The sequence below is a fragment of the Chiloscyllium punctatum genome, chromosome 51 (genome assembly GCF_047496795.1).
Source record: "Chiloscyllium punctatum isolate Juve2018m chromosome 51, sChiPun1.3, whole genome shotgun sequence".
In the NCBI taxonomy this organism is placed as follows: Eukaryota; Metazoa; Chordata; class Chondrichthyes; order Orectolobiformes; family Hemiscylliidae; genus Chiloscyllium; species Chiloscyllium punctatum.
This window is the reverse complement of record NC_092789.1, coordinates 46652520-46724608: the sequence shown is the minus strand read 5'-3', so window position 1 is coordinate 46724608 and position 72089 is coordinate 46652520.

Genomic DNA, 72089 nt, shown 5'->3' with positions numbered 1-72089 from the left:
TCCCACTCCAAACCACTGCCAACAAAAATTGGAAAAAATGGAATGCGGCAGTCTATTGCTGTCGATGAAGTGCAGATGCCACAGCTTAACTGATTCGAATGCTGAGCAATACGAAAAGACGGTTTATTTCCCCTAAAACCTGCAGGGAGTCCATTAAAATTTAACATGATGATTAAAAATGATTCAGTGCATTCGAGGCAAATTCTCGCTTCACCAAATGTTCACTGCGAAGCTTTCTGCTTCTGCTGACCTAAAACTGTCAATGTAGTGCTGTGAAATGTGAATGGCCATGTACATGAAATTACTGGATTAGTTTAAAAATGCATATTTTTACTGCTTTTGTTTGTTATGTCAAATTGTAAGGCGTAACGAATTTAAGGTGTTACGGTGGAATAATACTTATTCAGGACAAAAGCAGTAAAATACCTCAAAAGCTGGAAACGTCTTTTTGTTGCTTTCTTTCCCGGATTGGAGTATGTACGAACGAATGTTGCATCATCCGACACGTAATGTCGACCACAACACACAATGCTTGACGGATGCATATGAAATGAAATCTGGATCTGTTCTACCAACGATATGAAAATACCAGAAAGTTAAAACAGAATGTTAAGTGGAACTATGTTCTTTTCATCTTACATCTTTTGCATAAGCAGCAAACTTGATGTGCACGTGTTCATTTTTACGAATTTAAAAACCTAATTATCTCAATGACGATGCCGTCATTTACAAAAAAAAGTGATTTTGTCATTTTCATTTCAAGAGACGTCGTAAAAGCAGAGGTGCCGAAATGTCTACTTTCCCAATGGCAGGGGAGTGCCCAATTCTCGCAGTTCAGGTTTTTTGCTTTGCTACGCTGGTTTCGTTGTGACACTGAGAAGCTGTGGCTTCAGCTGTATCCGAAGCTGTTGCAGTCGAAAAGATTCCAGGATTCACCAGATATATCCTGGCTGACGTTTCTCTGTGAAATGTCTCCTACCTGTAAGAATCTGCGATTGAATTTTCACATTGAGAAGGAATGGGTTCATGGAATGTTATCGGAACTGGAATTGCTGTGTTGGCTCAGTGACGTTTCCAATAGTTACGTTATTTTAAATTTCACTTTCAGTTGCTTGAGCTTCGACTGCAATGTTTAAATAAATTCAGTTTTGCTTATAGCCGGTTTGTTTGACCAGCTGCACGTCACCTGGGATATCTAGTGCATTTCTGCCTTTAAAATTATAAGAAGTTAGGATATCTGTTTTCTTTTTAAAATATTTTCATGTGGTATCACCTGATCCACCTGGTCCCTGGTCGCGATAAATTCGATAATTCCAGTTTCGGATTTGTGTTCTTGGACAGAAAGACGGCAAGTGGAATGTTTTAATGCTTTTAATTCCGGGTGTTGAATTCAGTTGATTTAAACAGCACTTGGTGCACTCATAGGTTATTGATTCACTTAGACTTTTCTGGGTTACAAGAAGTGACTTTGGGGCTTTACAAAAGATGATCAAGGCAAACCTGTCGGAAATTGCAGAATGGTATTAGCGGTAGGCTGACAAGAGAGAGGGAGGTATGAGTCTAGGTGTTGCATACCGCTGGAGGTCGTGGAAATTGTGGCTTTTAATACTGAAAAAAATAAATCGGTCAGTATTGTTCCAGAGATGGCCAGATGCAGTTCTTCGTTGATCAGTGACTGGATGAGAGTTTTCCCAATTAGTTCTATTCAAGAAAATACGTGAGTTCTCTCTAATAAATGAGCACTGGATTCATTTATTAACTCAAACGATCATTCAGAGTACAGAGTGAAAGCATGAGATAAAATTGGAGATGGAGGCGAAGGAAGGAGGAGACAAAACTGGAGAAATCAAGGTAGACAGTGAATACAGAAGGAGAGATATTATATATTTGGTGAGAGGAGAGGATAGAGGGCATTGAGAAACGTAATGGAGAACGGGAACGATCGGAAATAGAGAGGAACACTATCGAGAGTGAGAAGGTGAGAAAAATTAAGAGAACGTGAATATGAAAGACAGAGAGACAGCCGTGCAAAGGGAAGGAGAACAGAAGGTTGAGTTTGATCTGTTATCTAAAACAGGCCAAGAACATCCCAAAATTCTGTGAAACAGAACTATTTACAAAGCACTTTCACTGGTCATGGCAAACATTTTGTACGTGGAAAGCTCACTCAAACATCTGAACTGTAATAAGTGGAAGAGCTGTGCTCATTTTACGACTGACAGGGTAACTACTGGTTCCAAGGTAACAGTGAGAGATCTGTGACTGCATCACGAGGCATGGGCCATCCGTAAGAAAAAGGAAATTGTGTGGGTATCTAAAATTTTCTCACATGGTGAGCTGATACTTTCGCAGCAATGCAGAAATATTCTGATTTTGGTCGGTGAAATAAACAAATTGGACTGTTTCATTCATATGATCACCGTTGGAGCCCAATCCGCAGAGGCCCTGTGGGACAATACATTAAAGAATCATCAATAATGGGCTCGCCCGTGGAGGACAGTGTAAGCTGGGGTAAACAATGCTTTTCAATCTTGCAACCTTGATGCAGCTGGAGACGTTTGTTTCCAACAAAAGATATCATATTTTTATTTTACCGGGTACATCTCTGAGTGAAGAGTCTGCTAAAATAATGATTGGTCCGGGGATGTTCTTTCAGCTTATCTAACCTGTACTGACATGTAAGTCGGACATGATTGAACTGTGTCGTCGTACCATCAGCAAATCGTAGTTGCACGATTTGTAAAAATAAATCCTTTTCAGACGGAAAACTATCAATCAGAGTCTCAAGTGTTTTGAAAACATAATTTACACCATCATTGTCAATAGAGTAGCGAAAACGACTGCTACCACTGATATATGCCTAGACATCTTGTATCTCCCTCGAACATGTAGAATTTGGGGAATGATCTCCATCAATTCTACAACACAGTTACAAAAGTATGGGTGTGTGTAGTTGTGGTGTGTGTATGAGAGAATAGCTGTGGGCGTGTATGGCTGTGTGTGGATGGATGTGTGTCAGTTTGTGTGGGTGTGTGAGTGCGTTTGTGGGTTTGAATGCGTGAGTGTGGGTGGGTGTGGGTTTAGTAGGTTTTTGAGAATGGATGTGTGTTGTATGTGTGGAGTGTGTGTGGAGGCTGTGAGTGTAGGTGTATGGGTGGATGCATGTCAGTTTGAGTGGGTGTGTGTGGGTGTGCACATGGGTGTTTTATGTTGTATGGGTCTTTTGTGTTCTAAGTGTGTTTGGAGTCTATGGGTGTGTATTACGTGTGTGTGTGCGTGAATGGCTGTGGATGAGTGGATATGGATGCGTGTGGTTGTGTGGGTGAGTGGGTTTGTGTTTTTGAGTGTAGAGGATGTGTGCATGTGAGTGTGCAGTTGTGTATCTGTGGGTGGCTGTTTGTGAATGTGTGCATGCGCTTGTGGGTGTTTGCGTGTGTGGGTGGGTTTGCATGCACTTGTCGGTGTGAGTGCATCTGGGTGGGTGGGTGTGTCTGTGTTCTGGGTGGGTGGGTGCGTCTGTGTATACGTTGGAGTCCGAGTGTGTGTGTGGGTGTGGGCGTGTGTGTAACTGTCGGTGAGACCCTTTGGGGTGTGTTTGTCTGTGCATGTGCATGTGGATGGGTGTGTGCATTGTGGCTGTTTGCATGTGGGCGTGTTTGGAAGTGTGTGAGAGTGTGTGTGGGTGTGTGTGTGGCTATGTGAGAGTGTGGATGTGTGATTATGTGTCTGTGGGTGCGTGAGTGTGTTTTTCTGAGTGTGTGTTTGTGAGTGTTAGTGTGTGGGTGTGTGTGTAGGTGTGTATAAGCGTGTGTGAGTGAATATGCGTGTGTATGTGGGTATGGGTGCATGCTTGTGGGAGTTGTGTGTTGACGCATGAGTATGTGTTTGTATGTGTGGGTGGGTGTGGATGTGAGTGTCTGTGTGGTTGTGTGTGGATTTGTGTCTGCGTATATCTGTGTATGTGTATGTGTGTGTGTGTGTGTGTGTGTGTGTGTGTGTGTGGTGTTTGTGGGTGTGAACCTATGCGTGTGGGTGTGTGTGCGTGTCTGTTTATCTGTGTGTGTCTGCCTGTGTGCTCATATCCAATCCTTCCCCACGTCTGAGCATTCACACACGCACTTACGCACACTGTTACTCTCCCTCTCTCACACACACGTACACACAACTACAAAGACCCCCATCCCACACACTCTCACAATCGCATTTTTCACACACACACTTGTACCCACACTCACACTTGCACATGCCCTCCACGCACACTCGCATACACATTTACATGCTGTCTCCCACATTCACACTCACGCAAACTTAGACAGCCTCTCTTCACTCATTTGAACATACACTGACACACTCACGAAAACTTACAAAGACCCTCCTCCTATTCAGTCACTCACTCTTACTCACATACTCATGCACAGTAACCCCTGCCCACACACACACTTGCACATATTCTTCACACACCCTGACATACACAACGTCACACGTCTGTTCATGCTCTCTCTTACACACACACTCACACACACTTACACAGATGTGTCCTCCCACACACACTCATACAGACTCTTTACCTACAGACTGACACTCGCACACAGTCACATAATCTTGCACAAGGTCTCTTGCCACACATACTCTCATACACTCAGGTATACACAAACACACAATCCCATACACTCACTCTTACACAGACTCTCCAAACACAGACATACACTCACTCTGACACACCTCTACAGGCCCTCTCCACACACTCACAGAGATTCCCACACACTGAGAGTTTCCTCCTCCACTCACGCGCACACATTTACACAAAAGTTGTCCATCATACAATCTCGCACTCACTCACACGCTCTGAGAGAGACTCCCTTCCCACGAATTCACATGGACTTACAGAGACCATTCTTCCACATACTCATACTCACACACAAACACGCAGAACCTATACCACACATTGATACTCACAAGCACACATACACACGCTCATGTACGCACACAGACATTCACAACCCCTCGTCCCACACGCTCACTAACACTCACATACACTTGAACAGACCTCCAACTCATACACACACACTTACATTGTCCTTCCTCCCACACACACTCAAACACCTACACACACTCCACTCCCCTGTACACATATTCACATGTTTGCAGACACACTTATGCATACCTTCTAAGCAATACACGCACACAAATACACTCACATAGACCAAACATTCACTTACATCAATCTTTAACTCACGCGCTTACCCACAGCCACACATACTAGCACACACTTACACACACTCAGGCATAATCACACAGTGACACACATTCACGGATCCTCTATCTCACTCATACACACACACTTAAAGACACTCTCGCACGCATTGACACATATACTCACTCTCGCACTATTACTCAGACATTCTGCATGCACGCATTCATTAACCCATACATTGCAAACAACGCCTCCCATATTCACAGTCTCTCTCACACGCACAGACTCATGCACATTCTTTCACAGAACCTACACACACCTTCACACACGTGTACATGTCCTCTTCCGAACACAGTGACATAATATTAGACAGACCTGCCTTCCTCACTTGCACCCACTCTCACGACCACTTACACATACCCTCTCTCTGTCACACACACATAACCACACACATAAACTCACACACACTTTCACAGACCCTCTGCCATGCAGACACACACTTTTACAGCCTCATCACCACATTCACACACACTTAAACTGTCAGACACTCGCTCGCACATACATAGGCCCTCCTGCCACACTCTAACACACATTTCCGGTCCCTCTCCAACACACAGTTACACACACTAACGCAGTCCCTCCCGCACACACAACACACACCCTCTCATACACACAGACGCACACACACCCCCACTAATATCAGCACACACACTTACACAGACACTGGTAACACCCAATCACACTCACACACACACTCACATACGCTTGCACAGTGCCACCCACACACACTGACATATTCACACTTGCACATTCCCTCCACCCACACTCACACACATACACTCACGCACCTGTACATGGTCTGTCCTACACATGCACACGCACACAGTTAGACAGACCCTCTTCTCTCACTCGCATCCCCTCACACACACATACGCAGATCCTCCTCCCACACACACTCACACACAAACGTACGCAGTCTCCCACACAAACACTCACACCCGAACGCATATTTGCACAAACCATCCACCTCTTCACTGGCATTCAGACACAGTCTTACACTTGAACAGAATTACTTCCTACACACGCACTCTCACACACTCATGCATACAAACACACACTGCCACACACTCAGTCTTACACAGACTCTCCAACCATACTCTGGCTCTCGCACTCACACATCTATACATGCTCGCTCCCATACACACACTCACAGAGATTCACACACACTTAGGCAGACTCTCGTCATCAACTCACACATGCGCACACTCACATAAACTTACGTAGATCCTCCCCACACAAATTCACACACACTTACGCAGATGGTCTTCCATACACACACGCACCCACTCAACACACACGTGGACAGACCTTCCTCCAACACACGCAGTCACACACACTCTCAGTCAGATACTCCTATGATGCACTCAGATGTACTTACGTAGACCTTTCTCCAAAATACTCACACTCACGCACACTGACAAGGAACCTTTCCCACACACTGGCACAAACGCACACTCACACACTCACGTAGATTACACAGACCCTCATCCACACACTCACACACACGAGGCAAACCTGTTTTCATCCCTTGAATATGCACCCACACCCACTTACACAGAACCTCTCTCTCACTCTCACACACACAGAAATCCTTGACATAAATGGAATAACCATTGCTGATCCCTGCACTAGCAAACACCTGGGGGTTACCGTTAACCAGAAAGGAACTGGACCAGTTACACCAATCCAGTGGCTACAAGAGCAGATCAGAGGTAACTCCTGCCTATTGAATTCTCGACATTATAACACTTTGAGTGTTACAATGTCGCACAATTACTCAGACATTCCGCATGCACGCACTCACTAACCCACACATTGCACACAACGCCTCCCACATTCACACACTCTCTCACACACGCACAGACTCATTCACATTCTTACACAGAACCTACACGTCGACACGTCGACATTATAACACCGATCGGAGTGGAGTTGGAGAATTCTCCTTGGCAAAAGGAAATCTAGATTTCTTCAGGATTTGCAGTATTTACAACTTTCAATTGTCTGAACAAATCTCTGGGCCATCCTGGGGTTGTGACCGACGCAAAGAAAATTTCACATCCGTATTAGGCCCGTCATCTTGTCTGCACGTAAACATCAGCATTTCTTCTTTTGCCCCTCTTTTCTTCTCTCTTTCTCTTTCTCTGTCCCTCTTGCCCTTTTCCAAGTGTCTCTGTCACTTGCATTCCTTTAGCCTCTCCCACCCTTCCTTGCAGTTTGTCCTTCCAATCTCTTAAGAGCAATGGTGAAACGTGTTAGAACATAGAACAGAGAACATTACAGCGCAGTACAGGCCCTTAGGCCCTCGATGTTAGTGGACCTATGTACCTAGTCTGAAGCCCAGCTAACCTTCACTATTACATTCTCGTTCATATGTCTATCCAAAGTACATGTAAATGCCCTTAAAGTTAGCGAGACTACTACTGGCTGAACACCGGACGTTTCACGCCCCTACGACTCTCTGAGTAAATTTTGGATTATATTCCATGGAATTCAGTCAACTGAGAGGGGATTTCAATGAAACACAAGGGATTCCTAATGGGCTCGATGGGGTAAAAGTTTTGAAAGTGTCTTCCTATGTGGGTGAGTGCTGGAACGGGGGCATTGTGTCCGGGAAGAAAAATACAAATTTCTGACTAAAGTAAAGAGGAATGGCTTTTCTCAGAGGATTGTCATCATTTTGAACACCACACAGCGCTGTTGTGGGATGCAGTGCAGAGTCCTTATGTGGAAAACTGAGATGTTTCGTTCTTGAGCAGTGGGGGGAAGAGAATGATAGGTCGATGGAAGGAAAGTGGATGCGCAGAATTATTGGACCAGCGATATTCCTACTGCACGGAGGAACAGGGTGGAGGGGGCTGCAAGGTCTAATGCTGTGGCTATTTATTATAGACTTTAGGTCTCCTAATCCTCTCCACTGTTTCTATGCCCCACTCACTCCTTTTCTTCCTTCCTCTGTCTCCTTGCCTTAATCAGCTGCCTGGATGGTTAAACTTTTCTATTTTCAAGTCGAGGTTGAGTTGTTAAACATTCCCTTCTGATGCCCAACTGCCTTATCCTCCGACTCCAGCCAGTCTGAACCACATCAGCGCGGTTGTCAGTAACGCGACGTTGCTGGATATAACCCAGCAGCTCACTGTCTTTCTGTGCAGCCGCCCAAATACATCATGAGCTGTTACCATCCAGGTTTCAATCATTAATCGCCTCAAGTGAAATGTGGAGTCTGCTTCCGGTGATTGATTGTGTTTCATCAGCACAAAGCAGTAACACATTTTTTGACAGGAGATATTCATCATCTGGCATTTGCGTGAGACAGATGTTAGTTGGCTTTTCCTCCCACCATCCCCTCCCAGCAACTCACTGAAGGATAGTGATTCCTTCTGCTGCAATGCACTCTCCTGGCCGGATCAGGATACAGCTCAGTTGTTACAAGTGCCGAGACAGCAATGCACAAAACAGGAATCCTGCTGCTGTAAATATGGAAATTACTGTCGCAGTTTTGTAGTTGACTTGGTGTTGTAATACGGCATCATATTGCACAGTTCCATAACAGATAATGGTAGTGTGCTGTCATAGGTTAACTGTAATGCCGGGAACCAATGTGGCAGAAGATATCTAGCTTTGAAAGGCAAAACAAGCAATCCTGGTTGGTTGTGCTAATTTTATCCAATAAGCGCAGTAACAAATGTTTAAACTGCTGAGGAACAAAGAGCTAGTGAGTCATGAGGGAAGACTTTTGTTCTGGCTGCCACAGCTTTGATTCTTCACGATTAAAGTTTAATTTCGTGAAAGATATTCTTGCTTTTTTAAAAAATACGACATTGACTAATTCTTCCACAAGAAATGTGGCACCCCAGATGGGACAGGGAAGAGACCCTTTCCGCTGAGAAGAGGTTTCAGTTCCAGGACATTTCCTAGTTAAACCGAGCTCTCCTGAGACAGACAGAATAAACGTTTTGGCCAACCACAAAATGCATTTACTGCAATTTGGTCTATATCAGTCAAGTAAGGGAGATTTTCGGAAAAGCAGATATCCAAAGTTAGCTGCTGATGGGTCACTCTGATGCAAAGAACCATAAGGTGGATGGTTAATTCAAGCTTTGGAGACACAGAGGTTGTTCAGCAAAACTGTGCAGGGGGGCAAGCAAGTATAGAATAAAGAGATTGAGTCAAAATTCCAGGTGGCGTTTTTAAGTTTCTGTGGAAACCGCCTTACCTTTGAGAAAATAAAACACAGCAAAACAAAAAAGGTACCGAAATATAGGGGAGTGCACGGACGGGAACTGGTAAGGACATTTTATTGTTAGTATTAGTGATTGTGGAAGAAATTGAAAGCCAGCAGATTGGTAGTCGATGGTTAAATGTAAAATAGTAGAGAATTGTCATCGTGTTGAACTGTTACTAGTCTGTTGAATATTTACGACAAGGCCTATAGTGTACTTTTAGAAATGAAAAAAGTGTCTGTTTCGGCAAGGCTGTGTGTGTGTGTGTGTGTGTGTGTGTGTGTGTGTGTGTGTGAGTGAGAGAGAGAGAGAGAGAGAGACAGAGAGACAGAGAGAGAGAGAGAGCTGTAGCTTACAGAAATGCCTTATGTATGTCCACTTGCGTGAGGGAACGAGAGAGAGAATTACTAGCTTGCAGAAATTCTTTGTCTGTCTGTGAGAGAGAGAGTTTAAGTATTGTCACCTGGTTTGTATGCACAATTGCTTTTTGGTTGTCAACTGTTTGTGTCTTTTCCCGAAGCTAGAAATCCGGGAGTGTTTTGATTTAATTTTGCTCTGCAGCGATTTAGGAGTGTCTTATTCGAGAAAGACTTTCAAGAAAGCGTGAGTGATTTAATGCCTTTTGCTGATGCAGTCCTAGAATAGTTGATGCAGCAAGAACGAGGATTTTGAAAAAAAAATTAGTTAGTAGAAACTAAGGAAGTTTAGGGACTGATAGATTGGTAAGTGATGATTGCAAGTTGTAGAGTTAGGGAATACGTATAATAAATGATGAGGCGCTATCCGACTCCTGAGGCATAAGGGAGTGCATTGTGAAACAGAGATAATTGGTACTCTGGACTGGTAGATGTATCAGGACGGATAAACGGACTGCAATTGAAACACTGAGTCAGATATTTCCAGGAGCAAGAAACGATAGCGTTAATTTTGTTTTTAAAAAAAGGGAAAGTAGAACTCTGGATTCATTAAGTAAATGGCCGAAAGATGGTATCTTTGACATAAATATGTGCGATGAAATGGCAGGGCTAATGAAGACTTACAGACAGAAGGGTAAATCAAACAACAGAATATTGAAGTGGAAATAAGAGGTGCACCTTTTCAAGCTGTTTAGATTTGAAGGAGGGGAAGTTTGTTAGACACTAGTTACAATTGATGGGGGTGTCAGAGAGCAGAATAAGCAGTTTCTGTGAACAAAAGGTGGGGATCAGGACATCTCCACGTTCTCATATCAGAATAGGGGTCGACATTTCTATATATCAAGTTGGAACACTTGGAAACCAACCGCACCACACACACCCCCCGCCTTTAGTTGGAGAGAATGTAACACACTGTCTTGTAATGAGGGGGACAGTAGAGATGGAGGGGAATTGAATTGGCAAGAGGTTGACTCAAAACTGAATGTGTTAAGAATAAAACGAGAACAGAACAGACGAGGAGGCAAGTCGAATCAAACGCTAATAACCTGTAAAAAGAAAGTTTCCAGGTGAAATTTGGAACCGTTGCAGGTTAAGAGAAGGAAGGGATTCGAAGCATTCTTAAATCATTGCAGGGATATTAGGCAGAAACAGCCGGAGAGTGATACAGGACGTAAAGCGGAAGAGACAGCAATGTAGTCAGGAAAATGGGCCCGAACAGAACAAGCGGAAAAAGAATGACAAGAGATAGGAGTATGGTCTGAAGTGGAATCTGATGAGGAAATACCATGTAGCAGCTTTTATAAGGGAAAGAAGCCTCCACCGTAAAAGTTATTGCCATTCCTTGTGAAAAAGATGGAGACAGCTGCAATACATTCCTTGGGGAACCCAGGATCTGGAAGGGCTGGTAAATGTGTTGCCCAGTTTACATGATGGAGTAAGAAAATTGATTAGATCTTTGAAGATGAAACATCAGAACTGTTATTAGCTATGGGTGATTTGAGGGCACTGCTAATAAAGGTGGTGGGACTCTCGCAAGTAAGAGAGATAATGGATCGACCTCACTTTAAAAATGTGGTGGACAATCCGTTGTTTGATTGTGCTGGATTTGAGCGATTCAGACAGAATATATGGCGGGCCATGTGAGATTGTCAACAGCAGAAGATTTATCCCAAAGGTTTGACAGGGGATCGACTCGGAGACACTGAATATGCGGCAGCCTCTTTGTAAAACCGGTTGAAAAAGTGGAGGTTTGAAACAGAACAAAATGTTGAATTTAGTCAACTTTTAACTACAATGTTCTGGACTGCTATTGTTGAGGCAATGCCCCGTCAAGTGAAGCTAATTTAGTGGAAATAGTTTGTCTAACGTACATAGCCCAGCAGGAATTCAGAGATAATGCAGACCATGCGGTTGAAAGATACCGGAAAGAGAAAAAGGAGCTCGCTGATCAGCAGGAGGAGATGCAAATAAAGTTGACACTACTGCAGCTCGAGGGACTTAAAAAGAATGAAAGTCAGAAAAAGCAAGACGATGTGGCCAGTGACAACTGGGTTTATCGGCTCTAATGTGATGAGTAATAGGCTCGTAATGGGATAACTCTCTAATGGCAGCTGGCAAGAGCTATAAAGCCCCATGACGATAACAAACGTTTTTGGAGGGATCTTTTTCCTATGTATCATACCGACAATAAAATAAACTTAACCACAGGCTCGATGGGACAGGGGTCTACGAGGAGAGGGACTAAGAGGTGGTGGGGGAGGCTGCACAAAGGGTCTGGTGAGAAGTCAGATTCAGAAAGGATCAGGAATAGTTTGTTGGTGATCTTATCAACCAGGCCATTTATGGAGAGATTGCGCCTATTGAACTTGGCCATCCCAACCCCAGAGTGGACCTTGGAGTCAGGAAATTCCGGCCTGTCCTGCCTACAGACCCGATGGGAACTGAAAATCCGTAGAGAATGTGTTAGGCTTGCACAAAGAAGCAAGTGGGGAAGGGAAATATCCCATAATTACGCGGCAATCTGAAAAGGAGTCTTTTGTCCAAGTTAGTGCCGAAGGATCGTTGACACCTATGATGATAAGCACTGGAGCTACGCACATTTCTGTCCAACCACAGTATTCCGCCCACCTTCCCACGTCAAGTAAATTTACTGTGACTGTAGGATTCTCGGGTATACTACAGTTGACCAGGTTTAAAGCTCCAGTAAGTTTACAAATAGGTAGTAAAAGTGTCGTCTTGCCTTTATTAGTCTCTAAGGGGGCACCAATTACTTTGCTGGATAGGAATGCTTTATTGAGGTTAAAATTAAAATTGGAATGTACTCAAAATGAATTTAGTAACAACAGAGTGAATTTTCCGTTTACGTTGCAGGAAGTCAGGAATGGCCATACATGTTGGAAAGGTGACGTCAATGGTTATGTTTGGGCAACTTTGGAAAAATAGAGGAAAGATGTTTTCGTTTCAGTGATTTTGGCTGAGCCACCCAAGTCGGAGCTGCATTGCACAGTGATATTTGACGGGATTCAGAGTAAAATAGTAAAGAAGCAGCGGAAACGTGAGGTGGGTCACCCCGCAGCACTTACAGAGTGAAGCTATAGTGATAGGAGAGTATGGATCAGCTTTGCAGATAAGACAAAATGTTCTTCTGAAGAAGTGGCACAGTTTCTGTCACTTTTCTCTGTGTAAAACTGTTAATAAAAGAGGGACATCAGTACAAGGATTTGGGACTCATAATGAAGCAGGTCGAAATGATTCGTGATTGGCAGATGATGACATCAGGAATTTAGATGTCTGGTGATAGTAGCTATGTTCGAGTTGCGGTTTGTATTGTCTTTCTGGAACCGCGAGAGTTTGTGATGGTTTCCCAATCGAGTACGCCAATAATAGCTGGAGGAAGTCGCAATCAATTTGCATATTCGTTGGATGCATACCAGTTAGATTATTGTCAAAACATGGTCGGGTTGTGGGGAGAGTGAAATAACCGAAACCAGTGGAAATAAAATTAATACTGGGGCCACATTTACCGAGAAAATTGCAGTCTCTTTTGAAAATAAAGGCAGAGGAGGGAATAGCAGCAACAATATTGTGACTGCTGGAAGCAGGAGTACTTAGGGAAACATGCCGCCCCTGTAATACTCTATTGCTGCCTGTTTCAAAAACGGATACATCCAAATGGACACTGGTCCATGATTTGAGACCGGTTAATGCAATGGTGTAAGATTGGCCAGCAGTGGTTGCAAACCCACATATTTCCTAGTCTTATACACCACCGGAAGCAGATTGGTTTTCAGTTACTGACTTGTGCTCAGCCGTCTTTAGATTTCTACAGGCAGAGAACTGTCAACATTTGTTCGCTTTTAAGTATGGGGGAAGGCAGAATACTTATAAACTAATGCAACATGGATTTAAGCATTCACAGAATATATTTATTCAGGTGTTGAAGATGGCTGTGGAGGGTGTGCCATTGGAGAGTGCACTTATCCAGTATGTTGATGATTTGTTAGTTTGCTCTGAGAGCCAAGGCCAATGTGAGCGTGACACCATATCTCTTCTGGAAAGCTTGACAAGTGGTGGTCATACGCAGCCCAGGCAGAAGCTGCATTTCTGTAACCAGCAGTTTGACCAATTGGGTAGGCTGATATCGAAGGCTCTTGCCCGAAACGTCGATTTCGCTGCACGTTGGATGCTGCCTGAACTGCTGTGCTCATCCAGCACCACTAATCCTGATATCGAAGGGAAGGAACTGGATAGCAACTGATCAGATTGTGGCTACAACTCGAGCTGTGAAGTGATATCCGTTGGTGGTGATTGACAGGTTTAGTGAATGGGTAGAAGCGACCCGTTGAAGGATTCAGGGGCATGCACTGTGGTAAAGATTTTAACAACTGTAGTTATTGCGAGATTTGGCATACCATCTGAGATGCGTTCCAATAATAGGTCTGATTGAACAAGCAGGTGGCTAAGTTGGTGCTGCAGACTTTGCAGTCTAAGCAGAGGTTTGGCAGTGTTTATCATCCCCACTCGCAGGTTATGATGAAACGGATTAACGGTACTTCGAAGGGTAAGTTGAACCAAATTTATGTGGGCACTAATCTTAACTGGGTCGATTCACTGCTGCTGGCTGAATTGAGCGACCAATACAGACTAATTGTTTGACACCGCATTAAATGCTTCCCGTTAGATCCATACCAGTTCCCAAGTGGAGAGGTACGCATGACGGCCCTAGATTAAAGCAATAAGAACTTTTACTTAAGCAGTACATGTAACAGTTAAGTGTGATTCGTGAATCTACCCAAACACCGGAAAAACTGAGAGACCTTGTGTCTGGTGACTATGAGGTGACCATTAAACCTGGAGTTCGGCTGTATGTGCGGGTTTTCCGGAGAGATTGCAATGAGCCATGAACACAGGGTCCCTTAACAATAACCAGGGCGTCGCCTCCTGCCGTTGAAGTGGAGGGTTCGGTCCATGTGTTATCATCTTAATCACAGTACCCAAGTATTTGCAGAGGCACAGGTGGACTCTGTGGTTGAGGTACATCAGGGAGGAGAAGGGATTTTGATGATTGGACGGGGACGGCTGGGACCCGTTATTCCTTTGCGTGACCTGGGACAGTCGGAGAGTGAGGTTTGTGCCTCTGAAGCCGTCGTTGATGCGGTTGGGAAAGGAAAATTTTATTCCTGTTTTGTGTGGCTGTGGTCGGATCGGGGGTGGTTGTTGGTATCTCTCTCCCCATACCAGAACCTTTCTCTTCCTGTGCTGACCTGGGGACCATTAATTGCGCGGATAGGGCGGATCTCGCTTGGTAGTGCCAATCCTTTGCACGGAGTGCCCAATAGGCACAGGGGTTGAAGCCCGTATCCGCCGTGTTTGTCTCCTGTAATAATCATCGGTATCAGTGGGAAAATGTTATGGTGGCCATGCTGGCTGGGCAGGACTGTTTCTTGTGGACTAAGTCGAAGCCATTGTACTTTGTCGTTCCTGAATCCTATAATTCTTCCACTTGTTCTCCATGGAGCCGCTAGCGTCAGTTTTAGCAGGTGTTTAACCTGAATCACTCGCCACTGTATGTGCGGCCCTATTTTGTTTTCTGGTGTTTCCACATCCAGGCGTCCATGATGTATCGTTACGCTGAGTCTGCGTGGCAGCATCTTTGAGAGTGTTGTGGTTATTTTACTCCTTGGACTACCAGTAAGAAAAACCTGTCGCTTTGCGTGGCTGAGTTTGAGTTGCAGGACAGTTTGAGCTTTGAGTGTTTTCGACGTGCAATGCCCCCTGTCATGCTCTTCCACGAGGTTGTTGTCTCGCCACCGGCTCAGTTTGATGCTTTGTCTGTGCCGAATTTGGTGTTGGAGTATGACTGTTTAAGTGTAATAAAGGAAATCAGTGTGGTAACGATGATAAGTTTGGAAAGGCAAAGCAAGCATGATTGGTTATGCTAATGTTATCCAATACATACGGAAACAAGAACTGTAAAAATCACAGACGACAAAAAAGCTTGTGGGCAGTCAGGGAAGAGATTTTGCTGATTGCCACAACTTTAATTTTGCAAGACTGAAGTTTAATTTCAGTGAAGGATTTAGAGGATTTGTAGCTCGAGTTGCGGATGAAGTCGTGTATTCTTTCGCCAAGTGGATGTTTTCCTCTAAGTGTTTCATCACCTCGCTCGGTGACACCATCAGTACGTCTTGTGTAAACTGTCAGATGTCTGTTTTACCTGATATTTATGTGTGTTAGTACTTCCGGTCCGGGAACCGGGTGGTCTCAATGCAGGGTCCAGCTTAATCTGTCTATTGAATGAGTTCAGCTTGGAATGCGAGTTTTCAAGGAATTTTCTGACATGTCTCCATCTTGCCTGAGCTCGGATGGTTACACCACCCGCACCTGAACTCGAGTCATTCATTGTCTCTGTGTTTGAAAATGAGGAAGTGTTGTTTGTATCTGGCATTCGTGAACTGATATTCTTCCACTCGTATGATGAGTTTTATTCCTGTTTATACAATGTAGTGTTTAACATAGTATTTGCAGGGCATCCTGCAGATAACGTTCATCAAGTTGGATGTGAGTGTCAGTTCTTTAACTTTTGTCATGAGCTTGTTGAAAATATTCACTCAGGCCACTCAGGTTCCCAAGTGTGTCCAATATCGGATAGTTATCTCTGATATGCGTTTGAAGTGCTGTAAGGTCGCGATGCTATCTGGTCGCAGATTGATTTCTGCTTTGGGCTTGTCCTTTTAATGCCAAGGCTCGTGCTTTGAGGGTCCCCGTTTCGATTAAATTCATTGAACAGGTGTTCTTGCTCTGCCTTCTGGAATTGTGCATTGCTGAAGTCTGTCCTTGCCATTTAAATAATGCCCCCATGCAAGTCCGGCTGTGGGTACTTGGGTAGGAAATGTTACAGTTAATTATCTGAACAGTATGAGTGTTCTGCCTGTTCTCACTGATCTGGAGTTCTTGGGTAAGTGTGAATTCCTCTTCTACATCCAGGAAGGGAAGTCTGCTGTGGTTATCCTCTTCTTTAATGAACGTTGTTCTGGTCAGGATCTTATGTTATTCATGTGGTGGCAGGTTTCTTCCAGATTTGTATGTAAAATGACAACCATGATATCAGCTACATAGTGGTTCCAGAATTTCGGTTGTATGATGGGGAAGGCCGTCCATTAAGAAAATGGTTAGAAGGATATTAAGGATATTGCCAGCGTTGGTGTATTGGAGCTTTTGGCAGAATATGAATCGGCTGATATAATTTTCCCTGTAATGTCGGAGGAAGAGTGGTGATCTTATACAGGTTTTTTAAATTATGAGGGGCGCGGTTAGAGTGAATGGCAATTGCCTGTACAGGGTAGTCCAAAACTAGCAGACATAGGTTTAAAAGGATTTTTTAGAGGGATCTCTGGGCAACAGAGGTTGATGTGCCGATGGAATGAGCTGACAGAGGAGGTGATGGTGGCTGCTTCATTAATAACTTTCAAGAGGCATCCAGATCGATGTATGTATACAAATGTTTTGAAGTGAATTGGAAAAATGTTTGCAAATGGGACTGGTTTAATTTAGGATATATACCTGGCGTGAATGGGTTGGTCAAAGAGTCGGTTTCCATGCTGTTCACCCCTATAACTGCAAAGTACAGAATCAATATTGCTGACTCTGAGTAATGGAAGAAATGAATAACATCTTCAATAAGTCTATGTTGAGAATTTTACCAAGGTCTCCAGCAAAAAAAAAAGATTCTCCAGCTCACCTTGTTCAATACACGGCATTTTCTGAGCCCCTTGACGTCAGAATTATCGATTTTGGGTTAACTTTTATTATCAAGCTTTATTCAGTCTCCACGTCCAGAACCGCACTCGACTCATCAGGAAATACACGAGTAAAACAGAAAGACAGGTATCTGACATGTTTTGAAACACACAGATTGTTGTCTCTCTTTGTCTCTCTCTCTCTCACTCTCTGTCTCTATCTATCAATCTATCTATATATCTATCTTTTGCAGACATACCTTCACTTTCTGCCTTATAACATGAGTCGAGAGGAGGCGGACGAGCAGATGAATCTGAAAGTAGGTACATGCGAGGTGTCATGGTTTGGTAAGGTAAATCACACCACGGCGTACACACTTACTGTAAGACTGATCGCTCATTCTTACTTCAAGTCAATGTGTACAAACTTCCACAAACATCGAGAGAGATTCACAACCAGAATCAGGAAGTCTCAAATATCATCTGTAAAACAGTGTAATCACCTTCAAATCATTACTGTGAAAGTAAGCGCATTTTGGATTTGGAAAGATGGGGAGAAGCACTTAGCACAGCCAGTGATGCTGATTATCTGAGAACGTGAGATCATGATGTTTCAATATCGTAAAATTTCATTCGAAAACCAGAAAGTGAATCTACGCATAAAACAAGGAACGGGAATGACTGGGAGTGGAATAAAGGTGAACTTAATAGCATTATGATTTGCTGGATGACACTGCAGACGTCTGGTCTCGTGAGACTATTACAGCTGAGAGGCACTAATTTAAAATGATACAGTGCTGGCCTCGCCAATTTCCTGCACTTACACCAGAGTTATGTTTTGTTTGCTTTTCAGTTGCCATCAATTACTCTGAATTTCTCATGTTCCTCACGTCGATCGGCCAGTACTGCATACGGTTGTACTCCATTCAGAACGATTATGCAGTCTTTCAGAGGGACAGGTCGATTTCCAATCAATCGTTGAGTAGTTTGTAAACTTGATAAAAGTCGATGATGGAAAGAATGGGATGAAATTATTCATTTTACTTTTCTTGGTGCAGTTGTGAAGCGGTCGTAAATTCTGGTGTGGCTTTGTTATTTCTGCAGAATTGTTCCACAATCCAGTGGCATGTTCTGAGTCTAGGTCAGATATCAAGACTTCAATGTTCAATAATGTTTCAGAGGCGAGTTATAGACAGAACGCAGAAGGGAAATTTCTATGTATTTATTCCCTAATCGGCAGTGGACGGATTGAAAAAAGCTAGGACAATAAAAGCAGGAATTCATAAGCAGCAGATTCTGAATATTAGATTTTTTTAAAAGTTTAATTCAATTTCTACCATCTGGTCGCTGACATTTTGCTTATTTTTTTTGAATAATTAAGAATCTATAGGTACTATGAATAATTCAAGATTAAGAATGAATAATCTTGTATTATACCAAGAGATCAAAACCCTCCTCTTCCCTATCACCGACCTGTTAATTCTTGCTTTTAAAATTTCACCCGTGGGATGTGGATATCAGTCATTTATCAGAGATCATAAAGATGGAGAGAGAGAGAGAGGGGGGGCAAGAGAGAGAGCGAGAGAAAATGAAAAAATGCTTAGAGGAACAGAACATTATAGTACGTGAAGAGAACTGCAGAGAGACGTAGTGTGTTCTGTTTGGTTGGTGGTATCTTCGGACGTGGTTCATATTAACATTAGCTTGCAGATTGTTCTGTCCTGTTCCATTGTAAGTATCCTTGATACTCTCAGTTGTGTCCAAAAGATGATAGTAACTGAATAGTAGCTCAGTTGGTTTTCGAGAGTGGCCCAGAGAAGAGGGACGGAATGCTTTACAGTGGAAGTTTCAAGACGTCGGAATGGGATCAGAGCGTGTGATATGGCAGAAGGACATCCAGCAAATTAGTTCAGACTGAAACCTCAGAACTACTGCCTTCATTACATTTTTAGATCCGTCCATTCAAAGGTCATGGGAGGCGATGACCAGTCCGGAATTTATCTCCCATTGTCCCCTTTGAGAAGGTGGAAGCTGGGAATTCCTTCCTGAACCGCTGCAGCCCGTCTTCTGCAAACCGACCCAAAGTAAACCGTCAGGGAGGGAATTCGATTTTGACTGAATGACTCTGACGGAAAGAACAATGTACTTCAAAATCAGGAGTGAGTCGCTTCGACCGGAATTTTCGGTGAAGTAGAGTTTCCATTGATCTGTCACAGTTCTCCTTCCAGGTTTAAGTGAACTTAGGTTTGAATATGTTATCTATCATTCCTCTGGTCACGCTTCAGAGACGTATGAGATGTGATTTAGTATTGACACGAAACTCTGATTCTGTGAAGCTATCTAATTTGAAGCTGAAAGGTGCAACGGTTTTCCTGCCATTTCTGATCATTAACATCCACTCAAATCCCGCCTCACCCCCAACCACCGTAAGAATACGATGCATACAAGTCAACTTTAAAATCCGGAACATGACACAGGTTTTGAATACTGGAGTTCAAAGCTTCATTCACGATTGGAAAGCTGTGAGTTAGGGCTCAAATGGATGTGCATAAACAAGAACAGCTCAAATTACAGCGACTGCAGTTAGTTTTAGACGCAGCCTAAGCTGAAAGTTTCCATATCCCATCTTTGCTTTTCTGTGATTCTCTGAATGTCATGGCAGTATCAATAGAGAAACAGTAGGCATCTACTGAGCAACACAGTTTCTTCATTTTTATAATCTCCATTTCTGCAAACCCTCCAGTTCAATTTCAACTTATGGTAACACTTGCAAAACACCGATGAGACGGGTCTGAACATGAACTAAACCTCTTGAGATTGAGTCATGATCAGTGTTGCGAAGTTATTGTGCGTACAATTGGAAAATTGTGAAATGCTGAAATGCTTGATCCCTTTGAAAGATAATGTTTTTGTGTTGTAGTGCTTAGAGTTAAAATGGACGTTTACATACTGATTTAAAATTTGCAGGAACACAGAGAGATGCAATTGAAATATTCTGTATCAAAAATCCAAGCAGCAGCATCTATCAAGACCAATAGCTTCCTTTTGATAAAAAAGCCAATAAATTTAAAACAGGCTCTTATGTTACAAAAAAGTATTAAATTTAAATCTGATGGACTGACAATCTTCGACAAATCCGAATGTGATATTATCCATAGGTCATCAAGGTTATAAAAGATGAGCATATTTGAAAAATCGAGCGAGAGGGAAAAGGCATACGGCAAACGATAACAGTTCATTCAGAAAGCATCACTGTTTTATCATGGTAACAGGCCACCATGACAATAGAATCTACAGGGAAAACAATCCTGACAAAACCGTGAGTGAAAAGACACAGGAAGCTCCAGATTGCACGTAACACAGCTGAAGTTTAGTGAAACTACATTCTGTTGTTTTCATATATTACTGGATTTTGCATAAACGGGAACAGAGTACCATTTGAGTTTTGCGTTATTCGGCAGTAGCTGAGTAGTTAGAGGACAACTGTTTGGTCTGTCAATAATTCAGTTAAGTTGTAATTGTCAGAGTTATATAAAAAATTTGTCACTTTCCGACTTTGAAGTAAGGGTCAGGGATGTGTGCCACTTAAACAGCAGAAGTTGCTGCAGTTATATCACTCCTTACTCTTGTTTATAACGGATTATCGGACGAGGTGCTTCGCTTTTGATGATTGGTTTGTAGTTCACAGAGAGTTCAAACTCCACGATATGGAAACTCTAAAGGCAGTGTTGCCCCTTTCTTCAATGAGTAAATATTAAATAATTCAACTGCACCACATCAGTGATGGAGTCGGGGTGTGGGGGTGGGGGTGGGGAATTTGGAGGAGGTGGGAGGACAGGGGCAAAGTGACGGGAGCCAATCTGTCACTTACAATTATCATGTTATTAAGAGTATTTCAATGGTGGACATGGATTGTCACGGAAGGGTTTTGAAAGAGGCAATTGGCTGTTTTATTCTCCAGTGCAAAGGAAACCAACGTAAAACATTTCAGAAGTTTAGTGGATTGCTCATTCGTGGGAATTGACTGCAATATATAATCATATGAACAGTGACTGAATGCTCGACTCGTGGAATACTCATAAGATTCGCAATCCAAGACCACCACGTTCATGCTGTGTAGACTCGCATTTAAATCTTATCCCAAAAGTCTGATATCAAATATTTAAATATTGTTAAATGTCAGCGCACTTTGAAATGTGAAAGGAGGAAATATTGATGTGTTCCTCTCGAATATTATTCCTCTCAAATATTTATCTCGATCACAAACAACTTTGTTCCCAGCACAGATACCGGTCGAATATCACTTCTTACACTTCTCCATTTTGAGAAACTCCCTTCCATTTCACGTCTCTGTCTCCTGTTGTCAAATGTTGTAGGCGTGTACTGTACCTTCAAGAGAGAGTGAATAATGTGTTGCACTGACAGACAATAAACGGCGATCATATGTCGAGTTAGAGAGAGAGAACTGGAAAACATGTATCACGTAATGTCCCAAAGAGCGAGGAATCAAACCAAGACTTTGTGGATTTCGATGTGCCTCAAAATACGCTGAACAACAAATATTTCCTTGAAGAGTGGGATAGGTTAGTGAATTACCTGTTCCAGGAGCAAAGACCATAGTTGAAATGTATGTTGCAGGGTGATGAGGACATGTGCAGGATTAAGATGCGGTGAACCAGTGGTATTGTGCATGAGTAAGAACGAGGGAATGTTGTGCTGTTAAAACAAACCATCTACAAGATTAATACTTTCAAAGCTACACCGTTCCAGAAGGAACGGGATGCGATGCTCAATGAGATAACAATGAACAAAGAACAAAGGATCTTACACGACAGGAGCAGGCCCATTGGCCCTCCATGCCTGTGTCGATCCAGAACGTCTCATCGAAACCTGCCGCCTATTTACTAGGGATTTTTATCTCTTTGCTCCCTGCCCATTCATGTATTTGTCGATCTCTCTCAAACGTCTCACCTTGAACATGTGACCCCGAGGGAAAAAGTATTTTGCTATCCAACCTGCCACTATCTCTCATGAGATTGTAAAAGTTAATCAGGTGGGCACTAAAAAGCAGTCATTCCAATGAAAATAATGTTAATCTACTCAAACTCTCTTTATTGCTAGCACTATGAATACCTGGCATCATTCTGGAAAACCTCCTCATATCCACCCCAAATTATGCACATCCATCTGGTAATGTGGCGACCGGAACGATATACCTTCTTCCACATGTGCCGGAATAACTATATCAACCCGTGCCAACTGTTGTACCCTACACCTGACTGATGAATGAAAGCATGCCACCTGCCTTCTTCACTACCTTATCGACCTACGTTGCCAGGTTCAAGATAAGTCTATCTGCACATCCAAGTATCTCTTTCCATCAATTTCCATCGGGCATTTCTATTTTCGGTAAATTTCACTCGGGAATTGGATCTTCCAAAATTCAACACCTCGCATTTGCCGGATTGCACTCCATCTGACATTTCTACGCCAAGCTTTTCCTTTTATCTCTAATTTGTTTCATTCTCTTACATTACCTTTCACTGTCTGCTACTCCAACAATCGACATTTCGTCTGAAAATTTGCGAATCAGATCACACATACGTTCCTGTTAAATAGTTGTCTCCATCAGAAGCAACATTTTTTCCAGCATGGTGTAATAACACGTCTTACACTTCCCCATTTTCAGAAACTCCCTTCCATTACTAGTCTCTGCCTCCCATTGTCAAAGAATTTTTCTATCTATTTAGCTATTACATCCTGGAGCCAATGCGACATCACTTTCTCCATCAGCTACTATGCTGAACCATATCAAACGCTTTGTTGAAGTCCAGGTATATGACCAGGTGCAGCCCTTCCCTTATCAATCAACTTTCTCACTACCTCAAATAATTCTATTAAGATGATAAACGTCCCTGTGCAATGCCATGTTATTCAGCACTAAACCCTTTTACTTCCAAATGGGAACAGATACTATCCATGAACATATTCTCCAGAAGATGTCCTTCCATTGACGTCAATGTCTGTGATCCACAACTCCAGATTTACCCTGCTATTTTCTGTAACAAGAGAAACAACACGACGAATCATCAGTCCTCTGGAATATCACTAGTGTTCTAAGATTTTGCAAAGGTATCTGATAAATCAATAGCTATTTCCTCTCTCGCTTCCCTCAGTAATCTGGGTTACATCCCATCCGCAAGTGAGGACTCGTTCACCTTCATTGTTTTGAGAATAGCTTCCAGTTTATCCCTCCTCATGCCGGCTTCACCAGAGTAATCAAACGTCTTTCCCAAAACTCAGCATCCTTAATGTCCCTGTCCTTGGTGAATACCAATGCAATGCGCTCATTCAGGATCCCATCCATTTTCTCTGACTCTGCGCATGACTTTCCTCCTTTATCATCAAAGCAAGCTAGGGCGAGTGTTGTACACCAGTTCTGTTACGTCACAAACCTGATGGGACTCGGTTAACATTTGTGGACTCTGAGAAGGTCTAGGTCATAACAATATCGGACTCAAAACCAATTTAAAGTAGGAGGACAGTGTAGACAAAGTTGGGCATGCCACGTACATCACCAAATTGGAGTTACTGCGTGATTATTGGCAGGTACTTATAAGCGAAAGTGAAAGGCATTTAACTGTTTGAAACCCCAATCAGGCGATATAAATTCAAATTGATGTCTTTTGGAATGAAGAACGCACTGGCCACATTCGAAAGATTCATGAACCGGCTTGAAGCTGGATAAAAAAGAAACTGTGCAGTCAATTTGTATGATACAGTGATCTTTCGTGAATCATGCATACATCACATGATACAGTTGGCAGAGCTCTTTGAATCAATTAGAGAACCAAAAGTGTCAATAAAAGTTAACAGAACTAATTTCCTAAGTCAGAGTTGACGATCTTGGGATATAGAATTGGTGTTGGAAGGTCGACACCACGGAATGGAAAAACGAAGACAATTGAGAAATTTCCACGATCAGCCGAGGAGAAAGAGGTGCTCACTTTCTTTGGAATTAGCAGATTCCCACGATGTTGTGACAACCATTAATCCTAATCTAAATTAAAATAACCTAACATGCGGTCCCTTCATTTCACTGTTGTCCATGTGCATGCCCAGTTGTCAAAAAAATTTTCCGGAGTGAATCTTCTTCCACCAATTCTGCTGGAAACGCATTCCATGTGCTCACAATTCCTGCAAAAAGAACCAACCTCTAAATTCTCCACATTACGTTCTTCCTCACACCTTAAAATTATGGACCCTCGTTGGAGTCAATCCTGCCCTGGGGAATAGTTTCTGGCTATCGTTTCTATCTATGTCTCTCAATACTTGTGCACCAAGATCTGGTCATCTCTCTTACTCCATCTGAGAAAGATCGGTTAACCTCCCCTCGTAAGGCAATCCCTCCTGTCCAGGCAGCATCTTGGTAAAGCTTCTTTGTACCCTCTCCAAAGCCTCCACATCATTCATATAATGGGCGGACCTAAACTGGACACAGTATTCCAAGTCTCACCAGGGTGCTGTCGTGGTGCAGCAAAACCTCGAAGATCTTAATCTCGACCCGTTTATTAATGAAATCCAAAACAACAAACCCTTTCTGAACAAACTTATCCAGTTGTGTGGCAACTTTGTGGGATCTATGCACTTGAACACCAAGGTCCCGCTATTCCTCCATACCGCCAAGAATGCTATCTTAATTCATATTTCAGCATGCAAGCTCGAATTTTTAAAATATGTCAGTTCACAATTACTCATGTGGAACTCCATTTACCATTTCGAGCTCAGCTCTGCATTCTGCCAATGTCGCGCTGCAGCCTGCAATATTTCTCAATGCCATGAATGGCAACTCCTGCCTTTGTGTCATTCACATACTTATAAACACACCTGTCAACCTCCTCATCTCAGTAATTTATAAAAACTACAGAAAGCAGATGGTCAAGAACAGAGCACTGCGGAACGCCACTCACCACTGACCTCCAGGCTGAATACTTTCCATTTCTAATCACTCTCAGCCTTCTGCAAGCCAATGAATTCTGAATCCAAACAGCAAAATCTCCCTGCATCCTATACCTCCTGACATTATTCGTAAGTCTATCATGAGGACTCTGATCAAATGCCATGCTGAAATCTATGCACAGCATATCCGCTGCTCGACCATCACAAACCTTATCTCGTCAACTCCTCAATCAACTCAGCAATATTTGCGAGGCAAGACCTGCCCCTCACAAAGGCATGCTTTCTGCCTTTAATCACGTTATGCCTTTCCAAATACTCATAAATACCTTCCCTCAGAATTCATTCCAATAAACCTTGCTGACCACATACTTAAGGCTGAGAAGTCTTTAATGCCTAGGGATTTCACGACTCTCCTTCTTGAAAAGAGGAACTGCATTCACCTCCCTCCAATCCCCTGGTATGAGTCCCGAAGGACAAGAAATAAAGAAATTCGCTCGTGGCTCAGCAACTTCCTTTGCCGCTTCTCACACGACTTTGGATTAATCTGGGGACTTATCAATTTGAACGTTTGCCAAAATTTCCTGCACATAAACCTCCTCAATCTCGATCTGTTGAAGCCTGTTTCCCCACTCCTCAAAGTTCTTATACACTGAAACTTCCCTTTCCTGAGTGAAAACTGAAGGAAACAAGCCATTCAGTGTTCTTACTTTCTGATCAGCCTCCATATAAAAGGTCCCTATGCAATCCCTGATCGACCCTAACTGCTCCTGCACAATGAGGAAAGCGGAAAACAATACTCCAAGTGTGGGCTCAGCAATGGCATCTGCAACTATGACATAAGTCTGCAACTTTGATATGCAATGCCCTGAACGATGAAGACCAGTGTACCGAAAGCTTTCTTCACTGCCCTGTCTGCCTTTGACTCCACTTTCAGTGAATCATTAACCTGAACTGCAATGTATCTCTGTTCCACTCGACCTGTTCAGGCCCTACCATTCACCTTGAGATTTTTACCTTGATTTGACTTTACAAAATTCAAGTTCTCACACTTATCTGCATTAAACTCCATTTGCCATTTATCAACACTCTTCACCAGCTGCTCAAGGGCCTGGTGAAATTTCTGACAACGTTCCTCATTTTCCACGATATCAAATATTTTAGCATCATCAGCAAAATTGCAAGTCATGCCTTGTACATTTTGAAATAAAATCTGTGTTGCAGATAACAGAACAATAATGAACCCAGCTCTGTCCCCCGAGGCACTCCACTATTCACAGGTCTCTAGTCGCATAAACATCTCCTCAATGTTACCCTCTGCTCCCGACCATGAAGCCAATTGTGCGTCCAATTTACTACCTCCCCCTGGATTCCATACGATCGAACCTTTCTGAGCAACCTATCACATGAAACCCTGACCAAAGGACTTTCTGATGTCTATAGAAAATACGTATATCTCCATGCCCTCACCAAGCTTCCTGATCACTCCTGCTCCTTATCAAACTCTGTCTTTCTAAACGCATGCGTGTCTTATCTCCCAAAATCTTCTCACGTATGTCACTACCTCAGATGTTTGGCGAGCTGGTCTTCAGTTGTCTGATTTTCTTTGCAGCCTTTCTTGAATAAGCACCCAAACGTCACCGCGTTCCACACTTCGGGAACCTCACCCATTGCTAACGATGTTGCAAAAATACCAGCCAATGTCCTCGCAATTTCTCTATGTCCTCTGCAGTGTTCTTGGAGCTATCTGGTCAGGACCAGGAAATTTATAGAAATACTGTAGACTGAGAAACGCATCTATTTCTTTCAGGTGCAAGCAAGAAAAGGACAGCGTTATAATGATGTTTAACATAACAAATTAAATATTAACTTAATCATTAGAAGTGACTTGAGAAGAATTTCAGATATTGTGGAAACATAAGAACTCTCAGGAGTTTTCGACACAGAAAATGAGTGTTTTAAAACTGATAAGTAAAACAAAAAGGGGTCATATATGCACAGAAATATGCCGGGCTGCACGACGTTTCAGTGTTTAGCACTGTTCACTCACAGTGCCAGGGAAACGGGTTCGATTATAGCCAGAGGCGACTGTCTGTGTGCAGTTTGCACATTAACCGGTGGCTGCGTGGGTCTCCTCTGGGTGCCCTGGTTTCCTCCTATAATCCAAAGATGTGAAGATTGGGTGATTTGACCATGCAAAATTGCCACACAATTTTAAGGTATGTGTCGGTTTAGTGCACTAGACTGGGAAAAATGTGGAGTAATCGGGTAATGGATACTTTGGGCGGTCCGTGTGGACTTGTTGGGACGAAGACCTCTTGTCATACTGTAGCGATTCCATGATTTTATCAAAGAGCAAGTGAAAAACTGCATAACATTTACAATCTGTATTTCAAAGTAATCAAAATAAAAGCACGGTCAAGTGTGGAAATTCGTTATCGGAATAGAAGAATTTATTGTGGAGAATAGGGAAGTGGCTGTGAAAATAAACAGTTACTTTGCATCGGTCTCCATGGAGGAAGATCCAGTAAAAACACCCAGAAAGACTAAGTGATCATATAGGGCTTGTGGAACGAAAGGCATGAGTTCTTTTCGTATCAGTAACAATGTAATACTTGAAAATGTAGCTGGATTGAGCATTGTTAAGTCTGACAATCTATCACAATGTCAGAAATAAGTCTGCAATTGAAGTACTAATTACGTGCTTCATTTTACTGTATATCCACAGAGGCATGACGCCACTGCAGATAACTGAAACTTTGTAAACGTGATCAAAGCATTTAAGATGAGTGGAAGGGATCCAACCATCGACAAAGAGAAGATGAGACAGTGGGGAGGACTACAGTCCAATTGACTTAACATCTGTAAGGACATTGTTGGAATCTATTATATCAGGATGTGTGACTGAATATTTAGAAATTAATAGTAACATTGGAAAAAACTGATATGCATTTATCATAGAGAAGTCATACTTGATAAACTTCGGAATTATGTGAAGTTGTTTCTGCAGCAAAAACATTGAGGAACAAGTGGAAGTGGGAAATGTAGATTTTCTGAGGTTTTCTTTCAATAAGAATTTGCGCATGAGTTTGTAAATAAAATTAATGTGAAGGTTACTTGGAGCAGTATATTTAATTGGAAAGTTAAATTTACGTTCGCCTTCAATTCAGGGAGTCACACTGCAGATGTAAAGACAACTTGAAGCAGTTTCACAGCATGTTAGTAAGACTGTACCTGAAGTAATGCGTACAGTTTTCGTGAGAAAGATTATACTGACCACAGAGAATGTGCAAAGACATTCTCCAGATTTGTACTTCAGATGGCGAGCTGACCTGATGAGGAAACTCGGACTGTGTTCTCTCGAGTTTCAAAGAATGGGAGGTAGAGCACAGTGAAACGTGGAAAATACGCAGAGCACGTGTTAAGGTGGAAATGAGCAGAATGTCTCTCTGGCCGTCAAATCCACATTCAAGACAAATTATGGCAGGATAAGCGTAAATTCATTTAAAACTGAATAAGGAGGGAATTCTTCCCTCAGATTGGACTGACTAACACAGGGGCATGGAAACCTTCTGTCAGGCAAGACTAGGGAGAATCCCCAGCTAATCTTAGAGTGTATCACGCCAACATAATTAAAAGGGAACAGGTAGGACACATTCGTGACTTGCAAAGTGTCATCCTAACCAACTTAGTGGTAGGAGACAGAGGGTGTTGGTAGGAGGCTGTTTGTGCAACAGAAGGCCATATGGTGTACATCGGGATCAGTCTGGCGTCCCTGTTTACTTTTGATTTGAAAGTGCTACTGTTGCACTGGAGTTGACAAAGTGAAAAATCAGTCAACATCAGGTTATCGTCCACTAGGTTTATTCAGAGTCACGAGGTTTCAAAATACACTACCACCTGATAAAGACAGCAGCGCTTAAAAGCTTATGACTCCGAATAAACCTGTTGGACTGTAACCTGGTGTTGTGTGATTTTGAAACTTGTTATGTGTTTTATTTACAAATGATATAGAGGTGAAGGTGGAGGGAGGTGGGGAGAGTGTGAGAAGTAAGTTTACGGTTGTAACAAAGATTGCATAGGTGGTTGGCAGTGAGGAGGAAGGTCTTCTCTCCGGGAAGATACAGATGAAAAGGTCCGATGGGGTGATGAATGACAGATGAAATTTTACAGTGATAAATAAGAGGTGATGCACTTGGGAAGAAGGAACCAAACAATGGAGTAGTCAATGAATGTCCGCACACTTGGAAGCTCTGGTGATGCTTCTCCACAGATCACTGAATCCGATAAACAGATGAATACACAAGTTGAGAAAGTACAAGAGGACCGTTGTTATAGCCTTTATTCATCGAGGTATAGGTTAGAAGAGCTATGCAGAACTTCGATTAAGCCAAGATGGAAGGCCATGTACAGTTCTGGGACCCACATTACTGGAAGGATGTGATTGCACTGGAATGGGTGCAGAGGAGATTCACCAGGATGTTCCCCGGGATGGAGCATATCAGCTGCAGAGAGAGGTTGCATAAACTCGACTTGTTTACTTTGGAGCAGAGAAGGCTGACGATGATGTGATTCAGAAGGATAAGATTACTAGGAGTACAGACAGGGTGGATAGACATTACCTTTTCATTTTATTCAAAGGGAGAGGGACAAAGGAGGGTTTGAGGATTGGTGAGGATTTTAGGATTGCTTTTCACACAGAGGGTGTTGTGATTGGAAATTCACTGCCTGATAGTGGAGTTGTCACGGGTAACCTCACAACTATTTAAAACTATATCGTCGTGCACATGAAATGTCATAACATTCCCAACGGTGGGCATTGTGTTGAAAATTGGGACTAACGTAGATTGTGCTGTATCTCGGACGGTACAGAGACTATGCTCTTGTGATTGGATGGTGTGGAAGGAAAATGATTGAGCAGTTTAAGACAGGAATTGGTGTGCTACTGAAGAATATAATAACAAGTGTTATAAGAATGAACTTGTAACAGCTTCTCAAAGTATGTCCATGGCAAAATTTCGGAGAGAAAATGTGCAGCTCCCTTCCAGTTTGACTCCAGACAGTGGAAAATGGAGAATAAGGAAATAGCAGTACTATGAATCAAAGATTTCAGTTCTGTCTTCACAGAAGAAAAGTAAACAAAGAAATAAATGTTCCAGTAATGCTATGAAACTGCTGTCTGGTGATGAAAAAGGGAATAGCAAGCAATGAGCATTGAATGAATGAATAATTGTTTTAAACAAAGTATTGGGACTGAAATTAACGTGCATAGACAAATGCAACAGAGATTTATGAAATGGGAATCATATTTGAGAAAATGACTTTTAGTAAAATTGTAGAGAAGCAATGAACGCAATACGATTGGATTTTTGGAAAGATTATTGATAAAGCCCCAAGTCTCTTATGCAATTTCGAATCTTATACGACTCGGACTAATATATGGACATGGTATTCGAATGGCAGAGCTGACAGGAAACAGTAAGTAGGAATAAAACAATATTTTTTGAGTGGAAGGACTGGAGTATATAGCACAGATCTGGCATTAGGCCACAGAAATTCCCAGTACAAGTCAAACATTTGTTTGAGGAAATAAAATTAAACATTTCCCAGCCTGCTGACGGAACGAATGACGTCAACTTGTGAGTGGCTGAGTAGGATGTAAAAAGCGCCATGGTGATTGAGGCAATGGAATGAATGGGCAAATACGTGATACATAAACAGCAACGTTACGCAGTTTGGTTGAGATAATAGAACGACGGCCTACCAATTAAAAAGGGATTTGTTAGAAAATGTTACACGATAAAGAGAATTATGTTTTTTTGTGTGTTTCCTTCTGCATAGACCTCTGAGGTCCATGTATGGCAGTGAGTTCCGAAGCCAGAAGTCAATACTGGGAAAGGCATTGGCACGCGGACCAGTGTACAGAGTCCCTCCAAATGGGTTGTTCTAAAATTAAAGAGTATCTGGGTCTCTTTGTACAGCAGTCACTGAAAGTAATATTTCAGGAACAGAAAGCAGTTAGGGAGATAAATAATGTGTTAAGCTCAGTTTCAAGGGGAATTGAGTACAGGAGTAAAGGTGTCTTACTGCAGCTTTACAGAGTCTTGGTGAGACCTCACATCAAACTTTGTTCATTATGGTATACAGTTATGGGTTCGTATCAAATAAATAACACAACTGACGTTGAGGGAGTATACAGAGAGATGTCGAGACTGATGTCTGAGATAACAGACTTGTTGTGGGAGCACAGTTTAGGTTGACTGATCCTGTATTCCATGCGGTTTAGGAAATTGAATGCTGATCTCAATGAAATATTCAAAAAAAATCTGACAGGTCGAGGAAGACTGGAAGTAGAGATGACAATTCCCTTGACTGGGCTAAATCAGGGGGTCACTGTATTCTGTACAGACAGACCAAAATGCATTGAGATGAGAATAAATTACTGCACTCAGAGAGTAGGGAACCTGGGGAATTCTCTCTCACATAAGGCTGCGGGGTGGGGTGGGGGGCAGGGGGCAAGGGGGCAAGGCATTGAATATAAATAAAGATTTATAGACAGGAAAGTAATGGAGACAGAGCAGGAGAATGCTGTGGCAATCCAGGATGAGCTCTTGTGACAGGTAGTTATCCACTATTGTAGTAGGTGTTGATCCTGTGGAACACTGTTACTGAAAATAGGACAATATTAATCACGGGGCTTCTGGGAAAGACATGATAAATGGGAAACCACCAAAAATATACTAAAAACCGAAATAGAAACAGTATTTAATGTACCAAAAAATGATAGTTCAATCGAAATAAATCTTTAAATCATATATATATATCAATGAAGTAGCACCGTAAGTGCAACAATTCAACATTACAGTCACGAACTTTAACTTTCACGAAGCTCCTCATCAGAAAGTGAACGAGCTGAATGACCACGTGGATGATGACGTGAATTCCAGTTCTCCACAAGATTCTCCCCTGGTTTCAAATAAAGTTCCTTTGATATGTAGACTGTAATTCCCAGTTTCAAGTCTTGCAAAGCTGATTGCATTTCTATTTTACCTGAACAGACTGAATTTTAGTTTTTTTTTATTCACAGGAGAGTGAATCTGGGATGTGCCGTTCAGTTGGTCCCAGGAATTGCATCGTGCAACAGGGAACGGGAGCTCGCATTGCATAAATAAGGTCCACGGTTCACTAACTGAGTTACAGCCAAATTGTATTTAATAAACACGTGTTATAGACAATAGCCAAGACGTGCAGGAGTAGGCCATTCTGCCCTTCGAGCCAGCAGCACATTTCATTATGATCATGGCTGATCATCCTCAATCAGTATCCTGTACCTGCCTTATCCCCATAACCTTTGATTCCACTATCCCTAGGAGCTCTATCCAACTCTTTCTTGAAAGTATCCAGAGACTTGGCCTCCACAGCCTTCTGGGGCAGAGCATTCCATGCACCCACCACTCTCTGGGTGAAAACATTCTCCTCAAATGTGTTCTAAGAGGCCTACCACTTATTGTTTTATAGGAGAATGTTAATAGATGAACAAATTCCAAGAACCGAAAGGATTAATGCATATTTCCTAATTGTAATCCGATTAAGGGAGATGTACACTGTGTGGGAAAAGTGCGTTAACGAGATATTCGGCCATGAATTAAAATGGGAGAGGTTCAATGTGTTGAATGATCACCTCCTTTCCCAACGTTTCTGTGCATTCTGTGGGAAAGCTGAGTAAATGTTGTCACGATCTCGGAAATGTCAGGAAGGAGTTCTCTGCAGGTTTGACAGGACTATGCTTCCAATTCCCTTTCCTCATACCGAGGCAGGGGCTGGTTGTTCTATTAGGTTTTATCCTTTAAGATCGCGGAGCAGTGTGATACAATTGAGAGCCTTGCATGGCCGTTCAGCGAGCATTAAAGAGTTTATCACATGACGTGTGTCTGGAGTCACTTTTACGCCAGACCAGGAAAACTCGAGAGATTTGATTTCTGAAATTACATTGGGGAAACAAATTGGTGTTCACAATCTACACTGGCTTCAAGGACAATGTTACTGACACCAAGTTTTAGATCGTGATATTTTGTTCATGTTTTCAACTTCCACCAGCTGCCAGAGAATTAGTATATTCTGGATTGGTAATCCAATGACATTTCCACCACCCATCTCCACATCAATACACAACGGAAACCAGACTGAGTAGGTTATTGCTGTGCTGTTTGACACCACTGTTATAAAATAATATCCAACAATTGGACGATTATGATGAGATGGTGGGGGGGTGGTGGTGGTAATTGTTTACTTTCTAATTATTCTCCTCTTAGGCGACTGGGCATTGTTGAACAATTTTGCACATTGTCAGGTATCTGTCAGAGATGGAGCTGAAATGAAAAATCTTTCCCAGAGGCATGGCTTGCTGTGCAGCATATGTCTTCAGTGCTATTGCAAGAATGAGATCAGGGCACATTTCCTTTGAAGTGTCTATTGTGTCAACATTTTCTTCATGGCACGAGCAGCAAATGAATTTCTTTGAAGACTGTAAGCTGTGCTTCTGTGGACATCATGTCGAGAGTGACGTAGATCATCTACTCAACACTTCTGGTTGAGGATGGTGCAAGTAATACATCCTTGTCTTTGACGCTGATATACAGGGCTGTTACATTCTTCATGATGGGGCTATTTGTGGAGCACTCTCCTCCAGTGATTTGTTTAACTGCACGTCGCAATTTAGGACGGGATGTGACTGGACTGCATGGCTTTGATCTGATCTGTTCTTTCAAGTGCGGTTGTTTCAGAGGGTGTCGTCAAGTTTAGGTTCACATGGTTCTGAACCTGGTATGTTTACCCACACTCGTCACTGAACCGTCGATCATCTAAATGGTAATTATCGACTGAGGAATTATCCAGGAAAAAAAGAGTTACAGATTGTGGTTTAGTGCAGTTCTGATTGTACCGCTGCTGTGGTCTACAGCCCTACATGAATGTGCAGTTTCGAGCTGCAATGCCTGCAATGCAATTGTGCTGTCTCACTCCCAAATCACATCAAGTCCCCTCGCTCATCAGCCCTGCACACGGGGATCTACTCTGGGTTCTGAATATGGTAACACTTCCATTTCAATATTCTCAATCTCCCTGGTGTCGCGCCTCAAATCTGACACATCCCTCAAAACCATTTTACTGATATTAATTCAACAGTTTTCGTCTCCGGTAGTTCATGCTTTTGTTCTAGGTTTGAATGTGTTTCCCTGTGGTTACCTCTCTGACGATGATTACGAACTCTGTAGTGTCATTGATGCCAGCTTTATTTTGTTTAAGAATCAGTGAATTTATCCTTTTTGTGATATCGTTCATTTCCCGGTATGTGGTGCTCCATGTTGGACACGAACTTTGAGCACCTTTGACACACGTATTTGAAACTTGTTCAAAACACCAGTGCTGATGACATTAAGCAGGTCTGGCACGATCTGCGCAATGAAAGAACAGTTAATCTTTCAGGTTCGGTAACTCTTCTTCAAAGCTTCTAGGTGTTGTTTTTGTTTCATAATTCAAGTGTCCACACTTCTTGGTTTTGTTGAACATTTATCCTGCTCAATCTGGAGAAACTCAACAGAACTGATTTCATCTTCGATGACAGAAAAACAGAGTTATCCTTTCAAGTCCTGCCTGACTATTCTTCAGAACTGGAAAGGATTGGACGATTTGTTTATTAATTCCTTCACAGTAGTGGAGGAGTGGTGACAGGAAACAGGGTGTGTGGAGGTACATTTAAAATACAAACGGGCTTTTAATCGTGTGTGAACGAGAAACAGATATAAAATAGAAAAATTGAGGTTTGAACTAGGGCAATTAATTCTCTCCATTGAGTGCATGTAAACAAAACACGATCATAGGGATCCCAGGAGGGAGATTGCATGAAAAATGGAGGTCAGCCATAATGGGATCAGGCTGTGAAGTGATTGAAATGAATATTAAATCCTAGAGGCTGTAACGTACCAACTGTAAAGTGAGGCGTTAGTCGAGCTTGGATTGTGCTTCACTGGAACATGGCAGCAGCCCAGGACCGAAATATTAGCATGAGAGGAAAGTAGGTTATTGAAAGAGGAAGCAGTGAGAAGGTCAGTGTTGTTCCTACAGACAGAGCGAAATATTCCTCAGAGTCGTGTTTTTTGGTCTTACAAATGTAAAGGAGACTACATCGTGAGCAACAGCAGGACACTGGATTGAAAGGGTGCAGGTCAAATGCTGCATCATGTGGAAGGTTGCTAAGAAATGGGGAATGAGTCAGCGATCTTTTCAAATACCTGGCGTTATTTCTTCTTCGAAATAGACTACATTTTTGCACATTGGGACCTCCGCTCCAACAGCTTCAGTCAAGCTTTTTTGACAGTTTTGTTAAGACTATTTAGTCACACACCTTCCCCACATCTATACAACAGGGTTCAGGTAACAATTTGTTTGTCACATGTGCTTCTGTCCAGGTTGAAACTATTTCGTTGGAGTCAACCACATATTTGCAAGTCTGTTGTTTGCAATAGCTTTGTGTCAGTTTAACTCTTGTTATGCGGTAGATTAACCATACAATCTTCAATGATCTCTATAACTTCCTTGTTTTTTATACTTTCTTTACATATTGAGAAACTCAAGGATTCACGACGCTTTCTTACTAAAATAAAAATCAGTTTGCCAAGCCAATGACCATTTTCTGCATTCTGTGTCCCTCTCTCCTCCAACTGGAATGTTTTATTTGCTAGTCCTCTGGGATCCAAGCTGACTCCAGTGATTCCTGAACGATTGCAGAATGATCACCAGCAACACCTCCACAAACTCCTCAGCTACCTCCTTAGACCAATGGGGTGCAGTCCATCAGGTTACGTGATTTTTCCGCATTCAGAAATTTCAACATCCCCAGCAATTTCCCCTTAGTGATGGTCACTAACGCACCCCCGTCCACTGACTCTCTTGAAGTTCTGGCAAGCTGCGGATGACTTCCACATTGAATACTGATGCAAAGTGGCTGTTCAATGCCACTGCCATTTCATTGTTACCCAAAACTCTTCAGGCCTCATTTTCCAGCAGTCTGACGTTTCCTCTTCTCTCTATATATCTTTTATATCTTAAACAAAACTCTTGCAATCGCCTGTAATGTTATTAACAAGCTTACTTATCGCGGTATATTACCTTCTCTACCCTATTGCTTTTATTAGTAATCCTCCACTGGTATTTAAAGTCTTCTTTTTCCTATGGACTCCCAATAACCTTTCCCACATTGTATGCTTTATCTTTTGATTTTATGCTGTCCTTGACATCCCTAATCACTCATGGCTGCATCATCCTCCCGAGTAAGTTTCTTCTTCTTTGGGATGAATTTCTGATGCTCATCTGAATCATCCCCAGAAACGCCTGCGATTGCTGCTCCATGGTCTTCCCTGCTCGCCTCCCCTTCCAATTATCTCTGGCCAGCTCCTCTCAGAAGGATTTGTAGTCAAATTACTCAATTCTAATCAGAGTATGTGAAGAATAGAGCAATGGATATAAACTGAAAGAAGGAGAACTGAGTAATGGGACACGAGACTGGTTGGAGGATTTATTATCCAGAAACAAAGAAAGCGTGAGAACATAGATGAAGAGATGTCAAAAACGTGAAAAGGAGATGTATGGCAGAAGTAGATGCACTTCCGTATTTGTTTTCCCAATTCCTGTTTGCTATGGTCTTTGTGAAGTGTGGGTACAACAGAGTAATATGTTCAAATGCTGCATCTGATGCCAGAATTTTTCACTCCAATAATATGAAAGACACTTTCTGTTGACAGAACCCAGCAGGACAATATGTTTGTTTGCCGGTGGAAAGGCAGTTAACTAAAATAATTTGGGACACCAGAAGCACGAATTTACAACATAAATCCTGACAAGAACGAGACACTAGAGCTGGGAATCCCAGAAAGAGAGAAACGTTGAGAGGATGGGAACACGACACCTCAGACGAGGATCAAATATTGTTTTATTGTTTTATAAATTTTATACAACCTATACATCACATTTCATTAACCGTGTCTTAGTTGTTTATTTTGAACAATCGTACCTTGCTGCACGTCCAGTGATTAAATAGTGGATGTGAAATCATTCTTCCTCCATTTCAAATTGTCCTGTTTTGTTTTCATTTTCACTTGCTATTCCTTCTTCTAAATGCATTCTCTTTGTTTCTTTGCATTTTATTTTTTTCCATTTGTCAACAAAATATTGGTAACTGGGAGACTAACACTTTACTCCTTTCCAGTTTCCATGCCGACTGTCTCCTATTCCTTTCTGTTTCTTAACCAATGACACAGACATGCTGTTTCTGACCCTTTACTCCCACCACAAAAACTGCAATTGTAAACATAACATTTACTTTCGGGCTAAGGCTAAATCTCTGGGAAAGAAGAGCCGAATATACTGTGCAATAAGATGTTTGCATGTTTAGAATCGAATTAATGAAGTGCATAGTGTTAAAGATAAAATGTTGCTTCATGAGAGTAGCGACAGGAATGTCCAAAGAAATCTGTATTTCTTATGTTTAGGGCAGTCATCTCCAGAGACAGCTTTTAGACTGATATTTGTTGACGTGGAGGAATCTTAATTTTTGTAATGTCTTCTCGATTTGCTCTTAATAGAGTGGTTACGCAAAACATTGTATCTACATACTATAGCAGTGTCACAAAACATGTGAAGACAAAGCATCAACTTTCTCTGTTACATCTGACATTGTTGGTATAATCGGAGATAGTCGGTAAGACCAAGAGCAGGCGGTGTCAGTACCCCTCCCAGACCAGCTACTGTTGTTACAATAAATGTTTTGCAGTGATGGGGTTAAGTGGAGATGCTGTTCAGTGACTGTGACTGACATCAGTCTCCATGGAATCCAACTGAGTCACTGGAGGCTTTCCCTCTTCTACTAGTAAGGCACTTTTTAAATTATATCAGCGAGAGCATCATCCTCAACGCAATTGGAATTAACTGCTCCGGAGAGTGGGAGAGATCAAAATCTGAAAGCAATAGACTGGAATGTTCCAACATGGATCAGAATCTAAGAAAAACAGACTGTAAGGTTCCAACAATCGATCAGAATCTGAGAACATTAGACAGGAATGTTTCTGCATTGGATCGGAATCTGAGATCAATGCACTGGAATATTACAAAAATGGACAGGAGTTTATCTAGTTGTCTGTTCTTACTTTCTCTGGATTGGATATGGTTAACATGGCGGATACGATGTGTCCTGAAAATTATTCAGGCAGGTTACTTTCCCATTCTCGCTATAATTGGTGTTCCTGGTAAGACTATCTCAGCTCATTTATTAATTCTGTAAATGATTTTGAACGCCATTGCAACTTCTGTTATGCATATTTAGCAAATATGTTAAGTATTGTTTTAGCTTTTAATTACACTCCATTCCCATTTCATGCATTTCGTTCTCTTCACTTACAAACATCTGAGGAGGAACAAAATATTAATAAACAAGACTTCCCTATTTTGTCCTGAGTTGATCTTTATCTCAATATTTCCTCTATCACCAAACCTCTCCATTTCCAACTCCTCAATATTTGTGCCTCAGTGCATTTTCTGAATAATCCATCACCGACACATTTTTGGTTGCAGTTCTCTTCTGGCCTGTCTTCCAGTTACATATATTTTGATCAAGAACTGATTCCTGTCTCTACCTGGACCTACACCAGGTACAAACTGTGAACTCGGTTTGATTCTCACCTTTTGTTGCCACATCTTTATATTATCACTTTCAGCACAGCCTGTAACCTAACACTAAGGAGAGCACAGTGCTCTCAGTGACCGTGAAGTCACAGTTTCAATGAAGTATTTTGATTTTAGAAATTTCCGAGCAGGATTGAGTCTCATGTCAATCATCTTCCAAGTGCAGTGCTCCAACATTTTTATTTAGTGACGGAGGCCATCTCTGCCCCCACTGACGGGTACACATTAGTTCTGTCTCCACAGTGAAACGTACAGAAAATCATCCAGAAATATATCAGGTCAGAGCGACTGTTAAAATTGAGTTTCTATTGGAGATTAGAAATAATAACGAGATGTTACCCATAAAAACTAAGTGAACTGAAGATTCTTAAGTCGCTACATCAGACCAGCCCCAGCACAGAGTATTCAGGGAGGTGCTAATTGAGCTCGAGGAAGAGTCATAGAATTGTTCAGCACAGAAACAGATTCTTCATTGAAACCAATCCATGACTACCACAATCCCAAATTAATCTAGTCCCACTTTAATGGAGATAATACAGAGGTCAGAGCCCGTTTCTGCACTGAAGGCCGTTACTCACGGGGTATCACATGGATTAGTATATAGATCACAGCAATTTGCAAGGTCAGCACATGATTTGGATGAAGGTAACTAATAGCATAGATCTCATTTTGCATTGATTAGATTGTGCGAGGTTGGAAAATGTCGTAGTCCGAAAGGACCTGCATATCCTTGATCAATGTCACCAAATAATACATCCAGGAGTCTTAGAGTCATAGCGTCTGACAGCACGCCAAGTCGTCCATGCCGACCAGTTACGAATCCAAAAGCATATCTGGTTACTTTGAGACAGAACATGTTTTGCTGAATATAAAGCACAGCCACAGCTGCCAGGTCATGGTCAGAGACTTCCAAATGTAGCAACGTTCTGTTAAACAGATACCTGAGTTTTTGGTTGTTGTCTCGTCAAGAATTCGAATTTCACCAATTCGTTTTAATCCTGCACAGGATACCAGCAGCCCCTGGCAGTTGAACATTATTGTTTTGACACATGCAACCAATCACGATATCAGAATTAAATGTGTCATGGAAGTAGATAAACCCGTAATTTTGAAAATTAGAGTAAGATTATCAGCCATCGAACAGCCGAGGTACTGTTGCAGATTCGGGGCGCAAACTGGTCATCTAACTTCTTGATCTCAAATAAAGGGAAAAATAAAACTCCTGATGAAAGATACTTCTTCATATAAAACTTACTTGCAGCAAACAAAAGATAACCTTGGCAGATCCGCAGCTAGAAAATTGAAATTGTGACGGAGTTGTTCAAAAACTGAAGTGAATGAGATAATCAGACAAGTTTGCAAATGTTACAACTGGAGTTAGAATTCAAAGAAAGAGACGGAAAGGGAGAGAGGAAGAGAGACAGGAAAAAGAAAGAGAGAATTTGAATTTCTGAAGTTGCAAATTATTCCGGAAGGTCAAGTTAACAGGATAGAGATGAAGGGAGACAATAGTGATATGTGCAGATACGTTAACACTTTGCCACATATCGATGACAAAAATGTCGATTTTTAAAATTTCATTTGAAGTATTGGCTGGGTAGATGGAGTTGCCAGTTACTTGTGGGTAAGGTTAGTACAGACTAAGTTTGTAGGCAGAGCTCATCAGGTATGCGCAGTGTTGTCAGATGAGGGATCAAGAGATTATGCAGATGTGGAACAGACTATTTTGCGTACTTATGAATTGGTACCAGAAGCATACAGATAGCGGCTCCGAAACATAAAGATGGAACCAGGTCAGACTTAAGTTGATTTTCAAGGACTTAAACATATTAAGTTTGATAGATGGTCGTGGGCCTTTAAAAAAGACAAGTCGTATGAGGCTGTAAAAGAGATTATTCTGCTGATAGAGTTTAAAAGGTCTCTTCTAGGTATGATAAGAATTCATGTGAATAAACAGAAAGTTCATGAACTGAGGAGAGTTCCAGAGATGGCAGGTAAAAATGCATTTGTGAAATTAAGTTTCTGGCAAGATTTTCTCTTGTGAGAAATTGAGAGTTTGGGGATCTTACTCAATAAAACAAAGTGTACAGCACATTAGTAATGTTTCACCAAAAGTAAAAATGGAGCCCAAGAGGTTTGAAAGGAGTTGCAAGCCCGCAGATATTTTCACTGCAAGTGAATTGAGCACATAAAATTACAGAGTCAGTGTTTAAGATGAAAACTGGCAAAAGATGGTTTTACTGCCATAATTTATGACAAAGTGATTGAAGAAAGGCACTGTTGGAAAAGAAGGCTGAGCCAGTGGCATTTGGGCAAGTAGTAAAGAAAACAACAAGAAAAGTCGAAGACCTGCAGTAGAGTGCACAGCCTTGTCAGAGGGTGGGTATGGCGTTCGTGCATGATCTCAAGAATGAATTCGCCTTTTTATGCAAAGTATACACAGAAAGAGGAGAGGGAGAAAGTCAACAAGTTATAGTTTTGCGACATATGAGATTTGATCAGTCTCGAGTAGTCGAAAAGTGTGGCGCTCGAAAAGCAAAACACATCAGACAGAATCCAAAGAGCAGGACAATCGACATATCAGGCATAAGCCCTTCATCAGCAATGTGTTGGGGGGACAAGTTTCAGAAAGATAAATAAAAGGGAAAGAATTTGTGCTGGCGCAAAAATCACTGCGAATGCAACACGAAGATGAAAGTGGGAGTGATAGTCATAGGTCTGAGGGGAGGCTGGAGTGGAATGGTGGGAAGTAAGACGGACAGTTCGGACATATCCAGAGGGCGGTGCTAATTTGGAGAATTGGAACTGGAAGCACGTGAATCTGCCTGACTCCCTGATTTTCTGTGACTCTCTATGATTATCTGTCACTCTCTGTGACATTCATAGAGCCATAGAGTCACAGAGATGTACAACACGGAATCAGATCCTTTGGTTCATGTCGTCCGTCCGAACCAGATATCCCAATTCAATACAGTGCGACCTCCCAGCACCTGGCACGTATCCAGATGCCTTTTAAATGTTGCAATTGTACTTGCCTCCACCACTTCTTCTGGTAGGTCATTCCATACAGGTACCATCCTCTGAATGAAAAGGTTGCTTCCTAAACCTATGCCCTCTGGCTCAGAACTCACCCACCGGCAGGTAAAAGACTTTTTCTATTTACCCTATCCATGCCTCTCATGATTTTATCAACCTCTGTAAGGTCACATCACAGCCTCTGACACTCCAGGGAAAATAGCCCGATCCTATTCAACCTTTCCCCGTTGCTCAAATCCTCCAACCCTGGCCGCATCATTGTATATCGTTTCTGAGCTCCTTCAGGTGTCACAACATGTTTCCAGTCGGAAGGAGACCACAATTGCACGCAATATTCCAACAGTGGTGTAACCAATATCCAGTGGTCTAACCAATCCAGCTACTACACTTACCTCCCAACTCCTGCGCTAAATACTGTGATCAATAAAGGAAAGCATACCAAACACCATCTTCACGATCCAATCGAACTGCGATTCCACTTTCAAGGAGCTATGAACCTGCACTTCAAAGTCTCTTTGTTCAGCAACACTTCCTAGGACCTTAAGATAAAGTGTATAATTCCTGCTAAGATCTGCTTTTCCAAAATGCATCACACCATATTTTGTTACATTAAGCTCCATCTTCTACTTCTCAGCCATTGGCCCATCTGATGAAGATCCCGTTGTAATCTGAGGTAACCTTCTTTGCTGTCCACTAAATCTCCAATTTTATTGTCATTAGCAAACTTACAAACGATGCCTCTTTTGCTCACATCCAAATCATTTATATAAATGTTGAAAAGCAGTGGGCCCAGCACCATTGCTTGTGGCACTACACTGGTCATAGGCCTCCAGTGTGAAAAACAACCCTCCAACACCACCCACTGTCTTCTTCCTTTCAGCCAGTTTTGTATCCAAATGGTGGGGCAGGGGAGATCTGAAAACTGGTGAAATCGATGTTAATCCTGTGTGGTTGGAGGGTACAAGATATTCGACCACTTACTGGCTTCATCCTCCCCACCAAACTATCAGCATCACCACCCCCACACACCCCCCCCCCCACCTGTATCTACCGATCGCCTTCTGAGCTTTCTTAAAGAAGCCCTTCTGACTGAAATGTCGACTCTCCTGCTCCTCGGATGCTGTCTGAACTGCTGTGCTTTTCCAGTGCCACACTGTATTCTCCAGAATCTGCAGTCCTCACTTTCTCTCACTATTATCACTATTTCTGACATGTTACCCAAGTGGGTGATAATTTATGGAAAAAGGTATCGAAATTAAGGATTATACAGTGTAAAGCCAGTTGGAGAGCCAAATCAAGACTGTAAGAGTGTCAGTTCCAGAAATACAGTTTGTTCTTGGGAACGATTTAAAACGATCCAAGGTGTCTGTGACAACACTTGTGGTGGAGAAACCAAAGGAAAACCATCGAAAAGGGAAGTTGAAAGAAAGATCTCCTGGAATTTTTCGAGACTGTGTCGTAACAAGCTCCCACTCTCATATATTACAGCAAGAAGCAAAACCTAGAGAAAAAGACGAAAGACTTGATGTTCATATAGCTGACACTCTGTTTGATATAACGGTCCAGGAAAGGAATCAAAATATATTTTCGAGCGTCATTAACTTAAAGATATTATCCTGAGATGAAAATAGAGACCACGGCAGGTTAGTGCAGATGGGAAATTGGAAATGCGCCAGATTATGACCCAGCAGCACATTGACAGTATCTGTGACGAGTAGCACATAAACTACCTGTATGAGATCAGTTGAGATGCACGGAAGACTCAGGATAGGGGACAAAACCATAGCTCCTGACCTAGAATGCATAAGGAATGTTTTTTTCTGCTGTATATGCCATATATGCCCAATAGTCAGTACGCCATAGGCAGTAATAAAACGAACAACTTTATTGCCGACTCCTGCATTTAAAGAACATTCTACGCAGGTTATGGTTAATTGTGTAGGTCCCCTTCTTAAATGAGACTGCGAACAAATATTTGCTAACCATATTGGAGTTTCTGCAAGATTTACAGACTCCATTCCATTGCGGAGTGTTAAGGCGGAAAGGGTGGTGGAGGATTTGGTAGCTTTCGTTACTCAGTAATGGCTACCAAGAGATATTGAATCAGACCAAGAATTTCATTTTATCCCTCAGTTGTTTAAGGAAATTGATAGCTTCGGCATACAGCACGTTAAATAAAGTGTTTACCATCCTGAATCTCAGGGATTCTTGAAAATTTGGCATCAGACGGTGAAGACCATGTGAAAAACATACTGTCATGATTGCCCGAATGATTGTGGTAAAGGTGTCCCATTTTGTTGTTTGCCATTAGAGATGCCCCAAATGAGTCGACGCAGTTTAATCTCTTTGAGTTAATATTCGGACATGAAGTGAGAGGTCTTTTGAAATTAGTTAAAGAGAAAAACGACAGGACAGAAATCGAAGTTCTCACACTTGGGTTATGTGTATGAGGTGAGGGAGAGATTACATAGGCTAGGTGAGTTAGCTAAACAGCACCTGAAGAGGGTACAGCATAGAGTGAAACAGGTGACAAATAAAAACTCTGAAATTCAGATGTTTTCACGTGTGGATGACAGATTATTATTGCTATCAGTAGGAGTGAATCCCTTCAAAACCAGGTATAGTGGTATCTTCCAAACTGAGAAAACTTGAGTTTGGTAAATATCTTGTAAAAATTCCGAATATTAAAAACAACGGTATTCGGGATTTCATGTGAATATGTTGAAACCTTTCTAAAACAGAAACAAGTACACTGAGAAACAGGTGTTACTTGCCGCCCCTCAGAGTGAGGAATCAAATCCAGATGTCTTGCAGTTTAATGCGTCTCAAAATATTGAAATAACAGCGAAGTCTTTGAGGAGTGGCATTCGGATATTGAGCTATCTGCTGCAGGATCAAATAACCCAGTTGCTTATTTGTTGCAGCAGTGTGAGTGAAAATGCAGAAACAACATGGGAGGACTAACACTATTGTGCATGAAGTGGTAGTAGGGAATGCTGTTGCGATAAAAGAAACATACCTACAGGCTGAATCCTCTCAAAGCCACAAAGGTCCAGAAGGAATTGGATGTGACTTTCAGCCAAGGCATCATCGAACCGAGTCAGAGCAAGTGGAGTTCGCTCTTTGTGTTCGTTGACAAACCTCATGTGACTCGACGATATTGTGTGGACTATCAGAAGGTCAACATTGTAACAAAATCGGACTGGGATCCAATACCAAGATTGGAGGACAGCATACATAACGTTTGACAAGCCACATATATCACGAAGTTGGAGTTACTGTGTGGTTACAGGTAGGCACCTCGATGAAACAAAAACGTCCTGGCAAGATCACATGCAACGTATGGCAGTGCTCATTGAGCGATTAAAAAAAAGCAAAACTGGAAATAAGCCTAAAGAAAACAGGATTCACGAAAACAGTGGTGACGTCTTGGGACATTACATTTGGGCATGAAGGATAGATCCTACGGAAAACAAAGACTAAGGCCATTGAACATTTTCTACGACATTCCACGAAGAAACTGGTCCTTCAATCTTTGGGTCTGAGTGGATTCTATCTCCAGTTTGTTGCCAAATTCAGCAGTGCAGTGACACCACTGATTGATTCACTAAACAAGAACACAAACTTTTGAAGCACAAAACAATGCCAGGAGGCATCTGAAGCACTATGAACCACTGCAGCATCTTGAGCTATCCCAAATTTTTGGAAACCCTTTAAATTCGCGATTGAAGCTGGCAATACAGGGATTGGAGAATTTTTTTGTAGAGATGATGATGGAATTGAATGGCTAATTGGTTAGTTGTCAAAAACGAAACTCATTGTACACTGGAAAAAAAAGCTTCATTATTGAATAAGAATTATTGAGTTTTGTACTGGCTTGACAACACTTTTGTGTGTCGGTGACATAAAAATTGTCAGAGACAGTTGTGTTCAATAACGTCAATTCACGCAAATTTTTCAAACAAACTTAAGACTAAAATGTAAAACTATTTTATTGTAGGCCTATGTTACAGAATTTTAATTCCAAAAAAGTATATGTTGTGCCTCGTAAATATGTGATAGCAAATGTGTTATTGCGGATTTAAAGGAAAATGTGTAGATGAATTTTGACTTCTTCCAATGTTGTGTATGTGTACAGAATTCATATGAAAGGTATAACTTTGATGAATGACCTATGTATTTCATAGTAATGGAATGAAGAAATAAAGGAAAATATGGACCCATCTTTTCATTCTGATGTATTTTTTTCTTAAGGGGTGAGGTGTTATGAAGTCGGAGAAATATCTGGTTATTTTAAGATGGAAATTGCATTGCTGAATTAAAAGTACAGGTACAGCTGCCAGCGGGTGGCACGGTGGCTCAGTGGTTAGCACTGCTGCCTAACCACACCAAGGCCCCAGCTTCAATTCCAGTCTTGGGCGACTGTCTGTGTGGAGTTTTCACATTCTGCCTGTATCTGCGTGGGTTTACTCCGGGTACTCCGGTTTCCTCCCACATTCCAAACATGTGCAGGTTAAGTGAATTGACCATGCTACATTTTCCGTAGGTGTTAGGTGCATTATTTGGGGTGGGTTACTCTTCGGAGGATGGCGTGGACTTGTTGGGTCGAAGAGCCTGTTTCCACACTGTAGGGAATCTAATCTAAAGGATAGACTGTTCCAAATGTAACAAGTGGCTGTTCAATGGGTACCTGAGGTTTGGTTGTGATTTGAAAACAATTTGTAGATAAGAATAAAGGTTTACATTATGGCAAGGATATCAGAAGACAATGGAATTTGAATTTTATGGTTTTGACACCTGGAACCAAATCAGATTATGAGAATTTGTGCAGAATTACATTAAACAGGTATTTTGCAAGTAGAGGTTGAGCAACTGCCACTGAACAGCAGAGCAACTGCTGTAGAGCCGGACAGCGAACTGGCTAATGAACACTATCTTCGCCAAATAAAGCTTTGCATATAAAATCTACTTGTAGTTAAAAAAAGAAAGAAAGGGACTCAGGGAGATCATCAGCTGGAACAGTGAACACAGTGGAGAAGACAGAGACTACGTCGTCTTGAGAGTAAATTTCTTTAATGTTTATATGTGGGTAATTGGAACAGCATAATTTTATGGAGTTGGAGTCAGACAGTAAGTAGTTTAAAAAAGGGAGGGTTGGATTTGTGAATAGTTGTCGTTTAATATGCACTGTTAAAGGTAAGAAACGAAATTGTTATTTTTCTTGAAATACTGGAATGTAGGAGTTCTCTGCCGCTCATGTTTCATCAGATTATGAGACGAAGCGATTTTGAGGATGTTTGATTTAATTGACAGAGGGGTTCGACCTCTGTGTCGTAAATGTCCATCCACGCTAAGCCCATTTCCTTGCAGGTTGGTCGATATCCTTTTAGTCCGTTCCTAACCCTATATTTGTCCAAATGTCTTTCACTTGTAGTTAATGTGCCTACTTCAACCAAATCCGCTTGCAGCTCAATCTTTATGAATAACAGCCTCTGTGTAAAAAATTGCCCCTCTGGTTCCCTTCTACTATTTCCCCTCTAACTTTGCACAGATGCCCTCTTGTAATGGAATCTCCGATCCTTGTGAAAATACTGTGAGCAATCACCCTCTCCGTGTCCCTCATGATGTTATGCACAACGATAAGGGCCCCCTCATCCTACTCTGTTGTAAAGAAAATTCCGAGATTGTTCAACATCTCCCTTTAAGTCAGACCATTGAGAACTGGCAATATCTTTGCAAATTTCTTCTGCACTCTTTGCAGTTTAATGACATCTTTTCTGGAACACGTTGAAAAAGAACTGAACACAATACTCCAAGTGCGGCATCACCGAAGTCCTGTGTAACTGCAACATAATTTACCAATTTCTATACTCAGTGCCCTGATTGATGAAGGCCAGTGTGCCAGTTTTCCTGCCCTGCCTAACTGTGACTCACTTTCAGAGAACCGTGAACATGAACTTCATGGTCTCTCTGTTTCTTTGCTTCAGGCCCGACCATTTATCGTGAAACTCCTACTTTGATGAAACTTTCCAAAATTCAAAGCCTCTCACCTATCGATATTAAATTCCATTTGCCATTTCTCGGCCCACTTCCCCAGGTGATCAAAGTCCTGCTTCAATTTCTGATAATCCTCCTTACTATCAACGATACTTCCTAATGTCGTGTCATCTGCAAAGCTACTAATCATGTCTTGTACATTTTTAAGCAGTTCATTGATATAGATAACAAACAGCAATGTTCCCGCACCGACTCCTGAGGCATGTTACTCATCACAGGCCTCCAATTCGACAAACATCCTGCTACTATTACCTTCTACTGCTGAAGATCGAGCAATTTGTTTGTCCAATTTTCCATCGCCCCTTGAATTCTATGCGATGAAATTCCAGACCATCCTGCCATGTGGAACCTTATCAAATGTCTTACTGAAACCTACAGCGACTACATCTACCGCCCTGCCCTCGACAAAACTCCTCGTCATTTCATCAAAGAACTCGAACAAATTTGTGAATAAAGCTTTCCCACCCTGTCCCATGCTGACTGCTGCTTATCAAACCCTGTTTAACTAATAAGAGCAGTAAGTGATATGTTGTCCTTCGTGGAAAAATGATTCAAGTACATGAGTAAAACCATCTTCCTGCAGCTGTGCAGCCTTGTTGAGAGAGTATTTGGGGCAGTCTCTGTAGATTTGATCTCCTTTGTAAGGAATGAGCTCCTGACCACAGACTCAGATGTTGATACCATGAGGAGAGATGGAAGAAACTGTGTGTTTTTCCTGCAGATCTGCAATAGAAGAAGAGATAGTTATGCTGAAACTTGAGGTTCCACAGCGATCACTTCTTTCCAAAAGAGACATTGATAGGATGAGAAATGCAACACTTAAACCAGGATTGATTGAATTGATTTATTGTCTTGCGTACCAAAGTACAGGGAAATATAAAACACTATTTGTGAGCAGTAGAGGCAGATCATCGTAAACGTGCACTGCACAAGATCAACATGAACAAGAACAGCATTATTTGATCTTAGACAGTACATTCATTAGACTAATTCCGATTTTTGATACGTTTAATGCCTTAATTAACATTCCCTACAGTAATGTGCAGTCGGTGTGTGACGATGTACTGAACGTCATGTTGTTCACAGTCTCCAGTTAGGCATTCCGACCAGAGTCTGATTTCCACAGAGAACACCAGTCTGTCTTCTCAGAGATGGTAGATGCCTTCTTGAGACTTCTCACAAAACATTTGGTTTCCTCCTTAATACTAGAAAACCATGTTTATGTCCCACTTGTGAATTATGAACAATGAAGCCACCAGGAACAATGTGGATCAGTCTGTCTGTGCACCACTTGTTTACCATGTTAGAACATCAATTAGGAGAAACTGAGGACTGCAGATGCTGGAGACCAGAGCAGAGAGTGTGGTTCTGGAAATGGACAGCAGATCAGGCAGCATCCAAGAAGCAGGGAAATCGACGTTTCCGGTATAACCCTTTTCAGGATTCAGTATCATTCTGTCCCTGTGTGATTGATTTGAGGGATGAATATCCTCTTTCTCTTTCTCTGTAAGTGAATCAAGGGAAGGAGTAGATTCCTTTTCGTCAGATTGGACAGGGCCAGTGTCCTGATCGGCTTTCCCTGGTTCTTGTTTAACAGTTCGATGCGTTGACTAGTGTGACAATGCTTTCGCTTAAAGACGTTATTTTGTCCCTGGTTTTTCTGGGTTTTGATTTCTCAGTAATATTAGAAACTATTGGGGTCTCAACAGATTTGGAAGAATCACTGAGTGTCTTCTGGCTGCTCCTCTCTGTTACTTTACTCATGATGATGTGTTTTGGTCCGTAGATTGGAGAGCTACTTGTGACAATCTGCGCCTGCATCTTCCTTTAATCTAAGGGGTGTGTTTATGGGATGATCCTATCCTGAAACAGTTAATTAGGAATAGTTCCTGCACACATTATTCTGTTAAGTTGTCCAATCGAGTTCATTTCTTCTAAATTACTTTTATCTGCAGTGTTTAAATAAATTGTGTTTTGCTTAACATCGAGCAGTTAGAACAGTCACATTACATCTGGAGCAGACACCTTACATTTCCTATTAAGTATGAAAACTTTAGCGTCTAGGCTACTGCCTTCAAATAATTTCGACGGGTACTGCTGTGGCCCTCAACACTAGACGTCTTCTCTTCCTGGCTTATCGGTTGGAGGCACTGAATGGGCAATCCCTTTTCTTCTCCAGCAGTGTCAATGGTCTGAATGACGTCTTCATAGTCCTGTGAAACCAGCGCAAGGTGCTGAATGAACCCTTCAGTTTATTGTGGCAATATGCAGTGTTAGGCCATACTGTTACATGAATGCTACCGACACATTAACAGCACAAGCCTCAGTGCTCTCCGGGTCTTGCTTTTCCTGAATACAGACTAGTTTACGGGCGAGGGAGGGGGGGGGGGGGGACAAATTATTCTGAACATTTCGGAATTTTCAGTGAGAATCCCCATTTCTATCTTATTGTGGGGAGGGTGGAGAATGGGAACAAGCGGATGTTGATAAGGCAGTTGATGATGTTTGAGCGGAGGAAAATAACCTGAGGATCTCCCACAGAGATCTCCTGGGAGTGAGATGATTGACATTCACGAACCATAACCATCTTCCTTTGTGCTTTGATTGACTCCAGCCACTGGAGTGTTTACTCTGATTCCCATTACCTCCAGTTTTGTCAGCTCGTTGATATCAACCTCAGTAAACCAGTGCCTTGATAACAGTACCAGTCAATATTAACTGAACTTCTGTTTTCACCACTTTTGTTAATATCAATCAGACATAGTATCGGAATAGCAATTGTTTAAATCAAACAAAGGTTAGTGATTGTCAGGCATTCTCTTCCAGAGTGTAAGTTGAGCGAGATGACAGATAATATTTGAAGAAGAGTTCGATGGATACTGATCTGTCATATAGTTGAGGGCTGAGAAGAATTTGACATGAAGGAGGATTTGAGACCGAGTGCGGATCTGCGACAATCTTAGTGAAGGGCAAGGCAGGCTTGCTGGGTGAACGGCCTGCCCCTGTTTCTGATGTTCTCACATTGTGTTATTGGAAATTTAGTTGGTGTTATTTTCCTGGAAGCTCTGTTATTGAATGTTGCAGTCAAGGAGAGGATTTTGTGAACCTTCTCTGGATGAGCTTTTGGGGCTGTATTCACAGTGAGTCTGGGTCTATAACATATTCAATAAATGAAGCACAAGTTGCAGATAATGGGGGCTCTGTGAAGAGAGATACGTGGCCTCATTCAAACTGAACCTGGGTTTTCCAGTTACATTTTCCAAACTACACCAAGCCGTGTCTGAGGGTCTTTAGGGTCTGAATGGTCTCCTCTGCTTCTGTGAACCAGGTTACAGGGGTAAATGGCCACCAACGGTCCCTTGTCGCAGGTCAAAGGGGCTGATTGGAACCTAGGAACATGGGACTGAGGAGCAGGAGTGGGTCTTTATACACTTTGAGCCTTCTCCTTCCGGCAGTAGGATTATGGCTGATCAGGATGTGATCTCAGTTAAACATTCCTGATTTTTTCCCCATTATCCATAACTCAAATCACTGTCAAATGTTTAACTAACTTAGCTTTAAATCAATGTGGACATGAAGACCCCACAAATGGGGTGAACATAATTCCTACTCAAATGTTTCTTTCAGAATATCTGAGCATTCCTCTTATGGAATTAAAGAGTCATAAAGCATGGAAACATACAGGGTAGTTCAATCTGTTCACTCCGAACAGATAACCAAATCTGATCTTGTCCTATTTTCCAGCATTTGGCCAATATCCGTCTTATTTCAGACACTTTTTTCACATGTACTGTCGTACCCGCCTTCACCACTTCATCTGACAGCACTTCCCATAAACACACCACTCGCTGTGTGAAACTTTTGCCCTGACGGTCCCTTACAAATGATTCCCACTCGCCTTCAACATATGCCCTCTTGGTTTGGACTCCCATGTCCTGGGAAACACTCTGTTGCTAATCAGACAAGGCATGCACCTGATGATTTTTTAAGTATCTGGACTGTCGCCCCTCAGCGTCTGACACTCCGAGGGAAATCTCTCAACCTTTCCTGCCTCTCCATTGACGTCAGATCAACTAGTCTGAACATTGCTTTGAATCTTTTCTGCAGCCAACCGAACTGTTCACAGTATTCTCAACAACATACTGCAGAGATGCAACACATCACCTCAGCTCTTATGCTGATTGCCCTGACTGATTTAGGCAAACGTGCCAAATTTTTTTCTGCACCACTCTGTCAACCTGTGACTCGACTTTCAAGGAGTTATGCAGTTGGTCACCAAAGTCTCGTTCTTCTACAACACACCCCAGAACCTTACCATTAAGTGAATATTTCATGTCCTGACTTGCCTTCCCAAAATGGAAATCAGCATACTTATCTAAATGAATCTTCATCCGACAATCCTTGCCCCATTGGTCCATTTAATTGTGGAGTTGTTGAAGTCCAAGATAATTCGTCACATCACCTTTTTAATGTCAACTGCAAACTTACTAACTATGCCACTGTATTCACATCCACATCTTTGTACAAATATTAGTGTAACTCATGACAAAATGAAATATTGAGAGATCGTGCAAAATGTTATTCTGATTCTGAAATATTCTACTCATGCAAGCTGTTCACAATGGGATTTTATCCTGTAACGTTGAATTTGGATGAATTCCCTCTGCTTTCGTCAGTGAGGACATTCCAATGCATTCTGGTCAGGAATGCCCCACGATTCTTAAAGATGATTCCATTGTTTTTCGCTCGCCCACATTGCTGCTATTAGGAACAAGGAAGGATAGAGAGTGCAGTGGACCGTCCCTTCGCAAGCAGATTACATTATCTTCCTCTCTATTAAAACACGCCATAATGTTATCCTACACAGAAATGGACCAAAAGAGATCTCCTTGAACATTGTCAGAACTTTTACTCCATCACATTCCCTGCTCCATATCAGTACATCTTTGCTACTCTCATATACAGAACAAATTGCTGAGCAGAACATGTACCCGATTGATTTAAATCTTTCCCCTCTCACATTATACCCACGCCCTCCAGTTTTGTAACCTGCTGCGCTAAGAAAAAGCTTTGATTATTCATCTTGATATTATTGACCTTGATACGATAAAGTTGGAGTGGGTTCAGAACAGATTAACCTGTTGCTGGGAATGGGTGGATTGAGTCATAAGGGGAGGATGAATATGCTGGGATATTGTTTTACTGGAAAGTATGAGAATGACGGGTGACGTCACTGAGCCCAAAGCACTGAGCATCAGAGGTTGGAGGAGAGGGGTGGGTGACAGTGAATCCTTGGGTGAAGGAAAAGGTATGCATGTTGGAGATACACAGCTGGAATTCAACATCATCTGAACAGATGTGAAGGTTCCAGACAATGTGAGAGAATGCAGTGATTTCCGGCCTGCTCAGTGGCTCAGTGGTTCTTACAGCTGCCTCACAGCTCCAAGGACCCAGTTTCGGTTCCACCTTTGGCTGCATATGTGGGATTTGCACATTCTCCATGCGCTGTTGTGGGCTTCCTCCAACAATCCACCAACGTGCAGGTTAGGTGCACCTTCCATATCCTTGTTCACAGACAATACTGATGTGAAATATTTAATTAATATCTCAGGCAAATCCTCCGTTTCCGCACAGAGAGCACTAAGAAGGATCAGCAGCTCAAGAGTGAGCGTGACAAGAAAGTAACATCTGACTACATTAGTTTTGAATATTCCAAGAATGCACAGGTCATTACACTGTGATGATTGGTGCCGTGCTCCATATTATGATCGATGGTCAGTAGCAGCTCGGATCAAATGTGCACTTTTCCATATTCAATATTTTTATTATCCAATCTGGCTATTGTTGATGTCCCTGTCAAGTAGCGCTGCTCAGTCCTTCACGTTATAATCAATGCTTGACAGTAATACTACGCTTTTCGTAGAATCTATTCTCCTTGTGGCTGTAATTGTTCCTATTGAGATTTTGAATTCATATATTCCACAGCTCCCAACGAACTGCATCAGGGAACTCGCTTATTCATTCTTTCCCTCTTTGAGGTGCCGCTGTTGGACTGGTATGGACAAAGTTAAAAAAAATTATCAAAACCAGGTTATCACCCAAAGTAAAGGCATTGCCAGACACAATAACCATATAGATCAGTGTGAACAGGACGAAAATCTGGTGCTGTATGTCTTTTTCCCCTCTTTTATTCTGACAGGATCCCTTGTGGATCTCAACGTTGACCTAGTCAGTTTCAGCTGTGAGCAAAGAATCATGACTCTCCTTCCTATTTAAGAACTGTGCACATGTAGGTTACCCATTTACAGTTCTGGTTTGCAAACTCAATTCCCTGCCTCTAACTCCACCCCATTCCTTGCCAACATCTGAGGCTGCAACTGATGAATCACAGATGCAGTGATCCTTTGGCCATGAGCTGGTTCTTGACACCATACCATGAGTATTTCCGCAGCTGATACATCCAAAATATACTTCACTGACTCTTCCCATTTGCTATTTGAACCTTGAACTATGAAGTACAGTCTTAATGAAGCCAATACTCTGCTGCTGACAGTCCCAGCTTCAAACGTGCAGACGCAATTCTGTGTCAATACTCCATGCCTCGTACATTAATTCACACCAAAATCCCCATTCAGCCGTCATTCCTGTGCACACTGATCTATATTGTTACTGGGTCTGACAATGCCTTTACTTTAATATTCTCAAGCACGAATAAACAACTGTCCATGTAATAATCCTCTGTCTCTCTCTTACCATGGTCCAAACCCGTGCCAGTTGTTCATATGCGAGTTCTCTCTCAGACAATGATTTTCATATCTCTCTCCACTCCAGGCAGACACACACAAGCACACATAAAACCCCTTGCCTTGAGATGATGCATGGATGGTCAGAGACATAAATTTGTGGCAGTCCCATGTACAGTCACTTGCAGTTTGGGCTGCAAATATTTCCAGGCTTGGCAGATATCCAGTGCAAGTATAGCAGTTATAAAGCAGACAAAGTGTTGTTATCCTCCTCATGCTGGACAGATAGCTCAGCTTACCGAGCAATACCCTAGCATAGTGTGCATAGGTGTCTATGCTGGGATTTTGCCGGTCCTAGTTTACAGTATCTGGGCAGTTTCTGTGGGGGGAGATTCAGAAATGGATGTAATGAAACATTTCATCTCTTTGAGCAATATTTTTGTTCATAATCTGTTTCTTCTGAATTGACCCACCAAGGTCTAACTCCTCAAGTTAGTCAGGTCCCCTGTCTTCTCTTTCCCCCCATTATTCCACATCATATTCTCAGTTAATTATTTGCCGGTTTCATCTTTCATGTTAATTTCCTTCTGTATCTGTCCGTGGCCTTGATTTTTCTCTCCTTAGTGTGTCGAGTGCGAGCATTGTGATGGTCAGAAGCAATGAAAACTTTGTCTATTGGGGTGTTGTTCACTTCCGGGTGTGTCTAATGTGGAGCTCCATGTTGGACGGGGTTTCCAGCAGCTTTGTTTCACGTCTTTGAAACTCAGTCCGTGTCTGTCCAGAGAACGCCTGTCTTTGTCACTCTCAGTTAATCGTGCATTCAGTGACACGAGTAAACCCCTCGAGTATTATTATAAAGGACCATGCATCAAACTTGTAGTTGAGGGGCTTCTGACTCACTCCTGTTATTGAAAGTTTAGTGGAGGTGCTGAGATGGTTTACGAGATATTGTGCTGTCAGCTGACTCAGACCATCAGGGAGACCTGGCGATTTGGTGACCCACTCTGGATGGAGAATGGGGACTGCAGTTACAGCATCTGTGTCTGTAACAGGAACAGAAAAATGTAGCAGAGGCTGCAGAGAGGGGAAGCTCAGAAACCACGGAGTGAGTGTGTGTGTGTGGGGGGGGGGGGGGGGGGAGGTGGGGTGTGGGGGGAGTGGGGGATAGAATCTGCCATATCTGTCTGGGTCTTAACCTGGACATGCACACAATCTCACTCTCCCCCTTACACACACTCACATCAGTCTCTCTGTTTTCTCGCACCTCCCCAACAGAAACTACCCTCCCCACACCCACCCCCAACGGTCACACATAAAAACTGCAGAGTTAATGTGGATTGCCAGACTTGCTTTTGTGGATACATTACATTTTGTTCAAAAAGCACACAGCATGTAAACAGTCAATATGGAATTTGTCAAGTCATATTTTGGAAATAAACCCTGTATGACTCCAGGTTGCGTCACAGAGAAGAACTCAGGCATAAAATACATTGAGTGACCGAAGGGCTTTGTCTACTTTCCATCGATAATACCTTAGGTTATCTCCAGGCAGTGACATGAAAGAAAGGCTGGGATTTGAATATTATGCATTCAGAACCTGCACCTCCATTCTAACTAATTAAATTTTAAGAGCCATCTTAGATGTGTCCAATTCATGCGCATGAGTTGTACAACGCTTTGATCTTTTCTTCATAAGATATGTGTCTAAGGTCTTCCTTTTTCTCTGCACCCAATGAAGGGAAAGAGCTCAGATATCTCCTGTTTTTCAAATCAACTCGTTGCACTGTAACCTGGTGTTGTGTGATTTTTAACCATGTCAACTCCAGTCCAAAACTAGCAACTCCACATCATGGCTTTGATTGATTAGCCAATCCTTTCTCCAAACAAATAATATTTTTCTAACTGCATGTGCCCTTACCTCATTAATCTTTAATGAGGCACGTTATGCAATGACTTTTCGAAGTCCAGATATAGTACATTGAAATGATCCCCTGTATCAAACTTGCTTGTCAGACATTTTAAAAAAATCCCCCGGACAGTAATTTGAAAGACATTCTGGGATTTTACCCATTAATCAATCAAAACCTGCATGCCCAGTCTAACTGATTCAAGATTTATGAGCGATCTTCGATGACTTCAATTCATGTGCGTGAGTAGTACGATGCTTTGATGTTTTCCTTTTAAATTCTGTTTTGAAGGTCTTCCTCTCTCTCTAACACCTAAGGAAGGAGAATTGCTCAGAAAGGTATTGTTCATAAATAAATCTGTTGGAGTACAAAATGGAATCGTGTAATCTTTGACGATGGTCAGCCCAGTCCAACACCGGCCAGCTCCACATCATGTTTTTCCTTTGTGGTTAGCCCATTCTCTCTCCAAGCGAATCAGTTTTTCTTAACCCCCATGTGTTGTTATGCTGCATATTAAACGATTGTGAGGTACCGGATGCAATGCCTCTGGTAATCCAGGTATACTACTTCTATAGGATCCCCAATGTGCACGTTCTCATCACACTAAACAAAATCTCAAGCAAATAATTCATGCACGCTTTATTCTTCACAAAACCATGCTGGCTGTAATGAATTACAGTTTGACTTTCACAATCTCACGTTATTACTATTTTACGGACAGATTCTAACTGTTTGCATTCGATCCCAATAGCTTACCAGTCACATTTATTTCCCTAGAAAATATTGATTATTTTAACTTCTTTCCTTTCTACAACGTCTACGTTTCCTTTCCTGGGTTCCTGTGTAACAGGCACAAGACTGTAAAATATCTGCTCTGCTTGATCTGTAAAAAAGAAAGTCACTGAATGCACTCCTTTTGTTCCAGGTTTTAACATTCCATGGGCTGTATGTTCTCCTGGTGCATCTACATTGTTATTTCGATGGGCTGAATATCCTGCTGGTGTTCCTATATTATAGTCTCCACCGGCGTAATGTCCTCCTGGTTTTACTAGATTATTGTCTCGTGGGCTAATCGTCCTGTTCCTGACCGAGCAGCTCTGAACATCTGACTCTCGTTCTGCTGTTTCTGTATGAGATGTTTGGGAACGTATGGAATCTTCCTGCTGCAGTGCATAATTTCTAGGGACTGAAGTGTTTCCTCATATTCCTCCATAACAAGCTCAAGGTAGAAAACAGTCTATTCTTATATCCCTGAAATTGGATTGAGCAAGTGATTGTAATTCTCCTGTTCCGATATAACAAATACGTGGCTGGTTTACCTCCTCCTTTTCACATAAAAACATCTCAAACAGATCAATTTTTTTCCCAGTTCTTGTGCAACAGACTCAATAGCTTGAATGGCCTCAACTAGTGTAGCAATTTCCAGTCATTTCGTTGTATTTTCCCAAATAAGCATTGTGCATTATGAAGTCGAAATGTTCTCATCCTGCTGTTGTGTGACAGGATACAGATGCAGCATGGTCTGTTGTGGCGAAAGTGAGGACTGCAGATGCTGGAGGTTAGAATTAAATTAGAGTAGTGTTGGAAAAGCACAGCAGATCAGGCAGCATCCGAGGAGCAGGAAAATGGACGTTTTGGGCAGGAGCACAGAGAACACAGCAACAGGAGAAGAAGATTCTTTGATCTTGTTGCAGCAGGTTAGGAGGAGGCTGTTTAGTTTCTGGAACCTTATCTACTGAGTCAGGAAGAATCCAAACAGACCTTCTTAAATATAACATAGGACCAATAACAGACCATGAGCCAAGATAGATTGGTGCTGGAAAATCACTGCAAAGCAGGCAGCATCCGAGGAGCAGAAAGATCGCTCCTGCCCAAAAGACGATTTACCTGCTCCTCAGATGCTGCCTGACCTGCTATGCTTTTCCAGCACCACTGTAATCTTCACTCGTGGTTTATTATTGGTCCTGTCTTATACTTACTGAGTCAGATTGGCCACTTCCTGACACTGCTAGTCAGGATCCAGAAATTAAACAGCCTCCGCCTGACCTGCTGTAGCAAGTTTAAAGAATTAAAGAATTCCGGTGTTCCAGGTTCGAGAAGTGGGACCGAATCCTCCGTTTGCTGTGGAACAGCCTTCTGTTGCTGAATCTCAAAACAAGATTACCCGACATTCTTGTAAACTTAGATAGGAATTGGTTCAACCTGCTCATCCCTCCCTCGTAAGTTATCGTGACGCTGTGGTTAAGTTGGTTAACGTGCCTGCTTAATAAAAAGATAGATCGAGGGTTCAATCCCGAACAGTGCTTGCACCTCACATTAACAATTCCGTTTTCAAATTTCTCACAAATGTCATGTTGCTGCTCCGCCAAGTTGTTGATCCAAACTGGTGCTCTGGATGGAGACACGTATTGGCAGCACGTGATTGATGTGTTTACATGAAACAGTGCTAATAGTCCACTGCCTAGGTTTGCGACCTTAAGAGAATGTTACAGCTGAGGTGATGATGCACTGGGATTATCACTTCGCTGTGCAGACAGAGATGTAGCAATGTCCTCAGGAACTAGATTCAAATACTGCTCATGGTTTTAGTTCAGTGTGGTAGCGTGCTGAGGTGCGAAGGTGCAGGATTTAGGCTTCAGTGTGAAAGTATACGTGAGTTTGAAGACCATTGCGGCTGATAACGTGTTATCCAGAATGATGTTGTGAATGAGCTCTGCTTAAAATTGCAATCTGTTCATTTTAAAGTGATCTGCGATGCAACACAGCGCAGAGACTTCAGTGGGCCAGTGGCCACACTGTATGTGTAATCTATATAGTGTTGTGGTCACATGTGAAAGGTCCTTGGGATGAAACAAGGCTATGTTGCTACTTCATTGTGAAGACAAGTTCTGTTGCCCACACTGTGTAGCTCAGTGGTTAGTACTGCTGCGTCGCAGCACCTGAGACCCGCGTTCAAGTCCAGCCTCAGGTCACTGTTTGTGTGGCTTATGCACATTCTCCCCGTGCATATAAGGGATTCTGCTGAGTGCGACATTTTCCACCCACAGTCTCAAAATGTGAAGGATAGTTGGATTGGCCTTGCTAAATTACCCATAGTGACCGGGGATGGGCAGGCTATGTTCACTACTAATGAAAAATGCAGGTTTTCAGAGGGTGCGTTTGGTTGGGATGGTCTTCGAAGAATCAGTTCGGAATCGATTCGGTCAAATGACCTGCTTCCACTCTGTAGGGCATCTATGTTTATCATTTTAGTTGCAGAAATCAGATGAAGGAACAGTCTCTGAGTTAATTCCAATATCCTATCTTCAGTGAGGGGATCAAATCTGAACACACTACCCCTGATATTGTCTCAACTTGGATCCTGTACAGTAGCAACAACACTTTGCCAGCCTGCTGTAAGGTTCGGACTCAGATTAGAACAATCACAGCTACCTGACGGAAGGTACAGCATTGGTGAAAGATCTTCGTCCTTCCTCACTCCACCAGCATAATGAGAGATCTGTTGAAAATGTTTCAATGACGCTTGATAAGAACGGGCAAGATGTGACGTGATAATATCAAAGTAGAGTTTTGCCTCGCCAAACGTATCGCCTGAATTTGCCATTCCTCTTCCCTAGAGCCCACGTCACTCAAATTCCACTTAATCCGGTAAGGTGGAGTTTAGAAACAGCAAGGAGAAGCAAACATTGAATAAGAGGGAGAGGGGAGAACAACAGACCAGTTAACTTGACATCCAGAAGAGGGAATCTGTTGTAATGTTTTCTAACGAATGTGACATTGGTCATTTAAAAAGTAATCGCAAAATTTGAGAAAATGAATCTGCACTTATGAGAGTGAAGTTATAAATTTGTGTGAAGGTATAAAGAATGGTAAACCAATGGATGTGATATGCTTGGATATTCTGTAGGATTTTAAAAAGAATTGTCCCAGTCACATAGTAGAAAAATTGAAGCAATGTGTATTGGGAGGAATATGTGCGAATAAGAAGGTAAACTTTAGGATTACTTTCATTTAAAGGGAATCAGATGTGTCATCACATAAAGTGTCATCCACACTGGGAGAGTTAGCTTGCTATCTCTCCATGGATGCTGTCTGACCCGCTGTTATCTCCAGCATTTGCTATTTTCAGTGCAGATTACAGAATCTGCAGTTATTTACTCACACTAAAAGTAAATGTGCCCTGCATCGCTTAAACAAAGTGTTGGTGTGTCTGTACCTGGAGTACTGTGTACAGTTTTGGTGTCCTGTTCGATGAAAGAACATATGGAACGCATATACTGAATGGGCATTCGCCAGATAAATTCCTCAGGTAGCAAGATTATCTGACGAGGGATCTCGCCCTGTGTTCCCTCGAGATTCAACGCACGAGAAGTAATTTTAATGAAACAGGGAAAACTCACAGAGAGGGGCCTAACTAAAATAAGTACATGGAGAAATGTGAGCAGGCAAGATTAGGAAAACTCCCAAGCTCTTCCACAAGGACATCAATCAGGGAACAATATTACCAGGGAATGATTAAAGCGCATTAGAAACGAAGAGAATAATTTGTGTGTGAATCTGGAGAACATTGATAGATTGTTGCAAGAGAGCTTCGCTTTTGCTTTACGTGAGAGAAGGAGAATACAGGGAAAAATTCAAGAATATGGACTGTGAAGTTCTTGAGCAGATTGATATAAGCTGTGAGCGCGGATTAATGGTTTTAGCTGGTATAAAATTACACAAATGGTCCAGATGAGTTTTATCTCAGGCTGCCATTGGAGACAAGAGATGAAAGGCCCTGGCCAAAGTTTTAAAGTAGAATATGTTCATAGAAGAAATGCCAGAGAACTGATGTGGTCCCACTTTGCGGGAAGGGTGGTGCAGATAGACTGTGGAACTATACACCTGTGCATATCAGCTCACTGTTAGGGAAACTATTGCAGCAACTAGGAAAAAAGAAAGTTGATCTCCATTATGAGTAGCAACGTTTGATCACGCATAGCCAGCATGGTTTTATTTGAGAGAAGTCAATCGGGATTAATTTTATTGCATTTTGGCAAGAGGATCATTGATGTGGTTTCCTCCGTCATTTCTGCCACCTACAGACAGACCCCACATCCAGGGATATATTTCCCTCTCCACCCCTATTAGAATTCAGGAGAGACCACTCCCTCCGCGACGCCCTCCCGACACCTTCCCTTGCAACCGCAAGATTTGCAAAACTTGTGCCCACACCTCCCCCTCCCCTCCCTGCAAGGCATCAATGTATCCTTCTATATCCGTCGCAAATTCACCTGCACCTCCACACACATCATTTACTGTATCCGCTGCACCCGATATGGTCTCCTCTATTTTGCAGACACAGGCCGCCTACATGCAAAACGTTTCAGGGAGCACCTCTGGGACACCAGCACCAACTACCCCAACTGCCCAGTGGCTGAACACTTTAACTCCCCCTCCCACTCCACCAATGACATGCAGGTCCTTGGCCTCCTCTATCGCCAGACCCTAGCCACGCGACGCCTGGAAGAAGAGTGCCTCATCTTCCACCTAGGAACATTCAAACCACACGGGATGAATGTAGATTTCTCCAGCTTCCTCATTTCCACTCCCCCAACTTATCACAGTCCCAACCCTCAGATTCTGCACCGCCCTCTTGACCTGCAATTTTCTTCCCCACCTCTTCGCCCCAACCTCCTCTCTGGCCTATCACCTTCACCCTCACCTCCTTCTTTCTATCGTATTCCCAACGTCCCTCCCCCAATTTCCCTCCCCCTACCTTTTATGTTAGCCCACTTGGCACATCAGACTCATTCCTGAAGAAGGGCTTATGGCCGAAATGTCGATTCTCCTGCATCTCCAAAGATGCCTGGCCTGCTGTGTTTTTCCAGCACCACATTTTTCAACTGTGGATCCTGAGCCAGGCGTTTGACACAGCCCCATATGAAAAACTGATGAAGGAAGTAAAATTTCATGGAATCAAAGTTACGTTGGAAGTTATATCCAAAACTGGTTTTGTGGCAAGAGACAGAGAGTGGTGGTAGAAATCTGTTGGTTTGACTGTAGACCAGTATACGGTGGTGTATCACAGGGATCAGTTTTGTCTCCCTTATTATGTGTGATATTCATAAATATTGTGGATATGAATGCGGATTGCAGTGGGGTGATTATGAAAAGTAAGTGTATGTTTGACAGTGAGGACGAATGTCACATGTTACGGGAAGATTCAGATTGAATGGTCAGATATGCAGGCAAATGGCGGATGGATTGTAACTCTGATAAGGAGGAAGGCACCAGACAGGGAGGTACTGAGTGAATGACTGCACACGAGAAATCTCAGAGGGTGAGATCTCCACACATCAATGAATGTGACTGGACAGTTTAATGGGCTCGTTATGCAGGCATTATGGACAATGGGCATTGCCTTTATTCATTGAGACATTGATTACGAGAGTAATACAGGAATTTGGTTAAGCCAAGATGGAATACAGTGTGCAGTCTTGGGAGCCACATTACAGAAAGGAAGTGATTGCACTGGACAGGTTGCAGAGGAGATTAACCGGTATGTTCCCTGGGGTAGAGGATATTAGCTATGGAGAGAGGATGGATAAGCTCGGTTATTTGTGAAGAAGCAGGGAAGATTGAGGGGGACGTAATTCAGAAGGAAAAGATTACGAGGAAAATGGAAATGGTGGATTGGCAGCAGCTATTCCTATTAGTCAAAGGGCCAAGTCCAAGAATAGCTCGCTTTTAAACTGGAGGGTATGAGGTTTAGTGATGATTCAAGAATTGTTCTTTTTTAACACAGAAGGTTTTGAGTTCTGGACTGTTCTTCCTCGGACGGGAGTTGTCATGTGTAATCTCACAACCATTTCAAAGTCAGTGGACGAGCATTTGAAGTGTCATAATATCCACGGCCACGGGTTTTGTGTAGAAAAGTTAGACTAATGTAGATTGTGCTGTATTTCTGACGGTACAGAGACTGTGTATCTGTGGCTGTATGATTCTGGAAGATTTATCATTGCGAATCTTAAAAGAGAAATGGATTGGTTTCTGAAGTGTATTTTAACAAGAATGAACTGTCAATGTAATTGGTAAGAGAAAACAAGTGAAGCTTCTTCACAGTCAGCGACCAGAGAATGGAAAATGGAGAACAGGGAAATGCCAGAGCTATGAAAGAAATACTTCAGTTCTTGTCTTCACAGAAGAAAACAATCCAAAAAAATCCCCCAGTAATACTGGGAAACCTAAGCCTGGAGAGAAAAAAAGAAACAGAATGAAGTTCGGAAATACACAACTTGGCAGAAACTGGTGGAACTATAAGTAATAGGTTCAGACACAGTCAACATAGATTTATGAAATGTGAATCATCTTTGAGAAACTGACTTTCGAATACATTGCAGAGAAGCAATGGCTGAAGTGCATTTGAGTTTTGAGAAAGCTTTTTGATAAAGTCCCAACCAAAGTGCGCAAAATGAATTCTTGTTGGAATGGGCCTAATACATGAACATGGTTTTTGAATGGGACAGCTGAAAGGAAACAGTATGTAAGATTAAAACGGTTTTTTGGAGTGCAAGTATCGTGGGATATCACATGGATCGGTCCTTATCACCCAGGTGTTCCCAATACATCTCAAATATTTGTCTAGATTAGAGTGGTGCTGGAAAATCACAGTAGGTCAGGCAGCATCCGAGGAACAGGAAAATCGACGTTTTGTGCAAAGGCGCTTCATCAGGAATACTTTCTTTGTTGGCCAGGATGGTCAGGTTTGTGGATCTTGGGAAGGAGGTAGAATCGGGCGGTGCAGAGATCCCGGTCTATGAGGTTGGAAGGCGTGGGTGGGAGATCTCCCGAGGTGAAGAGGTTCTCTATGGTCTGGGAGATGATGGCTTGGTGATGGGAGTGGGGCCATGATCGAAGGGTGGTCGGAGGAGTTGTCTTCTGGTTAGCGTCTGTCTTCAGTGGTGTAGTGGTCAGTGCGCCAAACTACAACTGCATCAACTTTATCTGCGGTTTTGAACGTGAGGATGGGATTGGAGAAAGGGAGTGTAGGGCTTTGCGATGTGAGGGTGACTCTTTGGAGTAGGGGAGGGGGGTAGACAGGTTGAGGCGGTTAATGTCTCGGCAGCAATTGGAAATAAACAGATCAAGTGCAGGTAATCAGCCTGCGCGGGGTGTACAGCTGGATGGAGTGTGTTGGAGGCGGGAAAATGGGACCTCGGAAGGTGAGTGGCAGTCCTGATTGTAAAGGTGACCTCAGAGGGGGAGGCAGCGGGAGAGGTGTTCAGGTCACGGTGTGTATTAAGTTCATTGATGCGTGGGTGCAGGAGCATAAAATGAGGCCTTTGCTCAGGACTAATTGTTCGTCCACAGTGAGGGGGAGGTCAAGGGGAATGGTGAAAGCCCGCAAGGGCTGGGAGCTAAGACCTGGTGTAGATGTTGAGCAGGCAGTGGGGGTGGAGCCATAAAATGGAGTGGGCTTGGTGTTTGGCAGAATGGGGGTGGAGCCATGCGTAGGGGTGGTCTTCCCCTCAGGGTTCTGGGGGCGGGGATGGTGGCAGAGTGATCTGTTGGGGGCGTGTCAGAAAAATGCTGATGAATGGCGTTTGTGGGGGCAGAATTCGTGGCGACCACAGCAGTGGCGGGAGCGGAAGTTACTGAGCGTGTGACATCAGCGATGATGTGAGGGGCGGAGGTGATGTCACGTGTAGGGCATGAGGATTTGGGAGGGGTGGAAGTGGCTGTGGAAGCGGCCATGATGGGGGCGTAAGTGACGTCATCATTCCCCGTGGGAATGGTCGCTGCAGCAGCCACATGTCTAATGGCATCCGAGCAGTTCCAGAGGACGTGGGAAGCTTCTGGAATGCTTGAGGTGTGCTGCTCATAGGGGTAGATATATAAAAGTTGGTTGTGCTTCCAGTTTTTGACGTTTGAGATGGTGTTGAAAGATTGTATGAACTCTCTTGAGAATATTGTACAGAAGGGTGTCCTTTGCAGTTCTGAGGGACTGTGGCCCTCAACTGAGGCAGGGCTGACTGTAGAGAGGTTAGGTGCGAGTGTGGATCAAAGGGTCTTGAGGAAGAACTGTTGCTGGTGGTGATAAATCTGTAGTATACAGTTTGTCCTGTTGCGTTCCGACCTCTGTTGGTTTAAACGTGGTCTGGAGTCTGTGTGGGATGAGTTGCTTACGGAGGCAGTCACTGAGAAAGCAAATGTGGCTGTGGTAGCGAGTCAGGACATGGTTGAAGGGCTTCAGGGCAAAGAAGATGACTTGGGGGTTGCAGTGAAAGAGAGGGACTCACTGAGATTCTTGTAGAGAGAGGTGGAAAACGTTTTCAAGGCAGGCATCCTTGCAAGTGGATTCGCAGTATGGTTAAAATCAACTATGTAAAACCAAGGAGTGCAGATGCTGGAAACCAGAGTCGAGATTAGAGTGGTGCAGGAAAGGAAAAACAACAGGTCAGACAGCATCCGAGCAACAGGAATATCGACGTTTCTGGCAGCAGCCCTTCATCAGCATTCCTGGGTGAATCATCCACTCACACTACTGGCTAACGACGGTGCAGCTACTACATCCTTGTCCTTTACAATGACACATAGGGCTGTTTCATTATTTAGGATGGGGAAATTTGGGGAGCCCTCTCCTCCAGTAAGCTGTTGCTCGTCCATCTCTATTTCTGACTGGATGTGGCAGTACTGCAGAGCTTTGATCTGACCTGTCTCTCTCTGATGATAGACCTTTTGTTTGGGACGTCACCATTCAAGTGTGGTAGCTTTAACATGTAATAATCAGGCTGAGGTACACATTGTTCTGACTCTGGCATGTCCACCCACACTCATCACTGAACAATAGATCAGCTTCATGGCAATCGTAGACTGAGGGATTATCCCAGTCAAATAGTGACAGATTGCGGTTGAATATAACTCTGCTTCTTCTGCTGCTGTGGTCTGCAGTACTACATCAATGTTAGGTATTCTCCTTTCAAAGGGAGAGGAGCTCAACTTTTAAAGAGAATTTTTGACCTGAAAATGATTTGAGGGCAACAAAAACTTGGTCACGAAAGAGGAGTTATAGAGTCGTAGAGTCATGAAGTCACACAATATGCAAGCAGACCCTTCAGCCCAACGTGTCAATGCTCACCAGGTTTCCTAAACTGAACTATTCCTATTTGTCTGCGTTTCGCAAATATACCCTCAAAACCTTTCCCATTCATGTTCCCATCCAACAGACTTTTAAATGTTGAAAATGTATTCCCTGGTACCGTTTTCTCTGATAGCTCATTGCATATAGGTTCGCATAGCCTGTGCGAAATATTTGCCACTTAGATCTCTTTTAAATCTCTCCCTTCTCACCTTATGCCTATGCGTGTTGGTTTTGCACAGCTTTTTCTTGGGGAAAAGAGTCAATGCTGCTCGTCATTTTATAAACCTCTATAAGATCTTCCACAACCTCCCACGCTATAGGAAACAAAGTCACAGTCTAAACATGGGCAATTCTTTTATCTCAAAACCTCTAGTGTAATTGACACCATTTTAAATACTTTTGACCCATTATGCTTTATAAAATCCTTCCGAAAACAGGGCGACAAGAATTGTTCTCAGTTCTTCAAATGTAGCCTTCACATGATGACCCACTCCTGTACTCAATTGCTCTGATCGATGACGTTGAGTGGGCCTATTGCCTTCCACACCACCCTTTCTAACTGAGACTCAATTTTCAAGGAACTAGGTAAAAACACCCTGCGTCTCTCTGTTTGACAACACTCCTCAAGGCCCGACCATTAACTGTGTAACTCCTGCCCTGATTTGTGTTACAAAATGCATTTATGGCGTCGTCGATAAATATCCTATCTATGCTTCATATATTCTCGTCCAAATCATTTATAAAAGTCATAAACAAAAGTGGACACAATACTGGTCCTTGTGGCACTCTGCGGCTCAAAACAAATCTCTCCCAGCATCCGATGCCTAGCATTGTCAAGCCAATGTTGTGTTTAATTGGATGGCTCTCTCTGATCCCTGTGGTCTAACCACAGTAACCAGGCTCCCATGTGAAACCATGTTGGAAGTCACTTGTTTCCACGTCGCAATGTATGCTGCTTTACCTTCATCAGTCTTCTTGATAACCTTTTCAAACGTTTCGTCGAGGTTGGTGAAACAGAAATTCCCATACACAAAACCATGCTCTCCATGATCAGTACATGCCTTTCCAAATGCATGTAAATTCTGTCTCTCAGAAACTCCTCCGTACGCTGACCTATCCCTGACATCAGACTCACTCGTCTGTAGTTCTCTGTCTTTTTTTCCTTGCAGATATTTATATTTGGAAGAAAGTTACAACATTAACTGTCTTTCAGTCCTCCAATACCTCACTCGTGGCTGTGCATCACATCAAATCAACTCCGAGAGAACTGCAGATGCTGTAAATCAGTAACAAAAACAGACGTGGCTGGAAAAGCTCCACAGGTCTGGCAGAATGAGTGCAGAGACATCAAAAGTAACGTTTTGTATCCAGTGATCCTTCATCAGAACTCTGAGGAATGATACAAATATTTCACCAATGGTGCCCGATATTTCTTCACCAGCTTCCTGCAATGATCTGGGATAGACTTGAACAGGTCCTGGGTATTTACCTACGGGGATATATTTTAATACGTCCAGCAGGTCCTCTTGTGTAATGTGGCCTCTTTTCAAAAAATATCCTGAGTTCCCTCGCTTTCATGTCTTTCTCCACAGTAATTACTGACGCGATGGATTTCTGTAGCACCTCACCAATTGAGCAGGAACTTTCTGTCAGGCAGCTGAATGGTGGAGGTCAAGTCCTTGTGAGGAATGTGCACCCAGCATGGGCAGACACTTATGGACTGTGCTTTTGAACTGTTAACTGTGTTTCTGTGTTCTTTCACTTTTATAGGAAGATCTATAATATTTCATATTTTAACTTTGACTTCTTATTCTTCTGCTTTGTACCAAGATTCTCTACCTTTGGGGGAGGGGGGTGTGAGCCGAAGATAGCGTCACATGTTACGACTTATAAAATTGTCACTATCTTCATATGAGTACATGTGACAATAAACCCAATAATCTTAATTCATCTCTTGTGGAACCACACTTAATGATTTTTATGACAGCCTATACTCTCCCTGGTTTCTCATTTGCGCGTAAAATACTTGTGTCATCTGGTTCCATTCTCCTTAACCTTAGCAGTCAAAGTTATCTCATGCACCCTTTTTGCACTCCTGATTTCTATGGTAAGGGTACTCCCACAACTCATATGCTCAAGTCATTTCCTTGACCCTAGCTGCCTGCACCTGGTATACACCTCCTTTTTACCTGACCAGAGATTGTGCCTGAAACGTCGATTCTCCTGTTCTTTTGATGTTGCCTGACCTGCTGCGCTTTTTCAGCAACACATTTTTAAGCTCTGATCTCCAGCATCTGCAGTCCTCACTTTTTCCAGAGCCCCAGTATGCCCTGTCATATCCTGTTCCATATTTCTACTGGCCTGGAACACGAACCAGAACATGCAGTCCCGAACTCTCATTATCTCACATTTGAAATTTTCCTACTTGTTGGATGTCCCTTTAACAGGGAACTGCATCCGAATCTTCTTTTGAAAGTTCCTGCCTAATTACTTTAAAATGGTCCTTGCCCTAATTCAAAACATTAACATGTGGACCAGTCCTATCCTTTCCCGTATCAATTTTCAAACTAATAGAATTCCGGTCACTGGTCCCAAAGTGCTCCAACTCTAACGGGTCAGTCACTTGCCCTGCTTTATTTTCCAAGAGGAGATAAAGTTTAGGAAGAGATGAGATCAGCCCTGATCTTATTGAATGTCAATCAGGCATGATTAACCGAACGTCTGCATATATCAGTGTGTTTATTGGTGGGTGTGCGTGTGTTTGTGTGTGTGTGTGTGTGTGTGTGTGTGTGTGTGTGTGTGTGTGTGTGTGTGTGCATGCGTGCATGCGCGCAAGTGTAAGTCTGTGTGTGGATACGTCTGAGAGTGTGCGCGTGTTTGTGTGACGTGCGCGTGTCTCTATGTGTATATCTTTGTCTGTCATTGTGAGTGTGCTTTAATGTATTGGCCTGTGCATCTCATCATCTAAATTTCTGTTCTTTTGGCAGTGAAGCCATTGAAACGGGAATCACAATGTCCTTCCTCACTCTCTCACTCTATTTGTCCCTCCCTCTTGTGTTTAAAGTGATAAAATACCACCGTCTGCTGGCCTCCCCACACCACGACACAAGCAGCATCTTTGTTTCGGAACGACATCAAAGCCAGTGACTCTCACATTTGAAATAATTTTAATTAGTTTCATTGTCACGTGCACGCTAATAAGTGCAGTAAGAAATTGATAATGTCTTCACTTATGACGCCATCTTAGGCGCAAGAAATCTGGATACAAATTCTTAAGTCGTTTGTCCAAAATGGAACGAATAAAAAGTGAAAGTCCAGCAGAAGAATAAAAATGGGGAAAAAAGCAACAGTTTCGAATCGCAGTCTCTCACACTCCAGTCTGTACCAGAACAGAATCTGCAGACAGCACCTGCGCCCAGTCACCTCACCACACTGTGCGTTGTCACCAGAATGCGCAGACCCAAGCCTCCAAATCGCACTGGACCCAGTCTCCAGGCTGCACCAGGCCTCGTTCTCCAGACCACACCGAGCCCAGTCTCCAGTCCTCACCACACCCAGTCTTCGGACTGCACCATTCCCATTCTCCAGACTACACCAGGCCCATTCCACACTGAGACAAGTCTTCATGCCTCACTCATCTGAGTCTCCAGAACGCACGTCACCCGTCTCCTCGCCGCACTGGGTCCAGTCTCCAGACCGCAACAGTCGCAGTCTCCAGACTATGCTCGTCTACGCAGGTCCACGTCTTGATAGATCAATTCATTGCTGTGGTCTGCACAGGTCTCCATGCTGGACGCTAACCTAGTCTGAGTTTATACGTCACTGAACTGCTGTTGTCTACATAGCTCCCAGGGATGAAGAGATGATCTCGTCTGAATTTACAGATCAATCACTGGCGTAGTCTGTTCAGTTTTGTTTTGCAATCTGCAGAATGCAGAAGCAAAGCTTGATCTACAGATTGCTCTGTGCTGAACAGATATTTCTTTTGGGTTGATGAATCTCTGTGGTGGAGTAAAAATGTGATGTAAATAGACATTTCACCTGATATGGCAAAACCTTTGTATATTAGTCTTGTGATTGTATTCTCCGTCTCTCACTCCATTGATGGAGCAGTACAACCATGCACAGTACATCATGTTGATGAATGTCCACTGTCCTGGCTACATCCATGTAGTCTTCATTTTGAAGCAGTCAGCCCATTCGCATCGTCTTCAGGTCTCAATCTTGAAAGAAAGGATGGCCTGGCGAATAGAGGCCATGCCACTGTAAAATGGTTAAAAGCATTTACACTCTCACCACTCCTCACAGCTACCCAACCACATCAAAATATCGCTTCTGTGCAATGGCGCCCCCGGGAATATTGGGAAGCTGACCATCAAGGAGATGGAGCAATACTTTCCATGTCTCAATGGGTTAGAATGTTAGAATGATCCGTCCAGTATACATGTGTCACGAACGTCTGTTATCTTTTTCCTTTTATGTCATCTACATCTTGCTAATCTTCCTGTAAAGTCACTGATTCCCCGTTACCCACGTTATATTTCAGCCTCCAAAGTGTTGTATATTGTTTATTCAATTAAACATTCCTACTCTCGCTAGATAACTTCAGTTCCTGCTGATCTTAGACAGAATAAGTTTGTTCCATTCCTCGAAAACATTGATATTGATTACAAATAACTGAGGCCCGATCAATAGTCAGTGTGTCTCTGCAGTTATTAATTTGTGTTGAACTGATGCAGACTGATTTATCGCTAACTTATCTCTGTTCTCGGCTGAGTAAACAGTCCTCCCCGTATACCTGTGTAGCAGTTTTGAAAGGCTGAATATGCCTTTCCATTTTCTGTGTCGCCAATATAAGAAATGAAAAGATCTGATCCAATTGCTGAGTAACAGGCTCGAAT